We start from the raw sequence: 72,089 nt of genomic DNA on the forward strand, positions 1-72,089 counted from the left end.
CCAGGCTCAGAAGATCAAAAATTGCATGTTTTCCCTTATTTGTGGATTATAGATCCAAAACAAATGCAGTAATATTATTGGACGTGGGTCATATAATAAGGGGAGATCATGCATGAGAGAAATAGGGAAATGAAAGGAAACTTAACACTTGAAAGTGGTTGATGTGCTCCCTGTTGAGGATCAAATAAAATAATCTTAAATTAGCAGAGGCCATTATGGGAAGGGGACCATGAAGTAGCAAAGAGGTCTGGTAGAAATGAACCAATGTGGGTTGTTGCAATACACAACTGCTTGGAAACAACACCAGGAATCTCTCTGTACAGCTATCTTTATCCCAAAGTAGCAAAAACAATATGTCATTCTTATTATCTCTTATGTTACTCTTCAACAAAGTAGGAGAAGAACAAGAAGGAACAGGTTCTACCTGGGAGTGAGGGGTAGGGTAAGAGGAGGGGTTGGTTGGGGAGGAGGAGTAGGTGGCACAAACAATGCATACACATGTAAGTAATGTAAAAAAAATGATAAAAGGAGAGAAAAAAAGAGTCTTAGAAAAAGATAAAATAAATCATGTAGAAATCATTTTGGGGATTAGAATATAAAATTTCTGATCTGAACAAGGAAGCATACTTTATTTTTAAGAGCCAAATGAAATTAGTTATTTTAATACATTTTAAGACTAATGATATAATTTCTGATTAAGATAACTTTCCAAAGACTTTCTAGTCTGGTGTACTTTAGGTTATAAATATAGGCTCATCACTCAGGGGAGATTTTAATTGACTCTGGAAGAGAACTTAAAAGTTAAATGTTCAATAAAATCTATTCAGTTAAGGTACTTTAAAAAGGGGAAATATGTTAGCAAGCAACATTGAATTGGACCAACACATCATTAATCTACTGAACATTGTCAAGATGATCAACGAGCTTTATGAAGGATATTACAAGAAAAAAATTGCTCTTGATAACTAATTATATAACAGGCAGAAATTTAGATATTTTTACAAGAAAACTGTCTGAGCAATAATTACCACCATTTTCTAAGCAAGGAAATAGGTTAAAAATGAGGTAAGTAAATTTCTAAATATCAATGATTTATTAAGTTACAGAGCTTATATTTAAGCCTGTGACTGGGTTCAGTTTCCACATAGCTTCCAATAAGTAATAAGTCCAATGAATGGAATAACAAAAATGTGAAGTTATAAAACTGGCAGATTCCTCCATTAATATCAAACAATGGGTTCGTTAAACATATAAATATCAGTCACTGGTAAGACTATTATAAAAATAAATGAACATTACTGTGTAATTCAAGTTAAGATATAATTTAAATGAGTAACTATAAAACTAATAATAAATATTCATACTGATACATGCTTCAGTGGAAAATAAGATGCTGGGTGCTGGTGGCTCATGCCTGTAATCCTAGCTACTCAGGAGGCAGAGATCAGGATCATCAAGGTTCGAAACCAGCCTAGGCAAATAGTTGGTGCGACACTATCTCGAAAATACTTAACACAAAAAGGGCTGATGGAGTGGCTAGAGGTGAAGACTCTGAGTTCCAGCTCCAGTACTGAAAAAAAAGAAAGAAACATAAGCCTTACAGGAATTTTAGTTTACATGAGGGTTAACAGAAAACCAAATGAAATTGGTAAAGAATATGGTACCAGTCAAAATTCAATTTCAAACAAAAGACCTCAAGTAGCCAAAGCAATTTTGAACAAAAAGTCCAATGCTGGAGTTATCACAATACCTGATTTCAAACTATACTACAGAGCCATAGTAATAAAAACAGCATGGTATTGGCACAAAACTAGACAGAAATACCAATGGGTTAAAATAAAAAATCTAGACATAAACCCATGCATTTACAGCTAACTGATCTTCAACAAAGGAGCCAAAAACACATAATGGGGAAAAGACAGCCTCTTCAACAAATTTTGCTGGGAAAACTGAATATAGAAGACTGAAACTAGATCCCTGTCTTTCACCCTGTATTAAAATGAATTCAAAGAGGATCAAAGACTTTAATATAAGCCCTAAAATTTTGAAACAACCTCAGGAAGTAGCAGTAAATACACTGGAACACATAGATATAGAGGATGACTTCCTAAGTGTAACAAAAGGCCCAACATATTAGAGAAAGAATGAACAAATGGGACTTCATCAAACTAAAAAGCTTCTGCATAGCAAAAGAAACAGTCAGTAGACTGAAGAGACAGCTCACACCATGGTAGAACATCTGATAAGGGACTTATATCCAAAATCCACAGGGTACTCAAAAAGTGCAACCCCCAAAGAATCAGCATCCCAATAAAGAAATGGGCGCATGCATTAAACAGGGACTTCTCAAAGGAAGAGGTCCAAATGGCCATTAAGTACATAAAGAAGTGTTCAACTTCTCTGGTTGTAAAGGGATGTAAATCAAAACGACACTAATATTTCATTTACCTAAGTTGGAATGACCATATTAAAGGACAATAACAACAACAAATACTGGAGAGGATGCAGCAAAACAAGAATGCTTACACACTGTTGGTGGGAATGCAAGCTAGTACAACCACTGTAAAAAGCAGTACGGAGATTCCTCAAAAATCTAAAGGTAGAATTGCCATATGATCCAGTGAATCTGCTCCTGAGCATCAATCAACCCATAGGAATGTAAGTCAGGATACAATAGAGACACATGAACACCAATGTTCATTTCATCCCTGTTCATAATAGCCAAGCTATGGAAGCAACCTAGATACCTTACAAATGATCAATGAATAGCTCAAGAAATTGAGACATATATATGTACACAATGCAGTTTTTTTCAGACATGAAGAAAATGACATATTGTGTGAAAGTAAATGGATGCAATTTGGAGGACATCTTGTTAAGTGAAGTAAACCAGGCTCAGAAAGAAAAAGGCCACATGTTTTCTCCCATAAATGAACGATAGATTCAAAAGATAAACTTTTACACAAAGAGCCATGACCATATAAAACTCATATGTAGAACATGTTTTAATAGTGGAACTACTTTATGGAACTTGGGGAAAGAGGGAAAGGAAAAGAGAATGATAGAGCATCAGTAATATTGTAAAACATAACATCTGTGAAGGAAGAGGATATAAGGATATATATTGAAAGTTGTTGAAAAGGAGGGATGATAGGTAAAGGGGTAAGGAAGGGTATTGGAAGGGCTTGAACAGAGAGAGTTAAAGTATACCCATAGTGGGGATACATAGATAAACTGAACATCAACTTAAATGTTAATAGTGAAAAACAGGAGTGTAAAATACAGTGTGTGTCTAGGGGGTTACTAGTAGGAGGGGGTGTCGGATGGTGAATGGAAGAAGATTAAGATGAGGGTATATGATTGATGGACTTCATATAATTGTATGAAATAGAGCAAGGAAACCTCTTGCAATCGCTTTAAGTGGGACAGGGAGGAAATTAAGGGGAGAGAGGATGGGGATAATCTAACCAAGATACAATATAAGCCTAATTGGAACTGTCATTATGAATTTGACCATGTATAATGAATATATCCTCATAAACAAACTTTTATAGTGAAGAAAAGATTCAGTTTCAGGTAATAGAAGCTGACTCTGAATGATTAGAGTACAAAAGGACATTATGGAAAAGAGACATTTGCGCTTAGAGAATTTCTTTCAAGTCTGGACCAGCCTTACAGATCAAAGCCAGGTGAAGCCCCAAATGAGGTTGTAAGTGTCCCTGCCTCTTCTGAGCACAAGCAGCTGTAACAACAGCCGTGACCTTGGATCTACCTTGCCACATCACCAATGTACCTGTCAGACATCTGAATCAAATGTCATGATATAGCTGCTAGCATCCAACTTAGAATGGTTCTGCAGGTTTTCTTGTTTTTGTGTTAATTTACTCTATATTAAGTTAGCAGATAGAAAATTTTGTCTGCCCTATTTTCAGTGCTGAAGGAGCCTTAGAAAATGGGTGCCTGACATTTTCCATTAAGTGTTGCTTTAGCCAGCATATCATTGTAGTTAATTCTTCTCAATATTACCCCATGTTTTTCAAACAACTGTGTGCTTTCTCTCTTCTGATTGAGCTCAACATAATATGCCATCCATATTAGTCAGCTTGAGATGCTGTAACACAGTGCCGTAGACTGAACTTCTCAAAGAAGAGCATTTACTTTCACATAGTTCTGCAGGCTAGAATATCAGTTTGAGATCAGTTAGACCTGAAGTCTGAGATCAGCTTGCTAGCATGGTTGTTTTCTGGTCAGGGCTCAATTCATGGCTTATTATGGCTTTTCTCCTCAGATAGTGAAAAGATAGTTTTCATGGCTCTTTCTCTTCTAAAGTTGAGGGTTCCACTTACATATGGCCTTTTTTAACCTTAATCCCTCTTCAGCAGCTCTGTTTCCTACAAAGTCATGTGGAGGATTAAGTTTTCAGCATATAATTTTTGAGAAAGAAAGAAACAATTTGTTTTGGCAGTCCTGGGGTTTGAATTCAGAGACTCATGCTTGAACTACAACTCCAGCCCTGATTTTTAGCATCCTCTTTCCTTTGATTTGTTTTTGCATCATATAACATTTTAGAATAATTTTAGAGATATATTTTTATCCAGTCCCCCAATGGATCATTTAATGTATTTAGATAATTTGGGGGAGTGTAAATATTCTTGGAATCTTTCCTATGAGGTTTCTTTTCAGTTTAATTTTAAAGTGATTTTTCCAAAAACTGTCTTGAGTTTGTTTTTGCTTAGTACTTAGGTGCACTCCAACCTGAATTCTCTTTTAACTAAATTATAGAGTTGTGGTTTGGGATTACAGTAGTAGTGTGAATTCACCCACATGAGTGAGTGGTTTTATTTAGGAACCCTCAGGAGAGGATCATTAAGGGCTAAAGCATGACATTTTCTCTGAAACAAGAATTTATTTCAGTAAAGGAAACCAGTGTGCCCTTTTCAGATTCCCTTTATGGATCTAGAATTAAATCTAGATACTGATTATAACAAAACCAGCCTATTATCTTTTGCTTTGTGTGAATAGCTCTAGATTCTAAATCCCAGGGGAATGCCAGTTATTCTTAGACCATTCTAGTTTTACTGCTTGCTAACTCTTTCAAATTAACATTTTTCTCAAAAGTTTCATTCTTTGAGAAATTCCTTTTATTTTGCACCCACTTATCCATGCTTCAAAATATTTATCCCACATTTTAAATGTGCTGTTTCAACACAAATTCCTCCTAGAGTCCTTATCACATAGTACTTGTTTACTATCTCCAATTTTTTTATATTTTATCATTTCTTCCACATCTCTGGTCTTTTGTGTTTAGTATCATCTCATCTTTAATTTTCTTGATATCTTTTACTATTTTTAAATCACAGACAAGTTTGGACAAGCTTTGAATAAACCTAATAATTTCAAATTAACAGAAATATTGCAAACAATTTTTTTTCAAATGTAGATAACTACTTTAGTTACTTGATCTTCTATGGTTCATATTTGTAGGAGGTTAGTAGCAAGTCTTAAATCCTTATTGAACAAAAGCAAATTTACATCAATATTTAATTATTTTCCTTTGCTCCAAGGCTTCATTCTGAATAATTGAAGCAAAGCAATGAGTCTTTCATAATTGCCCTTTGAACAACAAATTTCTTAAAGTGCATATATGCATTTGCAGGAAAATGGATGCAACTAGAGATTGTCATACCAAGTGAGATAAATCAAGCCCAAAAGGTCAAATGTCACATGCTCTCACTCATTTGTGGAACCTAGACTGAAAATGACGATGTACTAAAAATAGTAGGAGGATATGATTGTATATGTGGGACTGCATGGAGGGAGTAAATCAGTGGGAGGATGGGGGAAAGAAAAGTATACTGAGGGGTGAAGAGGACTGGGATGTGCTACATATATATATATATGAAGACAGCATAATGAAAACCAGCAAGCACTGTTTGAAAAAGTGGGGTAGGAGTGGAATAATGAAAGGATGATGGGAGCATGTTCAAAGTACACCAAAAGAATGTGTGGATGATAAGATTTAATTCTTCTTCATGGCTGAGTAAAATTCCATTGTGTATAAGAACCACATTTTCTTAATCCATTCGTCAGTGGTGGGGCATCTTGGTTGTTTCCATAACTTGGCTATTGTGAATAGTGCTGCAATAAACATGGGTGTGCAGGCGCCTCTGGAGCAACCTGTGTCACATTCCTTTGGGTATATCCCCAGGAGTGGGATTGCTGGATCATATGGTAGATCAATGTTTAGATTTTTAAGAAGTCTCCAAATTTTTTTCAGAGTGTAGTCATTAGAGATTAACATCGCACTGATACATGAATAAGTCCTTACCTGTCTTTCACGCCATCCACAACCAGGTGCAGTTGTTTTGTTTATCACATCAATCATACTGTGAAAAGAATATAAAGAATATATAATAATATATTCAATGTGATGCTGAAAGGTACTCAACAAAAAATGGAAATAGTATGTGAGGGTAGTGGGATTGAGACTTTGCTGTTATTTTTTTCCCTTTGTCATATTGTTGCAATTAAGCTAAATTAAAGTACCATGATCATCACCAACACACACACACGCACACACACACACACACACACACACAAAAGAATTACCATTGTGTGGAATTACCACAATGAAAATACCTCATATTATTATTATATGCTAATCCAAATATTACCTAAAATATTTTAAAGGTAAATTAGTATATGTAATTAAACAAGCAGACTGAAGAAGTTCTTGAGGAATTCTACATTCACATATGATTTCTTAATGTAATATCTTCAAACACTTGCTTTAGAATAAGAAAGTACATGAAGGAAATTATTAATTTCTGAAATGCAAACTAAGACAGTAAAGTTGGAGTGCATGAGAGATATCACATTAGCCCAGTCATTTCATAATTAAGCAAAGAAAAATGATGTTGTTTAAATGCCATTCAAGTAAATTTGGCAGGTATTCAAATATGGGTTTTTATCATATTTCAAATTAAATAATATATTGGGTAATTTTATTGTATGCTACTTCTATGCTTCAATAACCTGGTTAATGCATATTATCTATTCTACCGATACTACTTTCACTTGTCAGCCTGAGCGTATAATGCCACAATAGTGCTATGACAAATGGAAGCATCTCCATTGTATTGGGATCTTATTCTTCACTTGGTAGACGTTACTATGACATTTTTTTTTCTTACCAAAGTGTTTTCTAATGTTTTCATCTGAAGTTCATTATTTAATTTTTATTTCTTCAGTTGTAAAGCCTATCATGATCTTTATTATATCATTAGGCTTCGCTTTACAATAAGTGGGCTCTTTCCACCTGCCTTAGATTTATCTTGGCAATGGCTACTTTTAGGTAGCCACACATGCTTAACAGATTATTGGAGAATATTATCATGTGAATGAAATTTCATAAATCCTGAAAGTAAACTAGTCTTCTAACTCAACTACTTCATTTCCCAACTCTGGAATTTCTTCCTCTGGTGATAGCATCAAATTGTAGTTTCTCATCAATGATCTAACTCCTTTGATAATCTTCATGCTGTCCATAATTATTTGACTTCTATTTTTAAAGTCAGAGTCCTGCTCAATTTCACAATCACAAATTATCATATTGACAGAGTAATTTGCTAGGTAAACTAAAAGCTGCCACTACTATCATTCACATTTTCAATTTATGATCTGTTTATTTTTCACAAACCATAGCATGGTTACATATCCTTCATAGAGCTTAAATTCTACAGAATACAAATAATGTATTACTGCTTTCCCTATGTTTTATACATGCATATAAGGCAAGAAATATATTTTTTGAGAAGTTTTAAACACAAAACTACAGTCAAAAGTAATATCCTTATAATTAAAGCACAGACCACATAGAACTTGAAATTCTCTTTCCAGAGGATCAAAAAGTAAATTTGAAGTCACATAGTTAATAATTAAATGAGGATTTTGGCCAGTTGGCAAAAAAATAAAACTCTGTATAACAGCTAACACATATCTAAATGATCAATGCATTTTATGTGACTTTGCTACATTTAATAGTAATGAAGTAATAATTACTAGCTGTTTTAATATATAGTGTATTAGGAATCCAAAAGAATGTTTACTTTATTAATAATGAGAAATTTGCTCTATCCCAGGAAGTTTTTAGTACATATACATTCTGAACAAGTAGGTGATTTCATGTTCATTAAAATGTTAATGAATTACATACAATTTTCTATACTTTAGGTTTCTGCAGAACCCTATATCCAAATGGAAACTTTCTACTGCCTCTATTGCTTGGCTCAGATTCAAGGCTTTGCCCGAAGCTAAGATCTTTAGGAATAACAAATTTTATATTGAACTGATTGTTTCTTATTCTAAAATCAAACTTTTCATACCAATTTGCATTTCAGGCACAATCTAAAAACGCATCTTAACTTGTCACATTCTTGCTGGACATTTCTCTTCAATCATTTGAGTTTTAGAAGTAGGAATTCATGAGACAGGTCTCAAACCAAGTGAATAACTTTATTATGTCATTCATCCAATAGGAGCAAAGCAATGATTATCTCATCCTAAACTATATGGAGTAATAGGAATAATGAAAAAACAAACAAGCAAGCAAGCACTTCTGAAACCAAATGAGGACACTAACAAAACATACAAGTACCATGTTTACTTAAGTGATGCTAAATGTATCTGTAATTAAAAACCATGAAAAGACTCATGGAATGTTATAAAGGTGAAGACAGTTAAAGTTATAACAAAGTAAGTATTTTGTTGCTAGAAGTTGTCAAAAATATGAATCAAATACATCCTGCCAGATTAAGAAGGGCTCGATATATTTGGTATAAAGGTTATGTAAAGCTATCTAAAACAAAATAATAGGGGACACAATCCATATCAATTATCTTACTTTGGGAGATAGTGAGTTGAACAGAGATAGTCTAGTTTAAGAATTATTAGCAGCCTAGTGCCAGCAGCTGACTACTGTTGTCCTAGCTACTGGGGAAGTAAATAATAGGAGGTTTGCAGTTGGAGACTAACCAGACAAAAAAGTAGTGAAATCCAATCTCAATCAATAAAAGCTGAGTGTGGTGGTCCTTGCCTGTCATCCCAGCTATATGAGAAGCAGAGAAGGACTGTGGTCCAGGTAGGACTGGCATCAAATAGAGACCCCATCAGAGCAAAAAGGACTGGAAATATTGCTCAACTAGTAGCAGGTCTACCTGGCAATTGCAAGGTCCTGTGCTCAAACCCTAGTACACCAAAAATAAACAATTAGCCATAACAGAGATAACTTTGAAAGTGAGATGAACTTTAAAGACTATTTTAGGACAAAGGTAGACTTTCCCAGGAAGAAGTCTTCCTCAAGCTGAGATTGAAGTCTTGTTGGAGAAAAGATTTTTGCATCCCAACAAATGTTGGAGATGTTCATCGTATTTCTGAGGCCTATCTGAATGCTAGTTGCTAGACAACATAATATAATTAATACAAATGAGGGGTGATAAGGAAATATAAAAAAGAGAAATAATGACTGTTAGTTTATTTTGAACACTATGCACCACAAATTGATTAAAAGCTGTATGCCTTTAATGTAATGATTACAGCTAAATATCAATTTAAATAATTCTACTGAGTAAATTTGGAAGAGGGACAAGCATAGGAAAAGAATGAAAATTATTATTTATACATCCTGAAAACATCTAAAAATCATCTTTTGAAAGTGTCGACAACTCTAAAATATACAAACTTCTTGATTTCTAATTACACATAATGTCATGCTTTCTTTGCTGAAATATAGGTCCTTTCTTTGAAAAATGTTACTTTACATATAACCATATGGTGGACCCCTTATAATTTGCATTTTCTCTACCATTTATGCTGGACGATAACATTGTTGTTATTCACTTAAACTAGAAATCACTTTTGGTATGGTTCTAAGAGAAAACCCAGCACTTTGTCAGGGTTTTCTCCCAAAATAAATCCTTTAAATTAGCAACATGTTCCCTAATCAATAATCTTTTTCATTTGGCTTGGGGCATTGATTATGTGATTGAGCATTTGTCTAAAAGCATAAGACTCTGGATAAAATCTCCAGTACCACAAAACAAACAAATAAATACTCTTTTATTATCCAACTTTACATCCCATTGAATCAGTTGCCTCTGTTTTAATGTCCCTTGTGGTATGTGTTTTTTAAAAAATAACTGTATGTCCTTAAGTGTGTAGTTATTGTTTTCCTCTAAATAACAACAATTTTCCAGCTATGTTATATTTTGTCTTTACCCCATTATTTATCTGATAGCCTGGAGTGGAAGCTGGGATGGATTTTAAAGGTTTTTTTCTTTTTTCCAATACAGACATTTTGTATCATCATTGAGCAAAGAAAGGTTACTATCTTGTATTATTCTGTTTTAGCCTTTTACTACTACTCCTAGATTAAGGAAAATATGAAAATCCAAATTTCCCAACACCAACCCAGATTTTGTAATCCCAAATCACAGTCTCCTGCTTTTTTTCCACTTAGAGTCTAACTTTGTTGTAAAATATCTGTCAGGGTTGAAAGTTCAACCTGTTCTGAAAATCTGTTACTCTTACAATTAAGTCTTCAATCTTATCCTCACCTTTTCTGCTTCCTTGCTCCAGGAATTTTCAACCACTTTATACTCTTGCTTTCACCCTTTAAATTGTATTGCTGAGAAATTGTGAATGCTCACTCTTCATTGTCTGCCCCTGGTACACTGAAAGAGGAACAAAAGACACATAATAAACTTGAATATATAACTATTAAAGTTACTCAAATGCCTAATCTCTTTCAATGACCAAAGCATTCATTTTTTTCTGGGATTCCCTTCCTGTGTTACCAATCATACCATGTTACGCCAGGAACTGTTAATGTTGCATTTGAAGCCATGGTGGAGTTTTCCCTACCAGCAGCTGGTGAGTGGTCCAACTCAAAATCTCATTGTGGAGTCTGCTTTCTATGACTTCAATATCAATTGTTATGGCTTAGTTTGAATGGCAAATAGTCTTTGAGAATTGAGATGTCATTGTAGGTTATATATTAGTGAGTAATTTTAGGACTTATACCTAAAAAATAAAGGAATATTGAGAGATGTTGAACTATAGAGAGCTTGCAACAGAGGCCTCAACCTATGTGTTAGTAACCTCTGGAATGTAGATAGTCTTTCAGAGTTTTCTCCTTAGAGACAAGAGGGAAAGGCTTTTACCTATCCATATCAACTAATCAATCATATTCAGATTGTTGCCAAGGGGAGGTTATCTCGGGATTTGTACCTTCCTTCAACAGAAGGAGAACATTGGTTATGGAAGCTACAACAAATTATTTCTATAATTATGAAAATATTTCCTTTCACACTGTATGATAAATTTTAAAATCAGGAAGACTAGACAGAGTTTTTGGAAAAATATACTTTGCTAAAGTTAAGCTTAAAACAGATTATCAGTTTAAACTCAATGATATGCAAAAAGAAACCTGGAAAAGTATTCAATCAGGCCCACTTGCTTTAAAATCATTTTTTATTGTTGTTTTGTACTTGTTGGTTTTTTTGTAGTACTGACTGGGGTTTAAACTTGAGGTCTCATTCTTGTTAGGCAAGCACTTTAGCTCTTGAGTCCCACCACCTGCCTAAGTCTCAGATGTTTGTAAAGCAGTCTTTAAAATGCTTATAATTCCAATTTTCTTTAGAGTAATGGAGCATATATTCAATCACTCAAAATTTTATTGGGTACTTTATAGAAATATATGTAATTACCTGACAACATGAAACTTACTGGTTTGGTAAGAGAAAAGGTAACAAATATTCATATAATAATACATTTGTAGGTTACAATAAGGAATGAATTGATTGTTATTGCTTGTCAGCACTCCAAGGATTTGTGCTGACCACCCACAACTAAGGGCATTGAGAAACACCCGAAGTATCTTTCTGGCTAAAATTTAGTAGTTCATACTCCCTTATCCTCTTGCATGGTACCTGAGTTAAAAATCAATGAATGAATATCTAAATGTAGGATGCAACCTTTAGATCTGAACCAAATTACTTCCACACAGAGCTCTGTACTTATTTTTCTAAAAGAAACACTAAATTTCCATGCCTAGAGTACCTAAGTAGCTATTTGTTTTTTTATTTAAATGTGATGCTCCATAAGCTAGATCTAAAAATTTCATTCTAAAGAAAAGGTTCGCTTGCCTCCTTGATGTCATGCTGATTATATTTCATATAAGTGAGAAAAAAAGTTTACTGCATTAAGTTTCTGACATTTCTAGAAAAGTTATGTCTTAAAGAAGACATAATGTACAAAAGATAAGGGTGTACAGAATGTCAGAAAGTAGCAATTGTTATGATATATTACTTTAGGTGAGCTACACAAAATTACTTCACCGAGGAGGACATATTTGAACAGAGACATGATAGAGCAAAGTTTAGAAAAAGTCACAGGAGTAGTTCTACCAGAATGGAATTAGTGTTCTTATAAAGGAAACTGTACAAATACAAGCAAGAAGTCAGCAAACAGCAAGATGTAAGAGAGCCCTCAACAGAACTTGAACATTCTGGTACCCTGATCTGTGACTCTCTAGGCTCCAGAATTATGAGAAATAAATGTCTGTTGTTCAAGCCATCCCTTCTATAATATTGTTATGACAGCCTGAGCTAAGAAAAACACTAAATTGTAGTGTACTTAGTCAACTTGAAGGAAAAAAAAAACAAAACAGGTTGGTTAATTCAGAGAGTAAAAAGTAAAAAATTAGGAGTTTGAGAGGTTTGCAGGAGAGAATCAAATGTGACCTTATTACCCAAGGTAAGAAATTTTTATTTTATTACAACAAGGGAAGTATTTGATCACTTTTGAATATTAACTTTCCATTATTTCAAACAACAGTAGGTAGAGAAAATGCCAAAGGGACAAGGATATATTTATTCAACCAGCTAGACAGCTATTAAAGTTACTCAACTGAAACTATTACTGATTTTGCCTATACTTGTACTGATTCAAATAGTAAATAAAGATTAAATACAGGGAATGTTTTGAGTTCCTTACTGATTCACTGATCTACCACTGTTCCTTTGATATAATTCAACCTTTTAAGTTGTATAGCAAAACAGAAAACTGAAAAGACACATTCCATCAAGGCTCTGCCTGAGAAATGAGCATATGGAAACAATCTTTATTGGAACCCTTGGAATCTTGAAGAGCATTTTGGATAAAGATGAGGGAAATCAGGATTCCATTTCAACATGGAGTTTGTGTCACTTCTGACAATGAGCAATGTCAAACAAACAGTAAAGGAAACAAATGTACCACAAGCTTAAAAAAGACATAAAACCCAGATCTATAAACCACACATTGGTGGGTAAATTATGTGTAAAACAAAGTCAAATGGGTTTTATCAATATGAAAGAATTGAGTCAGCAAAAAGAATTGAAAAGGAGCTGACCATGAGGCAGGAGGCAAGACAGGTATATCCATGGGACAACAAGAAAATTATTCAAGAAAAAAATGTAAATTGAGTTTCAAGTAATACTGAGAAAACAGTTAAGTTACAAAATAAAAACTGCCATTAGGTTTGGCAAATTGAGAGTTTTTTACTTTTCAAAAATACAAATGTTGATGTTGATTTTAGTGTAAAAACTGATCCCAGTTTTTAAGGATTTATGAGAAAAAAGTGAATGAAGCAATAGAAATCAATGAGAATGGAAAATTCTAACAAGAAATGCAGCTCTAAAATTATTGCAGAGAAATAAGATAGATTGCAGAGCAAGATGGAGACCACTAGATTTGTTTTTGTTTCTAAGAGGTGAAGCATACAATACGTTTACATACAGATGGAAAAAATGCTTCATCATAGAAGGAAAAGAGGGATGAGACAGGAAAGAAAGCAGTAGCTGCAAGAGAAAAAGGCACAAGAAAGAAATTGAAATGGGATCTAATGCAAAAATGTATCCTGAGAGCTTTAAAAAATGGGAGGGGTAGTTCTTTCATTTTAATGAGAAGAAATGCAGAATTTGAATGAAGAGATAGATGTGTTTGGAGAAGACAAGGAAATACTATTTTGAAAGTTATTATATTTTTCATGGTAAGTAATTGGGCTACTGTAGAGGTTTGGAGGCTTAAATGAGAGGGCAGAATGTGAAGTAGCAATCCAGGAAAGAGTAAAACAAACTTTCAGGAAATGTGGAAAAATAGAGGACAAAATTGAATATCCACTTAGGATATGTTGGTGAATTTGCAGTCATCAGTAATTTTCAGACAAAAAGAATAGTTTGGCTATACATGCAGTGAATGAGTGGAAAGAGACCTACATTTGATCTTGCTGGAGAAATGTCCAGGTGAGTTCATGGTGAACAGAGGTTCTAATACTTTCAAAATAATAACAAGAAAAATATTGAAATAGACACTGTAATCTAAACAACAAACAGAAATAAACAAAGGAAAGGAAAGTGGACATTAAATAGTGAAATGATCAAAAATTTGAAAGTCCAGATAGGGATCAAAACAGTTGAACTAAGATTCCAAGATGGCAACTAGAGGGAGGAAGCAGAAAGTGTGCTTCCTAAAATAAAATCTTGGAGAGATGCTGGAGATATACTTTACAGGAAAAACCACCAAGAAGAGGCAAAACGCTGACTCTTCCACACCCTCAGCCCGCCCATAGCATTCCCCACTCCACCTTAAACAGAGAAACCAGGAGGGCTCCTGTGCCACAAGACACCAGCTCCCAAACCACTTGGGAAGATGCAGACCACCAGGTGAGCTAAGCAGCACATCGTACTCCCACAGACAACCCTGGGCCAGATCAGCATAGCCCCCTGGACAGACTGACCCCCACCCAGGGAAAAGAGAGAAAAAAACCAAATGGAATAAACAACAACAACAACAAAAAAGACATGTAGCAAAGAGGGTGGGGCACCCTGAGCACTGAAGAGGGAGGAGGGGCAATCACTCATGGAACTGAAATAAACAAGCCGGCTAGAGAAGGCAGGAGTGGCAGCACCTGCCCAACAACCAGGAGCAGGAAAGCTTATAAAAGTGGCAGTGTAAGGAAAACTCCACTGGAGAGGAGGGAAGGGTCACTTCCCATATGAATTGTAAACAAACACACCAGTCAGAGAAGGTGTGTGTAGCGCCACCTCCCCCAGTGTGCTTGGAAAGGGGAAAGCTTGTAACAGTGGCAGTGGCACCCAGGAGAACTCTAAATAAACAAAGCCTACGGGGTTAGGTGAGTATTAAGCTCATCCCTGAGATCTGCAATCAATAAAGCCTCCAGAAACAGCTGGATGACAGTAGCAGGCAGATGAGCTGCAGCCTCAGACAGACATTCACAAAGCTGTCTCCAGACTCTTTTTTTTTTTCTCTCTTCCTTTCATGAGACAACAACCGAACTATACCTGCTTGCTGAAAAACTTACTGAAACTGTATTGCATTTGAACTTGGGACACTTTGTGGGGTGTTTTTCCCCCCTTTGATGAGACAACAACAGAACTACTTCTGAGACACCATCCCCAGGATTGGAGGCTGAGGGACTAACACCAAAACTGTTAAGACTGAAATTTTATTGCATTTGAACTTGGAGATGATTTTTTAATCCTCTCTCTGTCTCTCTAATGCCTGTTTAGCTTACTATTGATTAGTACACGATCTCTCTGTGTTTATATCTTTGACATTTATTTTTGTTTGTTTGTTTTGTTTTTATTTACTTGTTTGTTTTTCCCTTTTTCTTTACCTTCTTGGCTTTCCCTCTCCTCTCACCCTTCCATTCTAAATCTCACCATTGTTATTATTACAAGCTAGAAATTACTTAATTGCACAGAGTACAGGGACAGTAACAATAGCAAGGGCAATGATAGGAAGACAGAAAAAAGAGGGAAACCAGTTTCCCCACAGCAATATCAGTACAGGAACCAGAGGGAAATGAAGAAAACAGATACTGAAATCCAGACTCCAACAAAATGAAGATAAATTATGCCAAAGAACCCAATGAAGCCCACAAGAACAATCTGAAAGAAGAAATTCTGCAAATAATCTATGAGAATTTTATAGAGATGATACTAGATGTGGGCAACCAAAATTACAGGAGACACTCAAGAAATTCCCAGACAACAAAAATAGAGAATTTGCGAAAGCACAAGAAGAAATACAAGAAACAATAGGAGCACTGTATAAACAACAAAGTGAAACAAAGATCATGATTAATAAAGAGATAAATGAACTCAGAAAAAAATAGACAATATTAAAGAGGAAGTGACTCAGGATTTAGAAAACCTCAGAAAAAACAAAGAAACAGAAATGCAAAACAAAAAATGGAAGGCCAATCCAGCAGAATAGAACAAGCAGAAGACAGAATCTCAGAATTTTAAGATGAAATGTTAATTAAAGGAAAAACTGAAGAACTATTAGTTAAACAACTCAAGACCTGTGAAAGGAATATGCAAGAACTCACTGACTCCATCAAAAGAACAAACCTGAGAATCATGGGCATTGAAGAAGGAGAAGAGGTGCAAGCGAAGGGAATGCGTAATATGTTCAACAAAATAATTACAGAAAATTTCCCAACTTTTGAGAAATCTACACCTATACAGGTGCATGAGGCCTCCAGAACACCAAAGAGACCTGGCCAAAATAAAACTACCCCACTGCATATAATCATTAAAACAACAAGTACAGAGACTCGAGAAACAATATTGAAGGCTATGAGAGAGAAAAAACAAATAACATACAAAAGCAAACCCATAAAAATCACAGCAGACTTCTCAACAGAAATATTAAAAGCAAGAAGAGCTTGGGGTGAGGTCTTCCGGGCACTAAATGAAAATAACTTCAACCATAGAATACTCTACCCAGCAAAACTATCATTTAAAATAGATGGTGCAATAAAAGTCTTCCATGATAAGCAAAAACTAAAACAATATGTGACCACAAAACCACCACTACAAAAGATTCTCAAGGGATTCTGCACACAAAAAGTGAAATCCAACATAACCCTGAAAGGGCAGGCAGCACCAAACTACAGAAGTCAAGAAAGTAGAGAGTAACATTGATTTAGGTACACAGGTACACACAATCAAACCTTAAAACAACTAAGACACTAAATGACAGGAATCACCACATACCTATCAGTACTAACACTTAATGTTAATGGACTTAATTCCCTCATCAAAAGGCACCATTTGATGAACTGGATTAAAAAGGAAGATCCAACAATTTGTTGCTTACAGAAGACCCATCTCACTGACAGAAATAAGCATAGTAAGCATAGGCTTAGGATGAAAGGCTGGAAGAAGATTTACCAAGCCAATGGCCACTGAAAACAGGCAGGAGTAGCAATACTTATCTCTGACAAAGTAGACTTCAAACCTACATTGATCAAAAGAGGTAAAGAAGGACATTCCATACTAATAAAATGGGAAATAGACCAAAAGGAATAACAGTTATCAACCTATATGCACCCAATGTCAATACACCCAGTTTCATGAAATATAACCTGAAAGACTTAAAAGCATATATTAACTCCAACAGTGTTCATGGGAGACTTTAACACCCAATTATCAGAAATAGATAGGTCATTCAAACAAAAAATCAATAACAAACTCCTAGATCTAAAATATACCATAGAGCATATGGACTTAATTGATATCTACAGAACATTTCATTTAACTTCTACAGAATATTCATTCTTCTCAGAAGCCCACAGAATATTCTCTAAAATAGATCATATCCTAGGGCACAAAGCAAGCCTCAGCAAATATAAGAAAATAGAAATTATACATGCATTCTATCTGATCACAAGGCAATAAAACTAGAACTCAACAACAAAAATAAAGACAAAAAACATGTAAACAGTTGGAAACTGAATAATACATTGCTTAATGAACAATGGGTCATTGATGAAATAAAAGAGGAAATTAAAAAGTTTCTGGAAGTCAATGAAAATGAAAACAGAACCTACTGGAACCTATGGGACACAGCAAAGGCAGTCCTGAGAGGAAAGTTTATAGCCATGAGTGCATATATTAAAAAGACTAAAACATCTCAAATCAATGACCTAATGCTACATCTCAAACTCCTAAAAACAAGAACAAGCAAATCTGAAAACAAATAGGAGAGAAATAATAAAAATAAGAGCTGAAATCAACGAAATAGAAACCAAGAAAACCATACAAAGAATTAATGAAACAAAAAGCTGGTTCTTTGAAAAAATAAACAAGATCGACAGACCCCTGGCAAACCTGGCTAAAATGAGGAGAGAAAAAACCCAAATTAGTAGAATCAGGATTGCAAAATGGGAGATAACAATAAAAACCATGGAAGTCCAGGAAATCATCAGAGACTACTTCGAGTACCTATATTCAAATACATTAGAAAATCTTGAATAAATCAACAGATTTCTAGTTACATATGATCATCAAAAACTGAACTGAATAGATCTATAACACAAAATGAAATTAAAGCAACAATCAAGAGTCTCCTTAAAAAGAAAAGTCCAGGAATTGATGGATTCTCTGCTGAATTCTATCAGACCTTTAAAGAAGAACTGACACCAACCCTCCTTAAACTGTTCCATGAAATAGAAAGGGAAGGAAAACTGCCTAACACATTTTATGATGTCAGTATTACACTTATCCCAAAACAAGAACTATATGCCAATCTCCTTAATGAACATTGATGCAAAATCCTCAATAAAATAATGGCAAACTGAATTCAACAACACATCAAAATGATCATTCACCACGACCAAGTAGGCTTCATCCCAGGAATTCAGGGATGGTTCAACATGCAAAAATCAGTAAATGTAATAAACTACATTAACCAAAGCAAAGACAAAAAACACTTGATCATCTCAATAGATGCAGAAAAAGCCTTTGATAATATCCAACACCATTACATGATGAAAGCTCTAAGAAAACTAGGAATAGAAAGAAAATGCCTCAACATTATAAAAGCTATATATGACAAACCTGCAGCCAGCATTATACTTAATGGAGAAAAACTGAAACCATTCCCTCTAAAATCAGGAAATAAATAAGGATGCCCACCATCTCCACTCCTATTCAACATAGTACTGGAGTTCCTAGCCAGAGCAATTAGGCAAGAAGAAGGAATAAAAGGAATACAAATAGGTAAAGAAACTGTCAAAATATCCCTATTCACAGATGATATGATACTATAAAATAAAGGCCCAAAAAACTCCTTTCAAAAGCTCCTAGATACCATCAATAGCTTTAGAAAGGTAGCAGGATATAAAATAAACATACAAAAATCATTACCATTTCTATACACTAATAATGAGCAAACTGAGAAAGAGTATATGAAAACAATTCCATTTACAATAGCCTCAAAAAAAATCAAATACCTAGGTGTAAACTTAACAAAGGATGTGATCGACCTCTATAAGGAAAACTATAAACTTCTGAAGAAAGAGATTGAGGAAGACTACAGCAAGTGGAGAGATCTCCCATGCTCATGGATTGGTAGAATCAACATAGTAAAAATGTCTATGCTACCAAAAGTAATTTACGTGTTTAATGCAATTCCCATCAAATCCCAATGACATTCATTAAAGAGATGGAAAAATCAACCATTACATTTATATGTAAACAAAAGAGGCCACGAGTAGCCAAGGCAATACTCAGTAAAAAGAACAATGCCAGAGGTATCACAATACCTGACTTCAAACTATATTACAAAGCAATAACAATAAAAACAGCATGGCACTGGCACAAAAACACATGAAGACCAGTGAAACAGAATAGAGGACCCAGATATGAAGCCACACAACTATAATCAACTTGTCTTTGACAAAGGTGCTAAAAATATATGATGGAAAAAGACAGCCTCTTCAACAAAAACTGCTGAGAAAACTGGTTAGCAGTCTGTAAAAAACTGAAACTAGATCCATGTATATCAGCCTGTACCAATATTAACTCAAAATGGATCAAGGATCTTAATATCAGACCCCAAACTCTAAACTTGGTACAGGAAAGAGTAGGAAATACTCTGGAGTTAGTAGGTATAGGCAAGAACTTTCTCAATGGAACCCAGCAGCCCAGCAACTAAGAGATAGCATAGATAAATGGGACTCATAAAACTAAACAGCTTCTGCTCAACAAAAGAAATGGTCTCTAAACTGAAGAGAACACTTACAGAGTGGGAGAAAATATTTGCCAGCTACACATCAGACAAAGGACTGATAACCAGAATATATAGGGAACTCAAAAAACTAAATTCTCCCAAAATTTATGAACCAGTAAAGAAATGGGCAAGTGAACTAAACAGAACTTTCTCAAAAGAAGAAATTCAAATGGCAAAAAACACATGAAAAAATGCTCACCATCTCTAGCAATAAAGAAAATGCTAATTAAAACCACACTAAACTTCCATCTCACCCCTGTTGGAATAGCCATCATTAGCAACACCACTAACAACAGGTGTTGGCGAGGATGGGGGGAAAAAGGAACCCTCTTACACTGCTGGTGGGAATATAAACTAGTACAACCACTCTGGAAAAAAATTTGGAGGCTACTTAAAAAGCTAAACATTGATCTACCATTTGATCCAGCAATACCACTCTTGGGGATATACCCAAAAGACTGTGACACAGGTTACTCCAGAGGCACCTGCACACCCATGTTTATTGAAGCACTATTCACAATAGCCAAGTTATGGAAACAGCCAAGATGCCCCAGCACTAATATGTGATATTTATACACAATGGAATTTTATGCAGCCATGAAGAAGAATGAGATATTATCATTTGCAGGTAAATGGATGGAATTGGAGAACATCATTCTGAGTGAGGTTAGCCTGGCCCAAAAGACCAAAAATCATATGTTCTCTCTCATATGAGGACATTAGATCAAGGGCACACAACAAGGGGATTGGACTTTGATCACATGATAAAGCAAGAGCATACAAGAAAGGTATGTGGATAGGAAGACACCCAAAAAACTAGATAGCATTTGTTGCCCTTAATGCAGAGAAACTAAAGCAAACACTTTAAAGCAACTGAGGCCAATAGAAGGGGACCAGGAACTAGAGAAAAAGTCAGTTCAAGAAGAATTAACTTAGAAGGTAACACACATGTACAGGAAAGCAATGCAAGTTAACTCCCTGTATAGCTATCCTTATCTCAACCAGCAAAAACCCTCGGTCCTTCCTATTATTGCTTATACTCTCTCTTCAACAAAATTAGAGACAGGGGCAGAATAGTTTCTACCTGGAACCAAAGGGGTAGAGGGGAAGAGGGAGGGAGTGGGAGTAATTGAGGGAGCAGGGGAAAGGGGGAGAAATGACCCAAACATTGTATGCACATGTGAATGAAATAAAAATTTAAAAAAAGATAAAACACTTGAACTTTGTGGTTCATTGGGAATGATTAGTGAACTATGAGGTAATGGTTGGTGGAGAATGATTTATTGGATGGACCCAACTATTGGATACATACTTAAACACTAGAGTCTATTAAAGAATTAGCACATAGAAGAATACTTTTCATGAGATAAGCTAGAAACAAAAAAGGCAGCAAAACAAATGTATTTTTCCCCAGGACTTTGTCAATCAAATTATGGGTTAATATCGTTAATTGGAAGATACATAGGAATACAAATGCTTTCTCCTAGTTGTAACAGAAAAATTCTTCTTTTAAAAAAATAGACAAACCCTGAGATAGTGTAATTTGGAGATTAAAAAAGAAAAACAGAACACCTGCATAAGTCCTCTAGCAGTATCTCAAAAGTTAAATCCCAGGAAATCCAGGCTTTTCGGGAGTTTTCCTAGTATTGACTGATGTCATGTGCACCCTGCTGTTGGAATACAAACCATGCTTGGTCACATGACTGTGCCCTGCAGATTGTTCAGAGTCTGCAAAGACAAACATCATTCTCCTTCTAGACCATTTCAGATATGACAGCCATCAACTTTGTGCATCAAGCACATCTTACTAAAGTGACAGGATCAATACATGATGCTAGGATGTATAGTGCAATCACTGGAAACAGAGAGCTGAAATACGTTGATTATCTCACCTTTATCAAAGTTATAATATGTGCATTGATTTCAATAAGTTTAGAAAAGAAGTGATGCAGCGATGATGATATTCTTGTATTGTTGGTAGTTAAGAAAACGTTTTCTTCTAGATGAGATAATTAGGTAAATTTTATAGAAGATATTGAATCATTTCTTTCACAATTATAATTAAATAAAATAATATTCGCTATTACTATCATATTTTCATGAATATAAATTAATAAATTGAGGGGTTTTTGTTTTGGATTTTTGGAGGTACTTGTAAATAGGAGATTCCGTAAGTGGCAAGACTTTCATTTGAAGGTTTCAGAGTAGCTTGAGAAAAATAATGAGAATGCAAGAGAAGTAGACACAATGTTAAGTAACAGTGGACAAGACTGTGTGCAATTTATGAACAGCAACCTGGAAACAAATATTCTGGATGGTAGAATAGGTAGGTCTTGATATTATACAAAGGGTGTAGAATTCGGATAAAATCTGGAAGAGATTTTGCCACATTTTGGAGAAAAAAGTACAAATAGTAACATCATCAATTATAAGATCAATGAAAAATGAGGGGAAAGCAAGCAATTATAGAAGCTACATATGGTACATGGAAAATATCTAAAGCAAAAAGTCAATTTCTCTGTGTTTTTACTTTCATTTTTCCTATTGACTTTGAACTTTAAAGTTTATCTTGTATGGAAAGGAATTAAAAAAAATAGAAAACATGGAATCCTTTCTACTATCTCAGGTAATAAGAAATGATTAATGGTTGCAAATCACAGAAAATATGTAGGTCCCAAATGATGTTGGGCCATTTATGTGAAAGCTCCTGTTCTGTATCTTACTCTTGTGCTCATGATTCTTATTATTCTCTACTATGAATGAGGCACATCTGACACTGGGATGTGCTTCAGAATAAGGAAGCACTGCTTTAAAGAAATAAAAATAGTACTGAAAGATAGAAACAATAGAAATCCACATGAGTTGGTTAAGTCACAGTCAGTTTTGTCATTTTTATTTTTATCTCCTAGGACAAAAGGATGGTAAATCAAATCCATGCCAACAAAAGCATTTAATTTCAGAAAGTAATTTAAAAAATTCCCTAGCTAGTATAAAATGCTTCTTTGGGGAAGTGACTTTACAAAGTGTAAGAAAGGGTAGTATCACAGAGAGGCCATAGAGATTTTGTTGCTAGTTGTAAAATAAATAGATCCTTACAGAATGGATATGGTTTTACTCAATACTGAGCTTATAATGAGATTGAATTCAACTTCTTGCATACTAATTGCATTAAACTGTGTACATAAAACTTATGGAATAAGAGTGATTTGGGGATTAAGCAAAGCAATCGAAGGTTTGGGAGAGTAATGCAAAATTAATATATGCTGATATTTTTAACTCCTTCATGTGCATTTCACATCTGATAAGGGCCTCTTTGCTTTTACTGTCTTTTATGAAAGTTAGGCAGTAATAGAGACTTCCAAATGAAAATGGAGATGGAGTCAATCTGGATTCTTAATATTAGGAGATATTTATTTTGGTTTTTGTAAGATCTTATTTGGTTTATTTTGTTTTCTTTTTTTTCTGCTGAATTTTGTTTGAAATGGGTTTGAGGTTTTAATTTCACAAGAATATTGCTTAAATCCAAAATAAAAGCAACATCCTAGCTCATGTTTTTTAATAAAATGAGAATTTCATTCTCTAATTCTATTACCCACAAAAGTGTCACAAAATAAACAATTAATGGCATTAGCATGATCTAGTGAAGAAAATAATGTAAAGAGTCTGCCTACTTGGCGAATACATTGATAAATATTTTCAAAATTCTTTTGTATACAAATAAAGTTTACTAGATAAAATGCTAGAGTTATATGAAATGGTTATGAATTTTGGGCTCACAGAAAATATCTGTACTTTACATGCCCTAATATTTGAACTACGTTCACATAACTATTTAATATATGTAAAATAGTAAAGCAACTGAAAATGATATGTAAGGGGTTATGTCTTTTTTATATTACCAACAGCTATTATTTCCCGTTATCTTAGGTATAGACAAACAACAACATAACACTGAGCTGAAAAGCTGATCACCTTTATCTTCTCAGGCTATCATTCCCAACAATGACTATTTATTCAGTTAAAGATATTCATTAAATATACTTAAAATTAAACTATCAATTACTTAAGTTTAATATCAATTGAAATTCTACAAAATATCTGTGCTTAAACAAACTTTAAGAAAGCCATGGAGCATTTAAAAAGTATAATTAAAACACATATTTATAGATAGATGTATACTAATATGTATGTTATTTCCTTAGGTTAAAGAAGAGAAGCACTGAGATGGTTTGAATATTTGTCTCTTGCAAAACTCACATGAAAATTTGTTGTCATTGTGTTAAGTCATAGTGTTTTCGGAAGTGATACAACCAGGAAGATTTCAACATCTAAGCAGAATTAGTGGCATTATAAAGAGTGACTTTGCCCTCTTTTTTGTTGTATCTTTGTTTTCATTTATTTTAGCATATATCTGTTGTATGGGGGAATTATTGTGACAATTCTCAATAGGCTTACGTTGTATATTGGTTAGATCACCCCCAAAATTTCTCTCCACCAAATCACTACCTGCCCCTTTAAAACAGTTGTAAAAGGGATTTCACTCTTTTATTTCATATATACATATATATACAAGTATACATATATGTATATATACATATATATAAATACATATGCACACAAATCCACCAACAATATTTCCTCACCTTTGTCTCCTCCATTCACACTGCTCCCCACCAGTACCTCCTCCCTTAAGATCTGTTTTACAGTCCTGTCTTTCATTTTTACTTCCTTTGTACAAGGCCACCTTTTGTCTGTTTCCCATACCTCTTCCACTATATGAAGACACAGCAAGATGGCTCTCAGATGCCAGCACCTAGATCTTGGACTTTCCAGAATCTAAAAATCTTGACTGGAGGAGTGTTTCAAGCAGCTTGAGCACCTGCTTAGCAAGTGTAAAGCCCTGAGTCCAAATCCCATGATGCAAAAAAATTCTCTTAGAAATATGAGATAATAAATTCTATTCATTATAAGCTGCTCAGCCTTTGTTATTCTGTACAAAATTTATCTCAATAGTAAAATTTGTTGGAGACCTGGGGACAGTGATGAACAATTGTTCTCCTAAGTACCTTGGAGTTGGAAATAAGAGCATTTGTTAGAAAGCCCAGTCCTAGAAAAAAGCACAGAATTCTATCTGAAAATAACTGAAGCAAAAAGTCACAGGTGTAGCTAAAGTGGGAGGGCAGCAAACCTAAAGCCCTGATTTCAAACACCAGCATCAAATAAATAAATAGACAAAATGTTGCTGCTCTGAATAGTCAAATATTTTGCATATAATTTTTTTTAAAGCTCATCAACTAGAGGCTCATACCTGTAATCCCAGCTACTTGGGAGGCTGAGATCATGAGGATCACAGTTTCAGGCCACTCTGAGCCAATAGTTTATGAAAACCTATGTCCTAAGTGACCACAGCAAAATGGACAGAAGGTGTGACTCCAGTGGTAAAGCATCTGTTTTGCAAATTCAAAACCCTGAGTTTAAACTACAGTCCCACCCAGAAAAAAATATTAAAAAGAATTTCATAATATATATATACATATGGTATTTCTTGTGTTTACTTTTGTAACTGAGAAGGCCTAACATATTTCTTTTACTTTAACACTTCCTACTCTAAATATGCATTCAAAATTTCATGTATGTGCAATATTGTCCATACATCAAGGAAAAAAGTGACACACATATAAGTTACCTTACAGCAATTTTACAAGCATTTATACTTTGTTTAAAAGCATATTAAAATTTTCATATGTGAAAATGTTGGATGTGGATTTTTATAAATGAAATTTTATTGTTTGAACACTAGATACTTTGAAAATGTTGTTGATTCATATTTTTTGATCATTTCTTCATCAGTAAGAATGGTGAAGGGGCATATAAAAGGTAAAGGAAATATTTTACCTTTCCATTGTAATTAGTCATACTTACTTGATTAGAGGTTAACTCTGTATTTAGACCTTTTAACCTACATTCAGAATTATTAAAATTAGGGCATAATTAGCTACCCAGATCAATTATGAAATTCAATTTTATTAATTTGCTACTAAAATTATTACATACGTAATCCTAATATTGTGCATTATAACACAACTAGCAGTCTAAAATGTCTATGGATGGAAACTGAAATAATTCTGGAAAATATTACACCAGTGTTTTCACTACCACATTTACATTGATTACGTACACTTTCTATGCCTAATAATGGAAAGAAAATGGCAATAAATGAATTTAACTTTTACTTTGTACATTACATGTCACTAGTTTCTATAATCTTTTTAGTTTTTTGATAAATTATATCTTACTAAGTAGATTGCTTTAATTAAATATTGTTTGGGAACAGCATTCTATTCAAGGGACTTATTCTGCCAGTATGATGGACAAGTTATTATTAAAATAATATATCTCAAAATAAGCATACACCTTCAGCTAGAAATGTTGCTCAGTGGAAGAGTACTTACTTAGCATGTGAAAAAGCATAGTGTACATGCTCTCCAGGACAGAAAATTTAATCAAGGAAAAAATAACATGTCTACAAAATACATTAAGTATATAATCAAACTAAGATTAAAGGAGGCAAAGATAAAGCATTGTATTGCTTATTTTATTTCACAAATACACATATTTCATTGTCTTTATTTTTAATATTTATTAAAATAAACTGAACATTAAAAAAATTAAATATGATTCTAAAGAGAATAAGAAGGGTATCTAAGTAAATGCTGCTGGGGAAGTATATAGTCACATGGGAAACAATGGAATTAGATCGTCATCTCAAATCATAACTCAAAATGAACTAGGACTTGAATTGACACCTAAAACTATACAAATGCTACAAGAAAACTGAGAAAACTTTTCCAATATTTTTCTGGGCAATCACTTTTTAGATATGGTCCCAAAATCATTGCCAACAAAGTAAAATTAGCTAAATTTGTTAACATAAAATTAACTTTTTTTACAATAAAGCAAATAACACAATGAAGAGACAATACAGAATGTGAGAACATACTTTCAAATCCTATATCTGATAAACAGTTATTACATATATAAGAAGCTGAAACAATTCACTAGCAAAAAAACAATTTAAAATTGGTAAAGAAACTTGAATAGATTTATATGAAATGAAGATACATCAAAGGTGAGCAGACACATTTTTAAAAGTATTTGGCATAACTAATCATCAGAGAAATGTAACTTAAAAACAGCTTGTTAGAAGGGCTATTATCAAAAAGGCAAAGACAAGAAGTGTGACCAAGGATGAAGAGAAATGAAATTCTTATGGACTGTTGGTTGGAAGGTAAATTATTATAGTAATCATGGAATAACATACAGAGATTCCTCCAGAACAAAAAAAAAATAGAATTACCATTTGATCCAGAATGTCACTAATGGGTATGCATCCAAAAATAGTGAAATTAGTATGTGGAAGAGACATTTGTACTCCGATTTTTTTTTTCTTTTTTGGCAGAACTGGGTATTGAACTCGTAGCCTTGCACTTGCAAGGAAAGCAGTCTACCACTTGATATATACTTCCTGCTCATCCCATATTATTCACAATAGTGAAGATGTGGAATCCATTTTCATCAATACATGAATGGATAAGGAAACTGATAAATATACAATGAAATGTAATTTAGCCTTAAAAGAACTGAAATTCTTTTATTTGAGACAATATGGATGAACCTGTAAGACACTAAGTTCAATGAAGTAAGCCAGACATTCTCCATTCTCTCACTTACATGTGAAATCTAAAAAAGTTGAACTTTTCAATGTTGAGGATAGGATGATGGTTACCAGAGTATATAGAAGGAACAAAATTCATTTTTATTATTTTTTTACTGGGGGCACACTGTGACATTTACAAAAGTTCTTGCAATATATTATAATTGAACTCACCCCCTCCATGATTTGATAAATCAGTTTTGACCATACGAGACTGTTTTCTCCTGCCTTCCCAGAAACAATCCTTCCTATACATTTCCTATGTACATATTGATTTTTCTAATCAGCAATTTTTTCATTATTGTGCTGGATTGAGGTCCATTGTGGCATTTAGAAAAGTTCTTACAATGTATCAATTATATCATATATATTCTTAAAAATTGGTAAGAGCAGAGTTTAAGTGTTTTATCACAAAGGAAAAGAATGTGGGGAAATGTATATTTTAATCAGCTTAATTTAGGCATCCCACAGTGTGTTCTGACTATCATGTGGTACATGATAAGTATATATAATTTTTAGTCATTTAATAATGAAAATAAAGTGTTTCTCAATCAGAACAGTTACTTTTAAGATTTAAAACAAATATCACTATAATTTATGTTTCTAAATGCACGTGGACCCTTAGTTTTCCCTTGCGTTTTATACTCCATTAACTTTCACCCTTTCCTAGCTACAATTTCTTTTCTTTAATCAAACTAAAAACCACTATTCCTTAGCCTCACTATCTGTTTCTTCCTGTTTTCCTGAGGAAATAGGTGAGAAAAGAACCCCTAATCGCCCAATAACACATCTATCTACCCCATCACAATTATATATATAGTCTACTGCTCTCTCATGGTAGAGTGAAATGTATGTATGGTCCTACTTATAAAGCTTAGCCCTCTCCTTGGGAATTGATTCCTTCCCTTAGGCACATTATTTGGTTTTTCTTTTCAGTCTCATATTCTTCTCTATGCTATAGTGTTCTCATTAGCAGCAAAATAATAGTCTTCCTACATACTTAAAATAAAATATTAAAATTCACAGTCTTCTTAATCCACTTAAATTCTGATTACATTCCACTTTTCTCCCATATGGTTCCAAATTATCTCTTGACGTCGACCAGTCGATATCCTGTTTCATGACATTCTTCTATTTTGACCCTCATTACCAATCCACACATTGATATTTCTGTTGACACTATATTTTCATCTTAATTTCCAAATTCTTGTCAGTTGGAAGAAATGGAGCTGACATTTCTTTACCATTGAAATATTTATCAACCAGTTTCTAGGACATCACACAATTGTCTGCTTCTTCTTCCTTTGCTGGATATCACCTTTACAATAATATTTCTAATTCTTCATTATCTATACTGTAAACAAAAATGCTTCTCAGGACTGAGTCCTGGAATTATTTCCATGCTCATGCCTTATCTATCATCATAATTTAAAACATATGTTAGTCAGGTGTGATGACTTGTGTCTGTAATTCCAGCTGCTCAGCAGGTAGATATTGGGAAGCTTGGGATGGAGGCCAACTGAGACAAAAAAGTTCACAAGACCCCATCTCAACCAATAAAAAGCTCATTTTGGTGGTATGCACCTGTCATTCTAGCTACCCAGTAGTATAAATAGAAGGATCCCAGTTTAGGTTGGCCTGGACATAAACACCTATTCACAAAATAGCTAAAGCAGAAAAGGCAGGAGACATAGCTCAAGTGACATAGCCTGAGACATAGCTCAAGAACACCTGCTGAACAAGCATAAGGCCTTGAGTAGAAAGAAGAAGGAAAGAAAAAGAAAGAAAGAAAGGAAGGAAGGAAGGAAGGAAGGAAGGAAGGAAGGAAGGAAGGAAGGAAGGAAGGAAGGAAGGAAGGAAGGAAGGAAGGAAGGAAAGAAAATAAAAAAAACAACAAAAAAACCAATTGCTTGTTTTTGATAGTTTTGGTATTGTATGCACTGGGTTACACTTGAGCACCAAATTAATTTTTGATGATGAAATTTGGAAGTTCAATAAGCATATGAAGACATTCATATGCTTCAATAAAATTCTCATATATCAAGTCCAAAATTATACTGTGAATGGATAAATTGTGGTATTTTTACACAGTGAAATACTACTCAACAATAAAAATAATTGTACTGCTGATACATGCACCATGACCGAATCTAAAAATAGATGCTGAGTGAAGGCAGACTGTCAAAATAGAGTATATATTTTGCAATTAATTTACCTCAAATGGTATAACATATAAGTCACTCATCACTGGCAGAAAGCACATCAGTTTTGTGACCTGTGCAGGAAGAGGGTTGATGAAAAAAGAAAGGAACACTGATGTGGTATTACAAAAGGGTATGATAAAAGGGAGTAAGATATATTCAAAAATCTTAATTTTGAAGATAAATTTGTGGATATATGAACAATCTATCCATTAACCCGCTTCTGAACTTTTACTTCTTCATCCCCAGTATCTTATTACTGACAATGTTAGTATTCATATTAGAACAATGATTTGTACAGGCAGTGGATTATATTTTTGTACAATAAATATCAAGAAGTGGCATGGTTAAATTACATGATAGCTATAGGTTTAACCTTTTAAAAACTATCAGTCTCTTTTGCAAAGTTGATTAAGTTTTATGCTACCATCAATAATTTATGAGAATTTCCATTTTTCTTTTTTATTTATTTATTTTTATTTTTTTTATTTCTTTTATTATTCATATGTGCATACAAGGCTTGGGTCATTTCTCCCCCCTGCCCCTACCCCCTCCCTTACCACCCACTCTGCCCCCTCAATACCCAGCAGAAACTATTTTGCCCTTATCTCTAATTTTGTAGAAGAGAGAGTATAAGCCATAATAAGAAGGAACAAGGGTTTTTGCTGGTCGAGATAAGGATAGCTATACAGGGAGTTGACTCACATTGATTTCCTGTGCATGTGTGTTACCTTCTAGGTTAATTCTTTTTGAGCTAACCTTTTCTCTAGTTCCTGGTCCTCTTTTCCATTTCCATTATATGGCATCATCTATCTTCTAAAATTATAGCCAGCCAAGTCATATTGTTATCTAATTGTGGCTATAATTTGCATTTTTGTTATACATAACAATATTGAGAATCTATTCATGCCCATGCTTTTTTAATTTTATCATTTTTTATTTACTTACATGTACATACATCATTTAGGCCACCTTGCTGAAATGTCTTTTCAAATGTTTTACTCAAATTTCTATTAAAACATTTGTTTTCTTATTATTGACTTCGGAGATTGATTTTATATATTGTGTACTGAAGTCTTTCAGAGATGTAATTATAAAAAAATTCCCCTAGTTTATAGCTTGTCTTTTTAATTACTTAACAGTGCCCTTGAAGTGTAAACATTTTAAAGTTTTATACTTTGGTATTTCTACAAATAGTCCAAGCTTTTCTATGTGATGGATTTAAGTTACTGGGAAACTCTATGATCTTCTTAGGATTTGCTCTTACATTTTTTATGTGAAATCTGAGCAATGCATATTCTAAGTCTAATTGTTCACTGCTATTCAAAGCAGAACACTTCTGAGCCTTCTGAATGGTGAATCATGAAGTTTTATGATCTGCCTGGTGCTGGAATGTCTTCCTACTCGTAGCAGATCTTGGGAGTGTTCTCTCCGCAGTTCTTTCTTCTCTATTACTCTGTCCCATGCACACTGGCCACCTTGGCTTCCTTTAACTAATATCTCCTTTTTATCAAATAGTACCTTTGCCAGGCTAAGACTATGCTTGATCTCTCTGTGCCATGACCTAGACATTCTCTCTAGGCCTTTAGCTAGGAGAATATGTGAGTCACATTTTATTATTTCCCAGTTCTCTGGAATTATTGTCATTGATTGCTTGATATTTAATATCATGAAAACATTTGCTTTATATATTTCGTCTGAACTTTTTTATGGGGGAATGATGGGTAAAACCACTTTCTCTTACTCTGTCATAGCCAGAAAAGAAGTTCTATTCCATAAATTTAATGCATCCAAAACCTAATATTTAACTCAAAACTTTTTATTCCAGCATTCATTTTTTCTAAATAAATACTATTCATGTTTATATGACTTGGAACATTAGTATACTGATTGATATTCTTAACTAATGGAACCAAGTTAATATTTACTAAACATGTTAATTTTCTACCAACCCTCTAATAGATTCTCATTTCACTCAGAGTTGTTTTACTTTTTCAAATTGGGTTTCAATGGGTTAAAGACTCTAAAAGTTTCCCTCAAGTCTATGAAATCATTTCTGGCAATTCTTCCTCTTGATCATCAGCTCTAGCCACACTGAAGTCATAGTTCACATTCAGTCACCTTCCTCTAGGCTGGAAGTGTGACTTAAGTAGTAAAGCATCTGCTTCACAAGTGCAGAACTTTGAGTTCAAAACTCCGTAACTTCCAAATTGTTTATTTCCTTAAAAATTTCCTGTTGACACATTCTTCTAGTTCAGGCTGTCACTCCATAAATATGCAGATAGATCTCATTTCTTCACCTTGCTTATGTCATTATGTAAATATTTTTTATCAATGAGGCCTTCCTTGACTATCCCTTTTATAATTACCAACCAATCTAATCTTTCCCACTCTAAATTTTGTTACAACCCTAGCCAATAATATCCAGTGCAATTTCCTTATTTCTTATTACATTCTATCTGCATACACTATAAAGTAATCCCTGAAAGACAGAAACTTTTCTCTTTTTCTTTCCCGGCTAAGTCCTTCGCATTCAGAGAAAGAGTGGCATGTATATAAAAATACCATAAACTTGTGTTGATTGAATTCTTTCACTGATGTGTTATAATAATTTGTAATAATTTAAAATGTTAATCTTCAGGGTCCTGCACAAATTTGTACATGGCTATTTTTCATTTTGTTTAAAATTATAACCAAGAATATGCTATATGTATATAAGGTAGTTCCTGGTTTTTGCATTATAAAATAGTTTTAGAATATATAATTATTTAAAAAGTAATAGTACAATTATCTACACATCTGGTATTCAGCATTAACAAGTGAAATTTAATATTTGTGCTATGAATTGATTATATTTTTAACTTGGTGCCATGTACATCTTAGAAAGGCAGCAATTGGCCACCTGTTAACAAGGTATATTTTGTCTTCATGAACTTAAAAGGCAATATTAAAACCAAAATTGCCTACACTAGCAAAATAATGATGCTCATTATTTTCTTGTGTTATATAAGAATGATGATATTAATTACATCAAAGCAAATAAAACCTACTCAATTGACCTTTATGTATTTAAAGGACTAACTTTGAAATTTATTATAAAATGTTCTGAAATAATCTTCTAAAAAAGTAGATTTAAAAGCTATTAACAAATGAATCAGCTATATAAATAGTGAAATAATATTTACATTGAACGATAATGATCACAGCAAGAACATAGACCACTTTATGTTTTCATAAAGAAGGCAATTATTAAAAGGAAGATTTTCGAATCTTACGTTTCAAATGATGGAAATATCTCCATGTTAAATTTCATCACCTTAGAATAGTAATGTGTCTATGATTTAAGTAAACAATATTTTTTTCTGGGGTTAACTGGAATGTGAACTTAGGCAGGCACTCTATCACTTGAGCCACTCTACAAGTCTAGTAAATAGTCTTTAAGAAGTCTTTTGAAGTGCTGTCAAAGTGACTCAAGTGAAGAGTATCTAACGAGCAAGTGTGAGACAGTGAGTTCAAACCCCTGTACCGTCAAACAAAATAGGAGTCTTTTGATAAGCTTATTGTAAATGCTATGGCTATTAGGTATATTTATGAGTGTAGTTGCTAAATTTTCAATTAGAAGTATTTAGTAGATATTTGTATCATGCTAAAAATTGATCTAGTTTTTTGAAATTGATGTTCTTTAGCTATGCATCTTATATTCATCATTTGATTTACAGCATGACAACATGCAGCAAAATAACATTTTTATTCTCCTCTTGAATTTGTTAGTCCTTGAAACCCAGCAATTAGTGAAATCTCACTAAAGTAAATAAAAATGATTGTGTTTAAATCCAATCTCTCTACATTTATGTACTCTTTTTGCCCCCCATATTTAGATATATCCATGTGTTGATAACCATTAAAATGAAAACAATGTGCCTTTCCCTAGTTCAATAGTGTGTTTAAAAATAGAGGGGTTATTAAACGCAAAATATTCTGTCATTTTAATACTGAAGTATTTTATTTAAAGTTTGTTTGAAAAACAAACTACATTTTGCAATGCCTTTAGAATTGAACTATGTACCCAGTTAGCTCATAGCATATCTGACTAGACTTTCATTGTTTTACAGCAAATAAATAAAGTAAATAATTTTTATTTCATTTATGCACATAGTAATATTAAGATGTGAAATGAAAAACAAAATAATTGGAAAATGTGTCTTCCCATCATGGTGAGTTTTTAATATAGATTGAACTTAAGAAATGAAAATCAAAAACATCATGCTATGTGAGCACAATTGTTGTTTTGTTTTGTTTGACTATACGGAAACTAATAAAGTGAACATGGGAAGAGGGACAAAACTCTGAATGGTAACTAAGGGGGATGTTTACAAGCACTGGATAGGGAGTATACAAAATAAATTACTTCTGATTATATCTCCTAGTAGTTTTCAACCTAGAAGCTATTCTATTGCTAACAATTATCACAATACAGAGAAAACAATTTGCAATAGGTATTGGCTCAGGTATTTTACAGGATTGAACAGAACTACAAATTCTTAGTTCCAGAATTTTCAGAATAGTATTAAGAAATAATAGAAATTAAACAGAACTACAGACACAGAAATAAATTTATTTAAGACTGTGTATTTTAAAAAGTAAACTTTCCATGTCAGAAAAAGTGGCTTATGCCTAAATTCTAGAGGCTGACATTGGAAAGATTGTGGTTAGAGATTAGTTTAGGAGAGAAGTTAGCAAGACCCTGCATCAACTAGTGAGCCAGGTATGGTGGTGTGTTTCTATAATCCTGGCTATGCAGTGGTGGTAGGAAGGAGAACTTTGGTCCTATGATATCCCAGGAAGAAAAAGTAAGAGCTTATCTGAGAATAACTAAAGTAAAACAGATCTAAAGTTTCAAGTGATAGAACATCCGCCTATCAAGCACAAAGACCTGAGTTTAAAATACAGTACTTCACTCTGCCTGCCCCCAAAAAAACCTCATAAACTTGGCACGTGTATGGTGTCACTATAAATTTTTTATGATTGATTTGAAGAAATTTATCCCACATTGATCAGTAGTATACAGAAAAAAAGGCCAAAAGATACTAAAACTAATGCAGATATTTTGACTTAACATATTTTTATTAATTTTACATATTTATATAGTTTTACTAAAAATTACTGCTTATTTTCATAGTATATTTAATGCATCACATGTAGAACATCTATCATATATGTAATTAAAACACATAAAGATCTATATCATATATTTTAATATCAGAAAACTGGTAAATCTTCAAATGAAATTGGCTAGCTTTTTCAGAATGTCGACTTTTTAAAACAAATTTCATTTTGGGCATTAACACAAGGATAGTTAAGCAATTCAAACTCAGTTTTTTTCTTTTTTTTTTTTAATTCATCTTTAGTGATACATAGTGGCACTTACACAGGTACTTAAAATGTATTTCTTGTATTGTAAGTGAATTCACCCCCTCTACTGTTCTTCTTTATTCCCACCTCCCCTATTTCTGGAATAGTTTCAACAGGTATTGCTTTTGCATTTACAAACATGTGTGCACATTTTTGCACCTTGTTCACTCTACTACCCTTCTTTCCTACCACACCCCTCCTCTGGTACCAATCCCCTCCAGTCTCCCTCTCCGGGCCTGTCTAGCACTCCTAATCTTCAATTTTGTAGAACAAAAACAAGAATATAGAAAATAATGCTTGTTATAAAGTTAGCTAACCAGGGAGTTTCCTTGTGATATTTCCATGAATATATGCATGATACCCCAATCTGTTCATGTCTTCTATTTTTCCTCATTCTACCTTAGTCCCTTTCTTGTGATGGTTTCAGCTGGTTTAAGAATTCTGTATTCATTCTTGTACAGAGAGTGTATCAACCTTATTCATCTTCTTTATTTTATTTTATTGTTTTTATATGTACTTACATGTGTATACATTATTTGGGCCACCTCTCCCCGCTTCCTCCCCCAACCGCTTCTGGGCAGAACCTGTTCCTCACTCTTGTTCTCTAATTTTGTACCAGAAAAAATACAAAGGATATCAAGAAAAACATGATGTTTTTGCTAGTTTGAGATAAAGATTGCTATACATGGAGATTCCTTGTGTTTTTTCCATGCACATGTATATTACAGCCCAAATTGGCTCATGTCTACCAGACTTCTTCACTACTTCATATTCCCCTTCCCATAGTGGTCTCTGCCAGATTAAGATTACTATAGTCACTCTACAATGAGCATATCAATCACATTCAAGTTTTAGGCTTTCTTCCTTTTCGCTATTCCTCCTGTGCGAGTCTCCCCTTGGTGTGTGACCCATGTCCAGTAGTATTACTGCATTTGTTTTAGGTCTAGAATGTACACATGAGGGAGAACATATGATTTTTGGTCTTCTGGGCCTGACTAACTTCACTTAAGATGATGTTTTCCAGTTCCTTCCACTTACCTGCGAATGACAAAATTTCATTCTTCTTTGTAGCCGAATAAAAGTCCATTGTGTATAAGTACCACATTTTCTTAATCCATTCGTTGGTAGTGGGCATCTTGGCTCTCAAACTCAGTTTGACAATTGACATTTCACAACTGAAAGTTGCCAGTGGTGGCAACTTTTTTTTTCTGCAAAGCTACAAATAGTAAATAGCTATTACCTTGAGGGCTAGTAAACTGTCTTCTAACTCCTAATCTCTTCTTCAGAAGCAGCCAGAGGCCACATGTAAAATAATAAGCTAGGCTATGTTCAAAGAAGTTTTAATTATAGAAACCTGTTGGTCTGGATTTGTCCCATAGTCTATAGTTTGCTAAATCCTGTCTTAGATCATAAAGATGATTAAGAAAAGTCTAATTCCTATGAAAGGCTAGAAAGACTTAAAAATATTTGGTAAGGATTTGACCCAAACTACTGATTCTGTTTCCTGTCAATTGCACTTGACTCCCTTGTGTGGGTCTATCTATAAGCATGTTATCTGTCAAATACCCTCTGCCCAGGTAGCAAACCAAAATTGTGGCTGCTATGCTATGCTTTTTCTTATCTCTTTGAAAGAGAAGGACCTCTTTCAGCAAATGAGATGCCATGCTGGAAAAATATGAAATAAATAGGTTGCGTTACATTGTTATTCATGTTCGTAAAGTGGATAGTCTTCTGTTTACAAAAAAAGGCTTCTTTCAACGAAAAAGGGAAAAAAGTCACAGTACAAATGGATACACTACATAAATGCAAAGAATAAATATAATTTTATTCTCCTAATTTAAACATGGCATTTACAATAGACTGGTGAGCAGGTAACCAGTTGATCTAAGAAAACAAAGAATTGTTGATCTAACCAAGAGTGCTATTGTTTGGAATGGGGACAATAGGAATGTTTCCAGTTATGAACACATGGAAAATTCAAGAAATTCAATAATTCAAAGCATCCACTACTTGCATTCCCCTTAACACTGCTCTTCCTTCTTTGACAGTAAGAGAAATCATCTTTGGTTTGCTAAAATATAACATAAAGAATGTATATTTTGCCTTCCCCTGCTATTTGCTGTGTTTATATGACAAAATTCTGTTCAGTGAGAAATAAGCATATATGTCATGTATATGGACATTTTGATAAATCTGTATTACAGAATGTGATTATTTCTTCTCCTTTTTTAAAAAAATTGATTAATCTCTTCTTAATCTCTGCTCCCTTGTCTTATGCTTCCTTTCTACCTCCTCTTTTACCCTTTTTACCACTTCCTCAGTCCCCTCCTTCCCTCTTATTCTTCATTGTCTTTCCTCCTTCACTTTTCCTTCTTTCCTCTCAATGTTTCAAAGATAATTGAAATTAAATAGTATTGTTACTAAGAAATTCAATATTTTAGGCATCTTGGTAGCCATTCCAGGATACCTCCCTCCCTCCAGAGTAAACAATCTTAATTTTTGAAAATGATATTTTATGTTCCATCTTTATGGTTTGGATTGCTTATAGAAGTTTATTTTTATTTTATTTTTTTGGCAGTGTTGGGGTTTGAACATAGGGTCCCATGCTTGCTAGGCAGGCGCTCTGCTGCCTGAGGCATTCTGTCAGCCATTTTTTGAACTTTTTGATGTTTATAAAGATTATATACTTTACAAATTCTTCTGATACTTGAATTGTTAACTAGAATTATGTTTTCAGAACCTATCCAAGTTGTTGAATGACACTCCTTAATTAATGTTAATTTTTGGATTTCATTCAATGACTATTACACAGTTTATGGAATCTATTACTAGTTGACATACATATTTGTTCTATGTGTTTATGTTTAGTTTTAACATTGTGAATACTGCTTCGATAAATATTCTTTTATTGTGCCTCTAGTGAACCAAGGCGAGACTTCCATTCTTTAGGGTGGCACTGCAAATTGAATAGATAATGTCAAACTCAGTGAAGCTTTTCAATTCAAATGTTTTTTCATAATTGATATTTTTTCTTGTACTCCAATTCACCCCCAATATTTGACATTGCTACAAATTTTAAGTGTGGCAACATGGTGGGTGATTCTAATTTTTATACTCTCATAATCAAAATTGGACTAAGTTACAGGTTTATTGGGAAACTTCTTTTTTTAGAATACACTTTAAGAAACTTGACTTTTTTCTTTTTTTCTTCTTATTTTTTGTAGTAAAATAATTTCATATATTGATTATATTCATAAATATTTTGTTTTATACAATGTCATATTTTGTTGATTCTTTTTGAAAAAGAGATATCCATTACATTTAAGGTAGTTGAGTTTTCAATCTTTATATTCCTGCTTGTTATTTTTTTCTTTTTAAATAATTTTTCTTTTCATTTCCCTTGGGAAATGAGACATTATGAGATGAAGGGGAGTGGTGGAGGGGGTGAATTCAAGTATGATACATTTTATACATTATAAGAACTTTGTAAATGCCAAAATGTACCCCCATCAAGTACAGCAACAAAAATACCCTGAAAGATTATGGGTGTAATCGGGTTTATATTTTAATTGTTTTTCAGTTTACACTTTCCATGTAACTAATGTACTTAGAATGCATTTTTAGGTTGTAATATAAGCATATGTTTTATATATGTTAATGGTACAAAATAGAGATCCATTTTCTTTCATTTGTAAATCATTTCTCAATTTTCTTAGTTTCATTACTAAAACTTCTTCATCTTTTTGTCATGATGTAGTGAAACTTCTACTGTCAGGTATGTAGCAAAATTTGCAAATGTTATCAATACCCTTAGCAAAGGCTTAGAAAATTTCAAACTTTTCATAGGAGAGAGCCAAGAAGACATCCATGTATTCTTAGCCACTCGATAAGTGGAATAGTTGAGTAGTTGTAACTTAAAAACCTTGATGGTGAAAATATTTAATATCTGATCCTCTCTAAAAAAATTGCTTAACCCTGGCATAGAAAATAAAATATCAAATTTATATTCAATGAAAGATAGAGTTACAAAAAACATATATAGCCAGGTTCTGCAAAGTACTAAAACTCCAGACACAATAGATGGAAAAAATAGTTTCAATGTATTAGCTATCATGAGGAGTGAGCAATAATTCCTATATATTGAAATATGATAAAAAATAAACCTTAATTATACCTTAGTTTACTTTCTGGAAAGAGTTTTCAGACTCTGAAGCAGAGTGGAGGATTGTAAATTCAAAATGTCCCTACCAGCAGTCTTCACACTGCTGCTTCTGGTCTTATTTCCTCAAATGGTAAGGAATTTCCTGGCTTCTTCTGTACATGTACACACCACACCCACTTTCCAAGCACAGTTTCAATCTGCCTAGTAGCTTTTTAATTGGTTCACTTCCTTATCTTAGTTATCATTGTTATATAATGTTGTTTTTAGTCTCTGATATCTTGTTTCTATTTCTCTTCTGTAATTTTTCCTGGATTGATGTAATAAATGAGACACAGGAATTTCTGTGAATGAACTTAGAGTATTCTAAATCTCTCTTTCATTTCTCATCCATTCTCAATATAATCTTAGTTGGCTCATGTCCCTGCTTTTAACCTAACTTTGTCACTATTTTGTTATGATTGTTATTTTCTCTAGCACATTAGCTCATTATCACCTTATACCTAAGTACTCAGTCCAGTGTATAATTTGGTCATTATCATTTTCCTACTCAAAATCCCTTATGAAAGATCTATATATTATGGAGTGAACCAAATTTACTGAAATGGAGAGACAATGACATTGTGATCCTTTAGAATCCAGACCTCTAGTTTCACTTCTTGTTATTTGTTACCACCAACAATGGATAGCTACATCTGTCAAATTCACAGAACTAGGAAAAAACATGCTAAAGTTCTTATGGAGCCATAGAACACAGGATTCCATTCAAAGCAGTGTTGGATATAAATAATAAAGCCAAAGGAAATAATTATACCACCTGATTTCAAAATATACTACAAAGCTATAGCAATAAAAAAGGCATGGTATTGGCATATGAACAGACATATAATTCATTATAACAGAGTAAAGAACCCAGAAATTAATCCATAATCTATAAGCAACTGATTTTTTGAGAAAGGCCAAAATCAAAATGTGAGATATAAAACTCTGAAACTACTTGAAGAAAATAGAGGAAAATTTCATTAAATTGTCCTAAAAATCAATATTTTTAAAATATGATATTTAGAACACAGGCAACTAAAACAAAAATAGTGAAAAGGGATTACATCAAACTAAAATCTCTCTCTCTCTCTCTCTCTCTCTCTCTCTCTCTCAACAATACTGTACTTTAAAGTCAGGAGCCCATCCTTGTGAGGCAGGTGCTCTACCACTAGGACCATACTTCCAGACTTTTTGCTTTAGTTACATTTTGGAGAAATTCTTGTGACTTTTGTGTGGGGCTAGCCTTGGGTCATTATCATCCTACCTATGCCTCTAGTTTAGCTCAGTTTATAGAAAGGAAACGCATACCTGGGTTATTTGTTGTGATGAGTTCTCACTAACTTTTTTTCGCCTCCCTGGCCCTGAATCATGATTCTCTTGCTCTCTGCCTTCTGAGTCACTGAAATTATTGGCAAGCACCACCACACTTGCCCTGAAACTAAAAACATAATTTCTGTACAGCAGAGTACAGTCCACTGAGTTAAGAGACAGCCTTCAGAATGTACAGATTACAAACCATGCATTGATAAGGGTTAATATCTAGAAGATATAAGAAATTCACACAAATTGACATTAAAAATAAAATAATTACAAATGGGCTACAGACCTGAATATATTTTAAAAGAAGATATAAAATGCAGTTATAAATATGCTGAACATCTCTTATCAACAGAGAAATGCAAATCATTTAACTCTAGTTATAACACCTATCAACAACAGATAATACTGGAGGAAAGAGAACCCTAAGCATTACTGAAAATGCAAATTAGTATAGTCATTATGGAAAATGGTATGGAGCTTCTTCAAGTAAAATGGAGGCACCATAGGATCCAGCAACATCATTACATGGTATTTACACAAAGAAGTAAAGTCAGTATGACAAATAGTCATCTGTACCTCCAGGTCATTGCAGCACCATTCACAGAAGCCAAGATGTAGAAAAAAATACACGTTGATGGATAAAGAAAGTGTGATAAATATATATATATATATATGTATATATATATATAATATATGTAGTATATATAGACACACATAATGCTAGTTAGCCATTTAAAAATGAAATCTTGTCATTTGTCACAGTAAGAATGAACTTAGAAAAGATTTTATAAAGTTACTAGGCCAGATACAGAAAGACAAATACTACAGGATCTCATCCCTTTGTAGAATCTAAAGAAAGTGATCTCACAGAAATGCAGAGAAGAATTGTAGTTACCAGAGGCTGGGGATGGTAGTAGGAGAGTTGTTTAAGTTACATAGAAGTAATCAGTTCTCATGTCCTACCTTACAGAAATGACTATGGCTAATGATAATGTATTGGCATTTTAAAATAGGTGGAAGAAGGCATTTCAAATGTTTCACCCCAACAAATGATGATTATTAAAGGTAATGAATAAGCTAATTACCTTCATTTGATCGTTACACAATGTGTAAATGGACGGGCACTGGTCATTCATGCTTGTAATGGTAGCAACGTGGGAGGCTGAAAACAAGAACAGAGATCTCAGACCAATACTGCCAAAAAATTTTATATATATATATAGATATATCACTTTGTAACTAATAAATTTGTGCAATTATCGTGTTTCAATTTTTTTAAATGTTGTAATTTGTGGCGGGGGCGGGGCACGGTGCTTGGGTTTCAACTCAAAACTTTGAGTATTCTAAGCAAGTACTCTACTACTGAGCTACATTACCAGATCAATAAATGAAACAATTTTTAAAAACTTACCAGAAAATGTGTTACTGTTTTGATACTTACAGTCTAAAAACAAGTATTGATAATATCATATAACACATCCACTTCATATTGGCTCTTTTTAATAACTGATTTAATTTACTTCTAATTAAGTATCCTTGTAATCTATACTTTATAGATTACATTATACCTAAAAATGATAAATTCCATTTCCCTAATAATCTCCATTATCTTAAGTTATTCTTGTTTAGAATGGCCATATTTATTTAGTCTAACATTTTAGGCTTTCACCTCTTAAATGAAAAATTGAAAATCATAGGTTTAGTTTATAATTACATTATTTTGAACTGATTTTCTAACATAAAAGAGATGGCAACAGCATCAACTTATCATGTTTATTCTCAACTGTGAAATTAAATTTTGTGGAAAACAGTACCAAAACAAAAAGATATTTTCTCCTTTGCACTGGGTTTATGCACTGTCTCAAACTACTAACTTCAAAAAACACCCTTGTTACCAATGAAAAGGAACTGGTGATACTGGATATGGAGGCAGAAAATCATTTATGGATACAACAGTAACTCTCTATATTTGTACAAACAGCATGTCTCCCAAAACTTCAATCCAAATATTACCAAATAGAGAAAAATGTGGCTTTTGAATGAACAGAAAAAGCTCACATATAACCTTTCACAAAATAAAAAGGTGTTTGTCATATCCTGAAAATTTAGATTAAACCAGCAGCAATTGTACAAATTTACTAAGTCTACCTTTTGAATGTTTCTATCTTAAACTTCTGTGTCAAAAAAAGTGCATGAAATCTAAATTACCCTCCCCAAATTAAGTTTTCCAAGAGAACAATATGAATGAAAATGATTCACTTATTACTTGAAATATTTTACAAAAATTTCAATGGGTTTTAAGTTGCAACCATCATAAAGTAAATAAAAGAGTACACTTGAAAAATCTTCCAAATAACTCTTATGTTTCAACTATATCTACTGTGATACATTCTCATGCTTCAATTCAAATGTACACTTTTAGGTAAAGGCTGTGCTTGGTACAGGAGACCTTTCTCCTGTATCTGTTAATGCCCTTAATCTCACATATGTGCAATCAATATTTCCAAGGATGTCTTTGAACACCTTCTAATTATGAAAAGTATTTTTAAAACCCACAACAAATATATTAAAACATATTATTTGAGTTAGCTGAGAATGAGCTTGAAATAAAATATTTTTTAAAAATCTAGAAAAAAATCCTAGTAATTAAAGGAGAAGATGAAGCTGATAGAAATATAAGACATTAAGAAGACTATTCAGTCAGGTCCAAGACAAGATAGCAGTTTAGAGAGTTTCCACCATTACCTATGGCTCAGAGTTTTATCAGCACCTTAAAAAGAAATAAAGTTTAAAATAGATCTTGTAAGGATTGTCATTTTATTGAATGACAATGTGAGTTTTATTTAACAAAGTAACTCTACCCAACAGGAGATGTTAGGAGTTTGAATCATTTTTAGAGATCTGAAGGAAAATATGTCATTTAAAATTGCAAGGTGATTTTGCCTTCTCACAAGTAAACTCTTCACTTTACCTCTACAGAAGGTTATCCTCTTGTTAAGAAGGTCTTAAGATAAACCAAATACCAGTGCATATATATTACAACATGCTCTGACAAATGAAAGAGATGGAAGAAACATGATCAAATAAGCTGGTGAAGTCTAGAAGATTTTGGTCAAATATGTATTTATATGTATTAACTAAAGTTTGAGGAAGAGCCAATATGATAAAATGAATTCCTTCATTTATAATTAATATTTAATTACTTTAGAATGTCTGTGTTAAAACAAACAAAAATTAATTTATTGAAGAAGCTTAGGTGTATTGAATCTAAATGGTACTTTTAGTATGACATTCTAAATTCTCATTTGGATAAACTTACTAATACTTGCTCTATGCACTTTTGATCATTATAATTCAAAATTCATCAAAAGTCAAATTAAAATGAACAGGTCATTTTTACTAACAGAATTTTTTACACATCTGCTTTAGACCACTTGTATATTTTTGTCCCTAATATATAAATAAGTACAGTGTGAGTCTAATTAAAAGTTTGACATTGCAACTAAACATATTTTATTATGCCAAAAGGGTGAACAATTTTCATTCAGCAGAATAATGAAGATTTAATAAAGAACAAAATAATACTAAAAAAATTTCCTGATTGTAATTGTTATCTTTAATCTTTATAGTATGATTATATTTCCACATTTTAAGTATTCTAATTTTTATTCCATTTAATAAGTTGATTGGTGAAAAATTTTAAATTTGTATTAATGTATAATCTGTTCATTATCCTTTTTTTCTTATTATCCTTACTAGTACATTAGAATTAGAAAATTCAATATAATTAATTATAGTAATACTTAAAAGTCATTTATATTGAGGTTATTGATTAGAGAATATATTGTAAAAATGCTGCTATGAGTTAATATCATTTTACTAAAACATAATCAGAAAGAACAGTCCATTCCATACTTTTTAATCTTTCCATACCTTTTAAATTATTTTAGAGGACTGAATGTATTGTATGGACAATTCCCTGGGAGATCCATCCCTGTGATGTATGAGTCAGTGTGAAGAAAACACAGGACCAGTACTATCCTTAGCCTTGACTAAAAGAGTGATAAAAGAATAATGAAGATATTTACATATTAATGGAGCAGTTCACTTGGGGACAGAAAATCCTCTTGAAAATTCATTTCAGGAAAGATGAAGAGTCTAAGATTGAAAGAGGTAAAACACAGTCTCATAATTCTTATTTTATTTTTATTTAAATTTAGGATTGTAAGCCACTCTCAAAGTCTACCAGCATCAAATGATGTGGTACAGAGGAGATGTAGTAATCAAACAAGGAGACCTGGCTGGCATTTCCTTATTTATCTAGTACTCATTAAATTATATTCAGTTTTAGTCTAGCATAACACACACACACACACACACACACACACACACACACACACAAATCACTTCCTGTGAAATCAAAATTCAGTTTCATTTGACTTAAAATAATTTGGTAAATAATAAATGAAAACTATTTCTATGAAAAAATAACCCACTGATCATGATTTATGATAGTTGTTATATACATAAAATAAATATTTATTTGCTATATCAAGTATTGTTAAGTATACTAGAGTGGTAATTCTCAATTATTTTATTTATTTATTCATTTTTTGCTATGGATCACTTTCACATTTTTATGAAGCCTATGAAAACTTTCCAAACAGTATTTTTAAATATAGCATATAAAAGTACACATAAAACATAGAAATATAATTACCAACATATTAAAATGATTTTTAATATTGTAATAGATATGCTCATTTATTAATGAATTTCAGATGTATCAGAGATGACTGGGGGGTGTAATTCAGTAGCAAAGCACTTGCTTAACATACCCAAAGTCTGGTATTCAATCCCCAGCACTGAAAAATATGATATTTGAGACAGTCAATACAATAATTTGGAAACAGAGATAAACATTAATGATATTTTAAGATATCTTCTATCAACATGTATTAGGAAAACCTAGCATCAGGACTAAAAGCAACCAAGCCAAGTTGTCTTAGAGGGAAACTTCTGAACCAAAGTATGAACCAAAATAAACATTTCCTTTTCTAATTTCTCCTAGATATTTTGTCACAGTGACACAAAGGTGACTAATACAACCTATAATGTATGTTTAACAATAACAATTAAATGCTGGGCATGGTTGGGAAGGCCTGTAATCCCAACACTCAAGCAGCTAAGGGAGGAGGATTGTGAATTCAAAGCTAGCAAAGCGCTGTCTCAAATACACACATATCTATATAAGCATATCATATATACATATATATGATGCATAAGTGTGTGTGTGTATTATAGAATATTAAATACATTAGGTGACAGGCAAGCACTATACCTCTTGAGTGATGCCTTCAGTTCTTTTGTTTTTTAGTTTGTTCTTCAGAGTCTTGCTAATATTTTGCTGGCTGGCCTCTTATGGCAATCTTCCTAATCCATGTCTGAATAGTTCAGTTTGTTTTTAATACACACACATTTACATACTTTAAAGATACTGCAGTTGGAATTTGAAAACCTAGATCAAAACAGTAATTTCCTAAATTATCTTAGTTTATTTTTGCATATACTGTGTTTTGTAATACTTACATATTAGAGAAGTTATAAGGATTATGAAAGCAGTACAATCACATAATTATAGAGTTTAACATGGTATTATTTATTCATTTATTGATCACTTTACCTATGGAACATATGTTGGGAAGGAATAATCCTAACCCTAAAATTTTATTTTATTTTATTTTATGCTTAGATTATTATTTTTTTTTACTTTATTTTTAATTATTATTTTATTATTCATATGTGCAGACAAAGCTTGGGTCATTTCTCCCACATGCCCCCACCCCCTCCCTTACCACCCACTCCACTCCCTTCCTCTTTCCCCACCCCCTCAATACCCAGCAGAAACGATTTTGCCCTTGTTTCTAATTTTGTTGTAGAGAGAGTATAAGCAATAATAGGAAGGAACAAGGGGTTTTGCTGGTTGAGATAAGGATAGCTATACAGGGCATTGACTCACATTGATTTCCTGTGCATGTGTGTGTTACCTTCTAGGTTAATGCTTTTTGATCTAACCTTTTCTCTAGTTCCTGGTCCCTTTTCCTATTGACCTCAGTTGCGTTTAAGGTATCTGCTTTAGTTTCTCTGCATTAAGGGTAACAAATGCTAGCTAATTTTTTAGGTGTCTTACCTATCCTCACCCCTCCCTTGTGTGTTCTCACTTTTATCATGTGCTCAAAGTCCAATCCCCTTGTTGTGTTTGCCCTTGATCTAATGTCCACATATAAGGGAGAACATATGATTTTTGGTCTTTTGGGCCAGGCTGACCTCACTCAGAATGATGTTCTCCAATTCCATCCATTTACCAGCAAATGATAACATTTCGTTCTTCTTCATGGCTGCATAAAATTTCATTGTGTATAGATTCCACATTTTCTTAGTCCATTTGTCAGTGGTGGGGCATCTTGGCTGTTTCCATAACTTGGCTATTGTGAATAGTGCCGCAATAAACATGGGTGTGCAGGTGCCTCTGGAGTAACCTGTAATTGTGTCACAGTCTTTTGGGTATATCCCCAAGAGTGGTATTGCTGGATCAAATGGTAGATCAATGTTTAGCTTTTTAGCCTCCAAATTTTTTTACAGAGTGGTTGCACTAGTTTACATTCCCACCAACAGTGTAAGAGGGTTCCTTTTTCTCCACATCCTCACCAACACCTGTTGTTGGTGGTGTTGCTAATGATGGCTATTCTAACACGGGTGAGGTGGAATCTTAGTCTGGTTTTAATTTGCATTTCCTTTATTGCTAGAGATGGTGAACATTTTTTCATGTGTTTTTTGGCCATTTGAATTTCTTCTTTTGAGAAAGTTCTGTTTAGTTCACTTGCCGATTTCTTTATTGGTTCATTAGTTTTGGGAGAATTTAGTTTTTTAAGTTCCCTACATATTCTGGTTATCAGTCCTTTGTCTGATGTATAGCTGGCAAATATTTTCTCCCACTCTGTGGGTGTTCTTTTCAGTTTAGAGACCATTTCTTTTGATGAACAGAAGCTTTTTAGTTTTATGAGTTCTCATTTATCTATGCTATCTCTTAGTTGCTGTGCTGCTGGGGTTTCGTTGAGAAAGTTCTTACCTATACCTACTAACTCCAGAGTATTTCCTACTCTTTCCTGTATCAACTTTAGACTTTGTGGTCTGATATTAAGATCCCTGATCCATTTTGAGTTAATCATGGTATAGGGTGATATACATGGATCTAGTTTCAGTTTTTTGCAGACTGCTAACCAGTTTTCCCAGCAGTTTTTGTTGAAGAGGCTGCTATTTCTCCATCATATATTTTTAACGCCTTTGTCAAAGACAAGTTGGTTATAGTTGTGTGGCTTCATATCTGGGTCCTCTATTCTGTTCCACTGGTCTTCATGTCTGTTTTTGAGCCAGTACCATGCTGTTTTTATTGTTATTGCTTTGTAATATAGTTTGAAGTCAGGTATGGTGATACCTCCAGCATTGTTCTTTTGACTCAGTATTGCCCAACATATGTTGGGAAGGAATAATCCTAACCCTAAAATTTTAAAGAAAAACTGAATATGACCCAAGATCACCAAACTAAAAATGACTCACCATATTCTATTATGGTGACATGTACATTGTTTTCATTAAAGATACTGAATTTCAATGAAAATAACTTTTAAATTATTACTTTAATTATGAAAAAATTACATTTATTCAAAGTACAGAAATTACCACTGTTTAATATATCAACTTACTATTCAAAGAAGCAACTTAAAAATAACAGGCAATTATAAATGATTTGATAGTTTATTTAGTTCTGTCTTGTCTAATAAATCGCTATATAATAAGGTTTTTAATTGATCTGAAATGTAATCATTTTTGTGACAAGACATGCTAACTGATATTGTAATCTAATCTTGTTTTCTTTGTGTCAAGTGACTAAAATTCTGAAGTTATCTTTGTCCTAAAGTTTACGGAGAGTGAATAATCCATCCTTCCAAATATTTTCTTTTATATTAAAATAATAGCTTGGATGCATTTATTCCATGATGAAAGAATAAGATTTCTGTCCAATATCATTTCCTACTAAAAGTTAAAGCAATTAGAATTTCAATTTATCAAAATGTCATTCCCAAAATAGAAAAGGTTATATGGTTTAATCATGTTCATGCTATTTCCCAATAAGGTTTTATTTTTCATCTATTAATTTATAGGCCAATGGTAAAGTCAGTGAAAAGAACGTGACTGAGCTTGATTCTCCCATATTACATCGAACTGCCAACACTCAGAGCACAGAATTCTTAAAGGTTAATGACGTTATTCTAAGATTACAAATTCTGAACTTTAGAAGTTTGTTAATTTAGAAAAGAATAGTTTGTCATTGGTAGAATGCTTTCATTATGGCATACATTTGTGAAAATACATTGACAGAATCCCTGATATCTACCCTGGTAGATAATACTAAAATATGTTTCCAGATGAAAAAGAAACATCATCATGGGTCCCTAGAAAAGAGAATTTGTGGTCTTTCTGTGCTTAAATATAAATGTTTTAATTGTTATGTGCCAATAAAATTGTTTCAAAACACCAATAGGATAAAGTAGTACAAAATGTGCATATAAAATATAATTTCAAAACAGTATTTAGCTATACCCAGCATTAACATGTTAAGCACATGTTATAACTGAACTGATTCTGCAAAAAGTGGTACTATTTTCAAATCATGAAGGCAATCTTCACTCCTTTTTTATCCAGTTACTAAAAAGTTTTAGTCAGTCAAATGGTACCACAATATGCCACACAAGTGTTATATTTTTATATGATGTAACCCACTCACACACAGAAAAGAAATTCAAAATTATTCAGTGGATATATACCATCTAGTTTACCTCAAATTGACAGCACAATTAGATATTAATATGACTACTCTCCAGACAATTAAATGACAAATGATAGGAATACAAAACAAATTTGTAAAATGAATACAGGATAAATTAATTATTTTCCCAAGTCTCTATAATATTTAAATATCAAGATATGCAATTGACCTTTAGTCACCGTTACAAATGTTGTTTCCAAAGGTAACCAGATGTTTCTTATTATTTATTGGCAGTTCTGGGGTATTAACTCAGGAATTTGCACTGACAAGCACTCTAACCTAACCACTTGAGTGATACACACAGTCCTTTTTACTTTAGTTTTTTTTCAGATGGGAACACATGCTTTTGCACAGGGCAGGTCTCATAGAACCATTCTTCTCCCTGTCTCCTGTATAGCTCACTTTATGCATTTGTGCCACTAAACCAAACTTGTTTATTGAAATTAAGTCACTTTTTCCCTTGGCTGACCTTCAAATGTTATCCACCCAATCTCCACCTCTGAAACATCTGAGATTACAGACATTTTCCACCACACCGGGACTCTAATCAGATTTTTTTATTACAGCTCCACAAAAGAAACCAGTTACTCATTACATAAAATAATTTCCAAAATACCTTGATGGTTTGTGTTATAGTACACATCACAGGTTTTCATTATATATTATTTGAATACCGTTCTGCTTTGTCAAGGTTGACAGCATTGGATAAAGTAGAAGTAGATAAAGTAGAAAAGAGAAACCCAGGAAATAAACTAAATATATCCACATACTCATAGATATATGGAAATAGATCAAATGCTTTTTCAATTTTCTAAGTATTCACTGTTAAATCGTTCTGAAGATTTTATACCAGAGGTGGAGTTGATTAGTATAATGATAAACTATTTTATAAATAGAAAATTATCTCAACTAAATGGGTGTCTGCATAATGAAGGAAATAGGAATGGATAAGAGAAATTGATTCTGATTCTTCATCAATACTACTAGTCCTTTTCCTGCTTAAAAAGTGGTAAAAACATACTAAAAATGCTTGCATTGATGTATTAAATAGAAGACTCTGAAGACAATTTTCATGAGACATTACTCAGAAGGTAAAAAATATATTACTGGATCACCTTTCACTTGGTTAGAAGTCCCAAGAGTACTGTGGGCTTGGGTACTTCAATAACTCAGTTTCATTCATCTCCCAAAGAAAAATTAAATTCTTATTAGCATTCAAGGAGAAATTTTTCTTTTCTTGTACACAGGCAAGATTGCCCTTTCTTCAAAGTATATCAAAATTAAGCACACAGATGTGCCACTTTCTATTTTCTTATTGGTAATATTTAGATGAGGGAGAATCTTGTACCTCTGTTGAATCAGAAAAGGGAGCAATCATCTGCTACTAATTGAAACAAAGTGTACATTACAGAGAAAGTAAAAATGAACTTCTTTTCTGTTGCAGAGTTGAATATTTACCCTATTCTTTCATCAGCAAAACATACACCTCACACCTGCTGTTTTTTCTTTTGCTGTTAAAACTCTATCTAATTAACAACCATTAAGATTCACACCTGCAGTGACTTTTGCTTTTACCTGCTGCTCAAAGTTGTGTGTTTTAACCCTTCCTTTAGCCTATATTACATGAATGATCACTTTCCCTAACAGGCTCAGTCTTTCAAAGAGAAGTGTTCTCAGTATTTGCTTACATTCAAAGTCACTCTTGAATTTGACACAGCTGGGAAACCTGAAGACACGATTGTTTTTTCTGGAATAAGACTTGAACAGGTGGTTTTCCCACCTGCTGCAAGTCTTTCAATTTTTGTTGGCTCAAAATTGTACTTGGACCTGGTATTTGAAAAGTTCTCTTGCATTAAGAGCAACAGAGGAAGAGAAAATGGGCCATGGCCTTTTTTGTTACTAATGGTCTCATTACTGACATTCTCTGCTTGGTAATTGCCAGTATATTGAAATAAATGGGTGCATTGCTTTCTGGACTAGGTGTGGGAGGAAATAAACCAAACAAATTGGAACATAGCCTGGCTACTTATTTTGAACATTAAAAGAAGATTTAGCCAATGAAACTGAGTGACTTATTTGCGTTTTAGGAAAGTTTGCAGAAGTGTCTTTATTGTGATTTTCACTGATATTTCTTTTATGCAGAAGAAAGCACTTGGCCACTATCTTATTTGAGTTACATCTGGTCTGTTTTCTTCATTTTCTTAATGTTTTGGTATTTCTTGTCTACTAGAAAAGGACATATTGGCCCAAAAATATTAGTACCACTTTATTTGAAGGTTTTTATATGCCTAGTAAACCATTACAATCAATTCAATCCTAATTACAACCTAAAATGTAAATTTTGGGGACAATTTTTGTTTTGCATAAAAATTAAGTATATCTGTTTCTATTCTTTCTATTTTGTAATAGTTTAAAATTAATTACACCAGACATATCAGTTCTGCCTAGTTTTGTTTCAAAATACATAAAAAGTGCTATTTTTCTACTCAATTGTAGAGTTAGTCCCCATATATGATTGTTATCTGTAATATTCTGCTTTACATTTATGCACACATATTATACATAAATGTATGCATATGAAATTGCTGATTAAAATGTATAAATAAAAATTCATAGATGGGTAAGTAGCTTAGAAGTACATACTTAATATGCCTGAGGTTCTTTGCACCAGCAAAGACTACAACAACAAATTCACACCTAGGCATCTAAATGACCTACCTGATTATTTAATTATAAATAATTAAATCATTTTCCATCAGCATTTTGCATGATGCTTGACATTCAAAAGATGTCCAATAAATGATATACTTTCTCTTTAGTTTTCTCTTCTAAAATATCTGCCACTATCTGTAAATATTGCCTCTCCAAGATGTATAACAATCTATGTAGAATTTATAATTGCCTATTTTTCATATTCAAAAATCAAAGTATATAAGTAAAGTCTGAGTTCATATTACAGATTTAAAGTCAGATTTGGTCTTTAGTGATATATATCATGGATTTTCAGTTCCATCAATCTTCTTGGTTTCTCAAGCTTTATAAAAAATCTTAAATTTGTTTTATGATATACCAGGGAACATAAGTATATTTTTAAAAGAAATATTCACCCCTTTTAAAGGATTAAGTCCTGATGAATTAGAAAGGAACTATAAAAACATATTTTAAAGTACTTTTCAGTTGATATGTTTAGAAAGTAAGAGTAAAGTTAAGTTCTCATTAACTCAGAAAGATTTTGAGTGATTTAAATAACAATCATGAAGTTATTTTAAAAAAAAAGCTGATGACAGAACGCTGAAACACTTTTATTGAATTACCTTCAATTATTAACATAGTCCTCTGGTTTGCTCTATCTGATCACTGTACTTTCTCATATTTTCCTAGTTCTTCCTTCCCTGCCATATGTTTACCTTTTTTAATTTCATTGGGTTTAATTTTAGAATCTCTTCGGTTTTAAATATATAGTCCTTTCCTATAAAATGTATATTTCATTGTTCCTTTAGATAGGTGAATTTTTTGGCATATAATCTATATTTTTTAAAACTGTGTTTCTCATCTGAAAAAAGTAAAACTTTAAAAATGATCTGGGGTTCATATTCTAAGAATTAGCTGTACTACAAAACCACTGCTTGTGGAATATCTAACTGGGCTACATATCAATCATCCATCTTATGTCACTTTGGGAGAGGGAGGGGAGGACCCATGGGAACAGGATGGTCATCTTGCCTGCTGGTCTGTGTGTAGTAGGAATTTTCTGTGACCTGGAAGTTTCAGGTCTTCCACCAGGATTCATAAAACTGTGGATGTCTAACTATAACTTAGATTAAAAGTAAAGTACAATGAGAGAAACTTCATGGTTTGAGACAGCCATAATATAATTATATTCTCTGTATTTTAAAATTTCATTGGAATTTTTTGTTCCCTTATTTATTTATTTATTTGATTTTTTAAACTCATTTATTCACATGTGCATACCTTGTTTGGGCCATTTCTCCCCCTCCCCCTCCCCCCCTTCTTCTCTCCCACCCCACCCTCCCTCACTTCCAGGCAGAACCTGTGCTGCCTTTATCTCTAATTTTGTTGAAGAGAAGACATAAGCATAATAAGAAAGAAAAAGTGTTTTTGCTAGTTAAGGGTAGCTATACAGAGAGATTTCTAGCATTGCTTCCATGTAAAAATGTGTTACAACCCAAGTTGGTTCATCTCTAACTGATCTTTACACTGGTTCCTCATCCCCTTCTTGTGTTGACCTCTGTTGCTTTAAGGTTTCTGTATTAGTTACTCTGGAGTGGAGACATCAAATGCTTTCATGATTTGGGTTTCTTACCTATCCCCATACCTCCCATATGCACTCTCCTCTTATCATGTGACCCAAGTCCAACAACATTGCTGCATTTGCCCTAGATCTGAAGTCCGCATATGAGGGAGAACATATGCTTTTTGGTCTTCTGAGGCTGGCCAACCTCGCTCAGAATGAAGTTCTCCAGTTCCATCCATTTACTTGCAAATGATAAGATTTCATTTTTTTTCATGGCTGAGTAAAATCCCATGTGTATAAATACCACATTCTCTTGATCCTTGATGGAAATTGCATTGAACATGTAGATTGCTTTTTGTAGTATAGCCATTTTCACTATACTGATTCTACCAATCTATGAGTATGGGAGATGTTTTCACCTTCTGTAGTCTTCTTGATTTATTTCTTTAATGGTTTGTAGTTTTCCTTGTAGAGGCCATTTACATCCTTTGTTAAGATTTTTCTGATGCCATTGTAAATGGAACTGTTTTCTTATATTCTTGCATAATCTGTTCATTGTTGGTATATAGCAAGACTACTGACTTTTGTGAATTGATTTTGTATCCTGCTACTTTGTTGAAGTTGTTTATATTGTGTAAGAATTTTTTGGTGGAGTTTTTTGGGACTTTTAGGTATAAGATCATGTCTTCTGCAAATAGGGATAGTTGACTTCTTCCTTACATATATGTTTTCTTTTTTATTTCCTCTTCTTGCCTGATTTCTCCATCTAGGAATTCCAAGACAGTGTTGAATAGGAGTGGGGAGAGTGGACACCATTGTCTCATTCCTGACTTTAGAGGAAATGTTTTCAGTTTTTTCCCATTAACTATGATGTTGGCCATAGGCTTAGCATATATAGACTTTATTAGGCTGATGTACATTCCTTCTATTCCTAGTTTCATCAGAGCATTTATCATGAAATGATGTTGAATTTTATCACAGTTTTTTTTCTGGATCTATTGAGATGAACAAGTTCTTTTTGTCTTTGTTTCTGTTAATATGCCGTATCAACACTTAATGATTTGTATATGTTGACCCACTCCTGAGTCCCTGGGATGAAACTGACTTGGTCATGCTTTATGATCTTTTTGACAGGCAGTTGAATTCTCTTTCCCATTACTTTATTGAGGACTTCTGTATTTATGTTTATTAAGGAGATTGGCCTGTAATTCTTTTTGTTGTTGTTGTTGTGTCTTTATCAGGTTTTGGGATGAGTATAATATTGGCTTCATGGAATGAGTCTGCAGTGTCCCTTCCCTTTGTATTAGATATTAGAAAATAATAAATAAGAGGTAGTAAAATCATATGGCAATGTATTATTCAGACCTGGGACATTCTATTACCTGAGAAGGACAAATGGTAGTTAAACAAATCTTTACCATTTGCAAAGCAAGTGCCTTTTAATACGAATTAATGACCAATTCATGCTCTTAAATAATTTCTCAAATTTCATTTGACATTGCATCATAATTTCATGAACTAATAATTTTGAATATTGTTCATTCATTGATTTATGTAATAACACTCACTTTGAAACCATTTGTTAACCCCTGTACTAAGTACAATATACACAGTAGTCGATGGACATAGATGAACCCTCTATATTAAAAAAATTGTACTTGAAAATTCTAAAACTCATTCCAGGCCTGGCAAATCATTTACAAATAAAAAGGATATTCCAGTTCCCATGAAAATGGCCACCCAGAAAGGAAATAGAAGACCTGTTAGAGAAACTTTTCTGAAAGGAAAACAAGTAAGTCAACACTAGCAACAAATTTAACAGTCATATAAGGATTACAATGTATCAAATACTATTCTGGGCTAATTAAGTCTATTAATTTTTGTAATCGTTATGACTGATAGTATATTTATTAATATTCCTGGTTTACAGATGTTGATACCAGTATGTATATAATGTACAGTTTTATTGAGTTGTAGTAATTTGTAATAAGAAGTAATTACAGAGGCCAGGATTAGACCCCAAATAATCTGCTTTGGAAACTATCAGTCACTCTTTCATTAAACTAGGCCAGATCTAAGCACAAATACAATATTAAATAAGATATAATAAAGTAGAAGTAACTGCAAAATATAGTTTATTCCTAGTGACCTAGATGAGTAAAGGGTGGTGAAAAATCTAGGTTGGGAGAAATGGAGAAACTTGAAACAAAATGTAAACTATATTTTCTAAAATCTTCATGATAAAAGAAAGGAGGTAAGTAGGATAGACATTAACTTAAGCACAATAATTCATGAAGGACAGTATTTGACTTACTTTAGTATAGAAAATCACTTAGTGTAGTAAGACTATCTTCTTCATTTGAGAAAATTATCACAAAGGAAAGGGATAGAAAATAATTTTAAAGAGCAAGTAAAAACTTCTATAAATGGGCAAATGAATTTATCAGACAGTTCTCAAAAGAAGAAGTACAAATTGCTAGTAAGTACTTGAAAATGTGTTCAAAATCCTTATCCATAAAAGAATTTCAGACTAAAACAATACTGAGAAACCACTTCACCCCAGTCAGGTTGGCTATCAGTAAGAAAACAAGCAATGGCAAATTCTGTTGAGAATTTGGGGGAAGGAAGCCTTGTATACTCTTAGAGGGAATGTAATGTAGTACAGCCATTATTTAAATCAGTAGGGTGGTTCCTCAAAAAATGAAAAAGGGAGCTAACACAACTAGCAACAAATGATGCTTGTGTATCTTGATCATTTATCCAAAGGAATAGAATATAAGTAAGCATAACATAGAAATATATGCACACAAATATTTATTGGAGCACTACTCAAAATAGTTAAGTTGTATGAGCAGTTTAGGTGCCCTTCAGCAGACAAATGGATAAAGAAAATGTGGTATATATTCACAAGAGGAAAGACAAAGGAGAATAATGGAGAGGATGAATTCAACTATGATATAATGTAAATAGTTTTTTTTAAATATTACAATGCACCTGCAGTATAACAATAATATGATCATTAAAAAAAAGATGTTTAAAATTCCTAACCCAGAAAAACTTTGGGAATAATAAAAATGATTCCTTAATGTCAAAAAAGAAAGAAGAATGAAACTAGGCAACTGTTGCTCATGCCTACAATTCTAGTCACTCACAAGACTGAGACTGGGAGGATTGGAGTTCCAGGTCAGCTGGACAAAAAGTGTTTGTGAGACCCCCCTCTCAACAGAAGGAAAACTAGGCATGGTGACACATACCTGTCATTCCAACTATGGCAGGAAGCCTAAAATAGGAAGATCATGATCCTGGGTTGGCCTGGGATAATCTGTATTAAAAAAGCAGAGCGAGAAAAGGACTGGAGGTGTAGCTTAAGCTTTACAGTACCCACCTAGCAAAAATAAAGCCCTGCATTCAAACCACAGTATCACCAAAAGAAAGAAAGAAAGAATTAATTAAATTGTGTCATTGCAGGAAAATTGATGAAACTGGAGATCATCATACTAAGTTAAATAAGTCAGACTCATGGACAAATATTGCATATTTTCTCTTATATGCAGAGTTTAGATTCATAAATTGAAACGAACAAATAAAACTTATGAACCTAAATGGAAGACTATTGTGGGGAGAGAGTCATGGAGAAGAAAAAGGACAAGGGAAGATGGTAGGGAATGAACAGGATCAGTTTGTACTATATACACATATTTTTCATTTTGTACAATGAAAAATAATATCTTTTTTAAAAACTACTATTAAAGATATTAGGATGAATTATAAAGAGCACTATTATGGGGTTTACTCTAACATTGAAAATTTCATGTATTGGAGACTCTAGCCTCCAGAAGAAATGATAGACTGGTTTTAGCCTTAGGAAAGTGGGTTAAAACCATTACTCAGAGAAAGAATAAAAGTTTACTTTAAAACATAATACTATTTTATGTGTGTGTTAATTTCAGTCCCACTTTGTTTTCAATGAAAGATATGATGCTTTGCTGAAAGTGGTAACTGAATGAGGCAATAATGAGGAATGCCATGAAGACTGAGATTAAGAACGTCCGGGGGTGAAGTAGTGGGTAGGAAAGCAGGATTGAGTAAATCATTTGTGGGTCCCAGGAAATTTTAATGCAAGCAATATCTAAGTTGTATAAAGGCTGAGGAATGAGGCTCAGCATGCAGTGCCATTGAATAGAGTGCATGAAGCTTTAGGTTCAATCTCCAGGACTGCATAGTTGTATGACATTTTCTAGCAGTGCTGAAAATTTGATAATTTGACCTTCTGGTCAAAGACCTAAAAAACAATAAAGTATAGTGAGTGATACACAACTTCTAATTACATATAAGAAACTTGTTAAACAATGCAAGTGTCATTTGTTGCTAGTTGTGTGAGAGATTTCCTATATGCCTTTTGCCAATAGTTTAATCAGAATGTCATTCTTCCTTTTACCTTCTCCTTATCTATCGTCTATACAGTAGTCAGAATAATATTTTTACAGTATACATCAGATAGAGAATATTGCTAATTAAAATTTGTTCTATCCTCTGTCTCGTCCTCTCTCATTTATTTCTCTGTGTTCTTCTTTAACCCAGTGTAGACAAACTGACCTTCTTTAAGGAAAAGCTTCCAGTTGGAGGTAGTAGAGAGTTTGCTTACCAAGCTTGGGGCCCTAAGGTGCAACCCTAGAACCACCACAAATAATTCTAAGGTCTTGGCTTCCTAGTATGCCTGATACATATGGAGTTTTCTGAAGGTCCCATTCTTCTCATCTTTATAGTGAAGTTGGCTCTATTTTGTGTTATCAATTTCAGTTTAAATACCATTGCTTTATGAAGACCATCTTTAACTACATTATCCAAAGCAGATTGCTTCTGTTCCCACATTCATTGGGCTCTATTCATGTATTAGTACAACTTGTCATTTATAATTACATGTTTATTTATATAGTGACTAACCAGTTGTCCTTGCCCTGCCATTGCTATTTGCTTCAGAGTAGAAGACACCTGTTTTCTTTCATTCGCCACTATTTGCCTTGAGCATAATTACATATCTGTATCATATTAGACTTTCACATGTGAGCTATGGAAGCAACATTTAAATTTATACTAATTGTCATGCTGAAGACAGGCATAATTAGCCTCATTTTATGGACAACAAAATTGAAATATAAGATTCTTGACAGTTTTACAAATATCACAACATATCATGTGACAAACCAGGATTTAAACCTCAGTCAGACATATTGAAAGTCACAGTCTCTAAATCACTGCACTTTTTATGATTAATTAGAAATTATTGAATCAGAGAACCCTAGGAAGCCAATGAATTCTCTTAGAATTCTGATTCAAGGAATATTTTCCATTATGTTATTTATTAGTATCTTAGCATCATCAGTATGTATCAGCAAATCAAGTATTGAGTGTCTTTATTTAGATATTATTAGTTAAGCAGTCCAAATTTAATCAGAGCAGAAATAACAAAATAGAACATGAGTGGAGAGAGAGAGAGAGGAAGGAGAGGAAGAGAGGCAGAGAGACAGAGACAGAGAGACGGGTAGATTTTTGTACTTAAAAAAACTAAGAAAAAACTGCATATGGTAATGTATGTATATAATATATGTAATCCCAGTTGCTCAGGATCAGACACAGGAGGACTGAACATTTGAAGCCGACAAAGTTAACAAGATCCTATCCTGTCTCAGAAACAAAATGTACAACAAAACAAAGAAGAACACCTCAAGAAGTAAAGCACTTGCTTAGTATTTTCAGGCCCTGGATTCAATTCCCAGTACAATAAAAGAACAAATATTCTAGACAATGCCAGATTCCATGGTCTTCCTCAAAGATGGTTAGCTGGCCTTCTCATGTTAATATCACTAGAATTATAATTTATTCAGATTTCAGTAGGTATTAAGTATATATGTGAACATTTAAAAAAATTCCATATTTACATTTTCAACTTTATTTTTATCTATCTTTTATCCAAAAATAATCTCAGTCACAGTTAAGAATCTGTCAAGCTGAAATTATCTCAGGCTTTGCTATTTACTCATTTGCCCTTCAAGAATTGTATATTTCTGAACATCAACTAGCTAATGAGCTTAGGGCAACACAGGCAACAATTGCTTTTCCTTTAATACCTATACCATATAATACACGAATTTAAATAGTAGATTTATTTAACAATAATGAAAACTGATATCAATGTTTTCAGAAGATACATAACATCTAAATGGGAAAACTGGAACAGAATTTGCACAAATCACTAGGGACTCTTTTCTACTTCTACCACACAGGATTCTTAAGTTTACAACTTTTTACTTGCTGAAGGCCAGAGGTGAGGTAGAGAAGAAAATTTCAGAAAAAAAGGTGAACCTGACACAAAGATAATTTACTAACTTTCAATGGGTTCCTTGTACAAACTATGCAAAGGAGTCAAAATAAGAGTCCAATATTAATAGAGAGATAAGTAGTTTCTTCTCTACTCTTCACTGAGAATTTTAGTTTCTCTTTTTAACAGCACTGTGATTTCAAATCTAGGGAAGCTCAAATATTTTCTGTTTACCTCATTCAACATGGAAGGAAGAACTATTTCATTTCTGCCGGAGAACTACAAGGGCACAAGAACAATGGCAAGTATTCACAAATCAAAAAATATTGCTCTGAATTCAGTTTCTAAACTATGTTTCCTTTGTTCATGGTTTCATGTGGCTAAATATTTCTTTTCCATTGTCACTCATTTGGGTTTACCTTGACCTAATCATTGCAAGATGTGCACCATTCACATTATCACTACTTTAATTATGCAGGCTTACTAGAAAGTGAAAGCAACCTTTTGTAAAGCCTTCTGCCTTCTAGAATGAATTGACTGTTAATCCCAGAAGGCTTTGCTGTATTGTCTGCTCCTAGCAGAGATTTTGTAGTTCTGTCATGATTTTATACACACTTCCATGTCATTCTTTGACTTCATCTTTCTATATACTTGATACTTAGCTCAAATATTACTGAAGTAGGACACAAATAATAATCATAATCTCTCCAATAAATCAAGCAGAACCTTGCATTTAAGTGGCACTTTTGATTGAAGTCTATTTTTGCTACATATGCAGAATAAAAAACAGAACATACTAAATTTCCACTATCTTAAGGGAAAGGATAACACTCCCATATTGTTCAATACAAAGATACATAGTATTTTTTCAGTTGACTTTAGGAAAAATGTGTATCACACTAGAATTCTATGTTTATTCTCAGAGCAGAAAAAAAATAGTTCAGCTGTATAACTGAAAGTAGTCAACTAGCAATTATGAAACTTAGGCTCGCTATCTGAAAATTAGTATTAAATGTCTTTTTTTTTTTATCTCAATATACCTTTCAACTCAATGATGGGAAGTAGAGAAAAAAAAAACAAACAAAACTGACAAACATGGGTCTTCCTTGTCTCAGAACTGAGGAAAGATTCGAGTATATTTGAATATATATGATTTGAATAGATAGTCATACAGCCAGGAGAATCTCCACTCCCATCTCAATCATTTTCTTTTCTTTTTGGTGGAATTGGGGCTTAAACTCAGGCTTCAAACTTGTAATGCAGACATTCTACCAATTGAATAATTCCTCCAGTCTTTACCTCTTCCTTTTATACTTTTATATTGACATTAGAAATCTGTGTTCCATTTTATTTTTAAAGTTTATTCCTATTTAGCAGTCAGATGAGGTAAGTCAAAGTTTAAAGAGAATATATGTATCTACATAAAAGTATTCTAATTTTAAAATGTCCTTTGAATGAAATTAGCCACATACTATACTTTTAATGCTATTTTACTGAAGCAAATTCCTGAGTTACACCCTAGTCTTAAATAATATATTTTTTTAATTCTTATAATCAGATTTTATACTCATATGCATAAGTACGTATCTTTAATTCTTAAGATACTACAGTCAAAAATCTTATATCCAGTAACTACCTTACCTCAATCTTGAAGTCACAGAAAAGGAAATATTAAAAAATAACTTTATTGCTTTGCAAACATTTTTAAATGAATAAAACCAATTTAATGTCAATCCACTTAAGTTTTAAAAGCTAATAAAAGAACAGGTCTGGTTGTAGATAACTATAATTCCATCACACAGGCAACAGACACCAACAGCTCTCAAGTTCAAGGCCAGCATAGGTTACAGAATGAAATCTTGCTCAAATATTAGAGAGAGAGAGAGAAATCCAGAGCGAGAGCCAGACAGGGAGGAACTGCCATGCTATGACCTCAGAAGGTAAAAATATAAATGGTAACTTAACTTTACAATTGATCAAGTTAATCAAACAGAAGCATATCTACTTTTCTATGTGGCAGACATTTGATATGCGCTCTGTAAATACTACTATTGGTGTTGGGAAGAAAAGCATTCAGTTTCTATTTGGAGCACAAATTGTGGCTTATTGATTATGCTATTATAGTGATTGTTTTGTTTTATTAATTTAGAATTCCAAGGAGTAAAAGTATATTATTTTGAAGTACATTTACAAATTATCCATTGTTATCATATTCTGTGATGTTCATTACATTTCATAAGAACAGAAATCCAAATCATAAGGAAAACAATGGATTTAAATCGCAAACACAAAGAATTCAATAAAGATATCTTGTTACAAACTCATTTAATCTGAATTCTACTTAACCGACCTGTAAAGAAATACAAGATTTACAGTAATATAAACACAGTCATTCATGAACAACAGCAAATGTCAAAGGAAAAGGCTAATAGCTTCGTAAGAAACCTTAAGAAAACACTGTATGAATACCATGGGGCCTGACAGTTCTGATCAGTTCATATTTAACCTTCATACTTGCAAGGACATATTTGAAAATTAGGATGTAATGGTCTGCAAAATGTTATTATAAGAATATCTAATATAAAACCTACACTTAGTTGAATCACCTCAAAAGCTGACTGGTTATATCTACAAATATTTGATTAAATTATTTATCTTACTATCTTACAACCTGATGTGTATTAAAACATTTGATTATGAAATGCTTTACAGTTGAATTGCATATTAGTTCACATCTTGCTGAATATTTTTACAAGCTTTAACAACACAAAGAAACTAGCTTTCAAAGGAGAAAAATAGTGCTTTATACTGTAAACTAGTTACTTTAACTTAAATGGGGAAAAGTACTGTCTGTTATTGCCCAGTGGCCAATTTGCAAACCCTTTGGAGGATCACAAAGTGCTCAGCTGAAAATAGCATGACAAGTAACAATCACTGTCAAACCAAATATATTTTGTACTATGACAGAATAATCATCTTGATTCCTTCAATCCATAGTAAATGTAATCCAGCTTGATTTTAGGAAGTATTTTAACTAACTTCCTGCATGGCATACTCACAACAAACCAGGAAAAAATGGTCTAGGTTGTGTTGTTGCTGACTTCATTGTGAAGTCACTGGAGTGTGGTTCACAGGAAGTAGTCCTAATGGTTCATGGTTGTATAGGATGTGGGGGATGGAATAAAAAATGTAGTTGGCTTATATTTGAACAAATGCAATTATGACACATGGAATTTAAAATTTGAAAAATTTCTAATAAATAAGTGATGGGTAATATTACTGCATTTGTTTTGGGTCTACAATCCACATACAAGGGAGAACATACGATTTTTGGCCTTCTGAGCCTGGCTAACTTCATTTAAAGTGTTTGATGGATTCACTGAAGAGGAACTAATACAGAAACCTTAAAGCAACAGAGGTCAGTATGAGAAGGGGATCAGGAACTAGTGAAAAGGTCAGTTAGAGATGAATCAACTTGGGTTGTAACACATTTGTACATAGAAGCAATGCTAGGAATTTTCCTGTATAGCTATCCTTATCTCAACTAGCAAAAATGCTTTGTATTTCTTCTTATTATTTATGTTTTCTCTTCAACAAAATTAGGGATAAGGGCAGAACAGATTTTGTCTGGAAGCAAGGGTGGATGGGGTAGAGAGGGAGGGGGCAGGAGGTAGCAGGGAGAAATAGCCTAAAGGATGTATGCACAGGTGAATAAATGAATTTAAAAAAAAAAAGTGATGTTCTCTAGTTCCATCCATTTACTTGTAAATGACAAAATTTCATTCTTCATTATGGTTGGGTAAAATTCCATTTTATATAAATACCACATTTTCTTGATCCATTCGTTGGTTGTGGGGCATCTTGTCTGTTTCCATAGCTTGGCTATTGTAAATAATGCAGCAATAAACATGGGTGTGGAGGTGCTTTTATATTAACTTGAGTCTTATTCCTTCAGGTATAATCCTAGGAGTGGTATTGCTGGATCATATGGCAGATCTATATTTAGCCTTGTAAGAAGCCCCCATATCATTTGCTAAAATGATTATACTAGCTTACATTCCCACTAGCAGTGTATGAGGGTTCCTTTTTCCCCACATCCTTGCCAGCATTTGTTGGTGGTGGTGTTCTTGATGACAGCCATTCTAACAGGGGTGAGGTAGAATCTAAGTGTGGTTTTGATTTGCATTTCTTTTATGGCCAGGAATGGTGAGTATTTTTTTTCATGTGTTTCTTGGCCAGTTGGACTTCTTCCTTAAAAAAAGTTCTGTTTAGTTCAGTTGCCAACTTCTTCATTGGTTCATTAATTTTGGGGGAGTTTTGTTTTTCAAGCTCTCTGTATATTCTGGTTATCTGGTCTGATGTATAGCTAGCAAACATTTTCTCCTACACTGTGGGTGGTCTCCTCAATTTAGAGACAATTTCTTTTGTTGTGTGGAAGCATTTTGATTTCATGTAGTCCCATTTGTCCATCCTTTGGGTCACACAATAAGGGGAGAATACACACTGAAAAAATAGGGAAAGGAAAGGAAATCTAAAACTTCAATATGGTTGATTTGCTCCCTGTTGAGAAGTGAATAAAATAATCTTAAATTGGCAAAGACCACTAAGGGAAGGGGACCAGGAAGTAGAGAAGAGGTCTGGTAGAAATGAAACAATTTGGTAGTAATACACAAGTGTATGGAAGCAATGCTAGGAATCACTTTGTATAGCTATCTTTATCCCAAACTAGCAAAAATTATATGAATTTCTTATTATCTCTTATGTTTTCTCTTCAACAAAATCGGAAGCAAGGGGGACAGGCTGGGGCTGGAACAGACAATCTAAACATACGTAAGTAAATGTAAAATAAATAAATAAAATAAAAGGAGAGAAGAAAAAAAGTAAAAATGGGCAAAAAAATAAATGATGGGTAACTTGGGCTATTTACTACTTCTCTCATATTTACAAGTGGAAAGGGTGATTTTAAGTAGAGGTTATCTTGATACTTTTCATATCTAGTTTACACTTCTCAAAATATGTTTTCCTTTTTAGTTGATACAAAGCAATTTTATGTATTTATGGAAATACTAAGTGTTATTTCAATATAGATATAGATAAAGATATAGAGGTATTTATAGATATAAATCTCTCTATCTATCTATCTATCTACCTATCTATCTATCTATCTATAGTTATATATATATATATAGTTACATATATATATTTGGTATATATATATAGTTATATATATATTTGGTATATATATATAGTTATATATATATATTTGGTATATATATATATAGTTATTTGACTGTGCTGACTCATTATAAATTATTCTTCTTACCTGATTGCACTGTCTTCTGTACCTTCTTCCCTTACATTCATGCCAGGCTTTGATAATCACTATCATACTCTCAACACTTTTGATATCAAATTGTAACATAGTTTATAATTATGAATAATTGTCTCTCTTGTCTGATTTATTCCATTTAATATATGTCCTTTAGTTCCATCCACATTGCTACAAATGATAGAATTTTATTTTTTATAGGTGAATATTATACCAAATACATGTATGAGTATTTATTCACATATAAATGATATAAAATATAAGAAGATTTTCAGAGTTCTTCCAACTATGGACATCCAGGCTAGTTCCGTGTTTTGACTATTGTGAATAAAGCTGCAATAAGCAAGAGAATGAAGCTGTCTCTTCTACTTTCTGATTTGATTTTCTGTAGATATACATCTACTAGTGAAAATTATGGATGACATTGAAGTTCTATTTATATAGTTTTTTTTTAAAAAACATACTGTGTTCATAATGGCTTAAATATTTTACATTCCAACAATATGTAAGCATGTCCATGTCCTTGAATCCTTGCCAGCATTTGCTATTTTAGGTCTTTTCCATGAGTCTTCCAGATTAAAGTGAGATTATGTATCATTATGGCTTATATTTGTATTTATATAATTATGACATTGGTATATCTTCATTTGAGAAAAATAATGTGTCTGGGTTGAGTTGAATCATTAACTTTTATACTAACTTATTTGAGTACCTTATATATTTTGGATATAAATGCCTGTTTTATAAATAGTTCATAGATATTTTGCCTATTTTATGTACTGTCTCTTCACTCTGTGGATTGTTTCATTTGCTGGTATTTTATACTTTTGAATGTGTGTGTGTGTTCATAAGTAACCTATATAGTAGGAAATTTTGGAAAAATAAAAAGATAATATCATGATGGCATCATTCAACTTTACACTACTATTATAAATTACCTGACATAATCCACTTAAAGAAGGAAAAGTTTTAGCTAAAAGCTTTGGAGATTTCAATCCATTATTTATCATTATAGCTTTTGGACCTGAGGTGTGGCACTATATCTTGGCAGAAGCATGAGTCAAAGGAAGTTGTTTACCTCATGGTAGCTAGCCAGCAATCAAAAAGAGAGAGAGAGAAAGAGAGAGAGAGAGAGAAAGAAAGATGGGGTTCTGTATATCTAATATCCTCTTTAAAGTCATGTTGCCAGTGACCTAACTTTCTCCTACTATGACCCAATTCCTCAAGTTCTACACACTCCCCAATACTATGCAAGTGGGGACCAAGACTTGAATACATGATCCTATGGGGGACATTTCATATTTAAACTACAACTATTACTAAGTGTTTAATGAAGGAATAATTTGCTGCTTGTTTATCTCTCATAATGTTATGACTCCTTATACACAGACACACACACACACACTCACACACAGGAAAACATGATGCCTGGTGACATTTTTACTATCGAACATGGATAATATATTATTATAAATGATGTAATTAAAACATAAATAAAAGTGCTGGAGTATGCAAGCCATAAAAGAAAATATGAATCAGATGAACTTTGCTCCATCCTAACAGAATGAAAATTACTAAATAAAAGAAAAAGATGGTCCACAAAAGATTAGGTTCTACACAAATGTGTAACAATCTGAAAGTCCCTAGGCATTGCTAGCCTAGATACCTGGAGAACTACTATACCCCAAGATATCTTAAGACTAATATCCTTGAAAAACTGAATTCTATCACTGATCAGCAGAATATACCGAAGTTGCACAGAAAAAGTAAATGAAAATGGGGGCAGAGCTTTCTAGTACATTGATCAAAATGTAATTTAAAGACATGGTAAAATCTTACAGCACTCCATAAAAGACTCAGATGGTACCCAGGGGTGGACAGCTTTTGGAACTTGTGGCAAATTTTTTAAAGAATTTTATAAAAAAATAAATTATGATTTTTTTTCCAAAGAAATTTAACCTAGCTTATTTCAAGTTCTTTTTAAAACATTTTATAAACTTTTGAGAATACTTATACACTTGCAAGGTACTCTTTGGGATACTGGACAATAACTAGTTGAAACCTCAATGTCTCTAAAGTAGCACAGATTAGCTAGCACTGCAAATGTACTGATAAGAGAATAGAAAGATTAATCATAGTAATCATTACAGCTATTCTTTATCAAGTGCTTACTGTATGATAGCCACTGAGAATAAGATTACTTACTTCACAGAAAGTTCTACAAGACAGATTCTAACATCATACTTCATTTATAAATAGGAAGAACAAGTCAGAGAATATAAAAGTTTGCCTTTGCTCAGGAATGCATAACTCATAAATAGTGGAATCAGATTTTGCTCTTTTAAGGACCAAAAAAGGGAAGAGATACAATCGTAGAAAATAATTGCTGTTAATGCATTTTTTAAAAATTTTAGGAATGTGAAGAATATTCTTTCTTATTTAGAGATGTTAGTAGTGTTAATGTAATTGTGAAAATACATAGTATGTAAGAATGATTTTACAACTCACAATTTGTCTAAAACAGTAATAACTAATCATATAACAGACACATGATTTCAAACTCAAGTACTTAATTAGATCTTTCTTCAGGTTGATTTATTATTTTCTCTTTTCTCACTAAAGAAAAATTGGTCGAGTGCATATAATTAAATTTTGCTGGAAAAAAATATCATCTAAACTACAAAGTAGGACCCCAGGACTTCATAAGTTCCAAATGAAGTTTTTGACAAATACTAATAATACTGAAAATGTATCATATTTTCAACAAGGCAAGCTTTTAGAAGTTTCACTAATGTTTTGCTTAAATCTCAAGTGTACAATCACATCTACAACTCCTACTGACTCTGTGTCTTCTGATCTTATCAAATGTAAGGTTTTGTTCTTAAGTCTATATTCCCTTTAAAGTTAATTTCAAACAACTAACTTCAGGTCATGCTTATGGCTTAGGTTCTGCTTCACTAGCATGAAATCTTAATCACCTAGAGTTTAAAACAGGTTGGGAAATGCTTAAGAACAATTTTAAATACTACTACTAATAAGTAATGAAAGTATTATTTTTTGTACCAAAATCCTAAACCTGAATTTTATCTTAAACCTTAGTCCCACTAATACTGTATTTATATGAGTTTTTTGCACAAAATTATATATTTTTTTGAACAGATAAGGAGGAGTACCGGTACAGATATTCAAGGTATCTACGGCCTATATTTAATGATAGATAGATATGATTGTATCTCTTCCCTTTTTTGGTCCTTAAAAGAGCAAAATCTGATTCCACTATTTATGAGTTATGCATTCCTGAGCAAAGGCAAACTTTTATATTCTCTGACTTGTTTTTCCTATTTATAAATGAAATATGATGTTAGAATCTGTCTTGCAGAACTCTCTGTGAAGTAAGTAATCTTATTCTCAGTGGCTATCATACAGTAAGCACTTGATAAAGAATAGGAGAATGGTGGGGGTGGTGAATTCAAGTATGCTATATTTGATTTATTATAAAAAATTATGTAAATGCCATAATGTACCCCACCCAACACAACAATAAAAAAAATACGCAAAAAAATTTCTTTAAGAAGAAAGCAGAGGTGTTACTTAAGTGGTAGAGTGTCAGAATACTAAGTGTGAGGCCCAAAGCTCAAACTCCAGTTTTGTCCAGAAAAAAATATCATTATGACCTATAGTTGATGTACTTTCCACACAAAAATGAATATAGAATATTTAAACTTATTCAAATCACCATATAAACTGATGGAAACCACCATAAGAAAGGGACTAAGGCAATGAAGCAATTCAGGTTATAATACATATATACATGGAAATATCAAGGAAACTCCCTGTGTAGCTACATTTATCTCAAAAAAGCAAAAATGACATTTTGAGAACAAGAGAGTGGGACAGGTCCTGTCTGGGGAGAGGCAGGGATGGGGGGGGTGTGGCAAGGATTGGTACCAGTGGAAGGGGTAGGTGGAGGGGAAAGTTGGTAGAATGGTGAATACGATGCAAAAAATGTGTACACATGTATATAAATGTAAAAATGATACCTGTTGAAACTATTCCAGGAATACAGGAGGGGGGATAAAGGAGAGTGGTGGAAGGGGATGAATTAAAGTATGATATATTTGATACATTATAAGCATTTTTGTAAATGCTACAATGTACCCCCAACCGAACACAACAATACAGCAAAAAAATTAAATCAGAAGGGTACTAAGGTAGAAGGGAGAAAAATGTAGGTAAAGAGCCAATTCAGGATATAATACCTATGCATGGAAATGACAAATGAAATTTCCTGTGTAGCTACCTTAAACAAATATATATATTTTTTCTAAAAAACAAAGGAGAGGACAGTAAAACGTCCTATCTGGGAGTTGGTACCAGTGGAACCAGAGAATATAAGGAAATGGTGAAGGAGGATGAATCTGATGGAAATGTTTTGTACTTTGTACTCATGTATGGAAATGGAAAAATGAGAACTGTTGAAACTATTCTAGGAAGGGGAGGGAAGATAAAGGAGAATAATGGAGGGGTTGAATTTAATGAAGATAAATTTCAGTACCATGCTGTTTTTATTGTTATTGCTTTGTAATATAGTTTGAAGTCAGGTATTGTGATCAGAACAGAGGACCCAGATATGAAGCCACACAACTATAAGCAACTTATCTTTGACAAAGGAGCTAAAAATATATGATGGAGAAATAGCAGCCTCTTCAACAAAAACTGCTGGGAAAACTGGTTAGCAGTCTGCAAAAAACTGAAACTAGATCCATGTATATCACCCTATACCAAGATTAACTCAAAAGGGATCAAGGATCTTAATATCAGACCCCAAACTCTTAAGTTGATACAAGAAAGAGTAGGAAATACTCTGGAGTTAGTAGGTATAGGTAAGAACTTTCTCAATGAAACCCCAGCAGCCCAGCAACTAAGAGATAGCATAGATAAATGGGACTCATAAAACTAAACAGCTTCTGCTCAACAAAAGAAATGGTCTCTAAACTGAAGAGAACACCCACAGAGTGGGAGAAAATATTTGCCAACTATACATCAGACAAAGGACTGATAACCAGAATATACAGGGAACTTAAAAAACTAAATTCTCCCAAAACTAATGAACCAATAAAGAAATGGGCACGTGAACTAAACAGAACTTTCTCAAAAGAAGAAATTCAAATGGCCAGAAAACACATGAAAAAATGCTCACCATCTCTAGCAATAAAGGAAATGCAAATTAAAATCACACTAAGATTCCACCTCACCCCTGTTAGAATAGCCATCATCAGCAACACCACCAACAACAGGTGTTGGCGAGGATGCAGGGAAAAAGGAACCCTCTTACACTGTTGGTGGGAATGTAGACTAGTACAACCACTCTGGAAAAAAATTTGGAGGCTACTTAAAAAGCTGGACATCGATCTACCATTTGATCCAGCAATACCACTCTTGGGGATATACCCAAAAGACTGTTACTCCAGAGGCACCTGCACACCCATGTTTATTGCGGCACTATTCACAATAGCCAAGTTATGGAAACAGCCAAGATGCCCCACCACTGACGAATGGATTAAGAAAAGGTGGTATCTATACACAATGGAATTTTATGCAACCATGAAGAACGAAATGTTATCATTCGCTGGTAAATGGATGGAATTGGAGAACATCATTCTGAGTGAGGTTAGCCTGGCCCAAAGACCAAAAATCGTATGTTCTCCCTCATATGTGGACATTAGATCAGGGGCAAACACAACAAGGGGATTGGACTATGAGCACATGATAAAAGCGAGAGCACACAAGGAAGGGGTGAGGATAGGTAAGACACCTAAAAAATTAGCTAGCATTTGTTGCCCTTTACGCAGAGAAACTAAAGCAGATACCTTAAAGCAACTGAGGCCAATAGGAAAAGGGGAACAGGTACTAGAGAAAAGGTTAGATCAAAAAGCATTAACCTAGAAGGTAACACACGCATGCACAGGAAATCAATGTGAGTCAATGCCCTGTATAGCTATCCTTATCTCAACCAGCAAAAACCCTTGTTCCTTCCTATTATTGCTTATACTCTCTCTACAACAAAATTAGAAATAAGGGCAAAATAGTTTCTGCTGGGTATTGAGGGGGGGGAGAGGGAGGGGGTGGAGTGGGTGGTAAGGGAGTGGGTGGGGGCAGGGGGGAGAAATGAACCAAGCCTGTGTGCACATATGAATAATAAAAGAAAAATGAAAAAAAAAATCAGGTACAGAAAGACAAAAAAAAAAAGAAGATATATTTTAAGCACTTTTGTAAATGTTACAATATACTCACAGTTCAACAGTAATA

The sequence above is a fragment of the Castor canadensis genome, chromosome 10, assembly GCF_047511655.1.
Source record: "Castor canadensis chromosome 10, mCasCan1.hap1v2, whole genome shotgun sequence".
Taxonomy (NCBI): Eukaryota; Metazoa; Chordata; class Mammalia; order Rodentia; family Castoridae; genus Castor; species Castor canadensis.